The following is a 72,089-nucleotide window of genomic DNA, read 5'->3' as shown; positions in this document are numbered from 1 at the left end:
AAGGTGATCAAATATTCTAATAGGGTCACACCTAATAGTGTGTTTTGTAACCTTTAACAGAGTTGGTTCCTAACAGGGCTCACTTCATAATAGTGAAATTAAGTAACTAGTTACAATTGGTGGGTTTTCCCAAATTGGGTGTCCACATTAAATCTTGGTGTCAATTGTGTTCATGCTATTTCTTTTATGTGTATGCAAGTAAGTTAAAATTAAGATTAATCACATTACAATTAGTATATTCATATATTACTAAGTTAAAGTTTATTCTCAATGTTTTCTAAGTTATTGCATTCGCTACTATAAATCAAGTGCATGTGTGTTTGTCAAGTTATAGCATAATACAGTTTAATAGAGTTTTGATTTGTATTGACATCTAAGGGATCTGGGATTTATTTTAGTGGTAATTGATTCACCATTCCCCTCTAAATTACTCCTCTCATATTTCCAATAGCAATATACTAATGATGGGGAATAATGAAAGCTTGTATGTATTGGAGTGTTGGGTTATCTTTCAAAGGCAATAGTGGTTGATGTTTTTTGGGGGTCTTGATTCTCTTTCTATGTTTGAAGTTTGTTAAAGAACTTTGAGAAAAGTATGGCAGTTACAAGTCTAAATAAGATATTTAAAGTTTCTTGTGTACAAGCATTTGTACCTTGTGCATGTTAAATATGTTGTAATAAGTGTATGCAAATCTTGGTAAATGTTTTGATGCCAAATCAAGTAATGGGGTTAAAGAAGATCTATATTTGTTATCCTAAAATGCCTAATTAGACCCTTTTTGTCGCATTACAACCTAAGTCAACTTGTATATATGTTTTGTAAGATTGAAATGATGGAAATATTTGTTAGCATGAATGTTGATGGTATTCCTTTGGGGGAGTATACTAAGCATTGGTGAGCATGTCACAATATTGACATGTTGCATTCATGACTGCATTTATCATTGACATCAATGATAGCCCTCATTTTCACTATACTAGATTTTTAATCTTTATTGTGAAAATGATCTAAAAAAAATTTGCATTGTTAGGGTTTTGTGTCTCATTTATTATTAGTTTTCAAAAGAACCCTAGCCAAATTTTTACCTCAATTCAAACATTTTTCCCTAGGGGGATATTTTGGTATCCTAATGTTGTATTTTTATCTTACCATTAAAGATTTCAATCAAGATTGCAATCTTTTCACCCTTATCCTAAGTATTTTCAAGCAAGATATTATATATCCTTCAAACCATAGTGCTTCAATCTTATGATCATGGCTTTGGCATCTAATCACAAGCTCATATTTTCTTCTTCTCGATGTTACAACACCAGGTTTAGCGGAGGATCATAAAGTCATGTTTTAAGTTTCTCGATCTTAAGATTTCCCTTTGTATCATGACATCGTAAGTTTCTGATGGAAGGTTTTAACTCATGGTATGTGATGTTTTGATAAATAGGAAGTCGAGCCATTGTAGAAGTAGAATGAAGGGATTACGACCATGCAATAAGTGGCTTGTCATAGGATCATAGAAGTATGAGAATATAACAAAGAAGATAGAAGGTGTTGATCCTATGATGAAGAGATGATCATGGCATCATAATAGTTTTCATAAGGTATTCTGATAATATGCTAGATGCCCTAGTCCTAAGATCAGGGAAGAGGATTTTAAAAATCATGATGCTACAGGGATGGCGATCGTAAGATCATAAAGCTACAAATGACAAAGCAAGTTGACAATTCAAGTAAAAAATGTGACATGTATTCCATCCTAAATGGTCATAGCTATAGTGCATTCAAGGTGGATGTCATATCAAGCCAGTGGGGCCAAATATGTCTTTGCATGAGCCTGTAAGCTGACAGATCCCATTCTTTGATGCTATGATAGACAATGTTTGTAAGATTTTAAGGGTAGCAAAAGGGTTTTACGATGCTATGATAAGAAATGCATTGGGGGATCATAGAGATAAATTTGATTTTGATGATGTTATGATGAAGGAAGGTAACAATTTCTTGTAGCATCATAGGGGTGAAGAGGACGACCACTGAAGTCACAAAATAGTCAGCTAAACCATGATCATAGGCTCATAAGTCAAATAAAAATGAGATAAGATGCTACACTATGCAGTGTAAACTACCTATTGTGAGATAGTAAATATTTTTAAGGAAATCTTTGATACCACAGTAACTAGTGTATTGTGAGATCGCAGAGACTATTTCCAAGCTTTGCAATAGTGCGATAAGGGTTTTGATTTCATGAGATCATAAGATCAAAGAAAAAGTGGACCCCACTGAAGATATTACAAGGGGTTTGACTCTTGGGTCGATCGTAAGATCGTAAACCCTAAGTTGACATTGAAAATATGTTTTCCATTTTTTGAGCTAGAAACGACAAAGGACTCTAAACCAATGAGATTCAAATAATATACAAAAAATTGTAACATTGGATAGTAATGGTGACACTCCCCTAAGGTGATAGAATAAGTTGAGTTTCAAGGCTCGAGCATGTTGAAAATTAGTGCAAAGGGATGATGATGATGAACATTGAGTTATAAATGTATTCTACTGATTAGTTGCAATTTACCATTCACAAAGAGAAAATATAAGAAGTTGTAGAATTTTTAGCAAGTGTGAATTATTGCTTTTGGTGCTCAGATATAGTTTCCCTAGTGTTTTCAAGCTATTGGAAAAATGTTTGATAAGGAGTTTGAAGATATTCAAGTAGTGGACATGGAAGTTGTAGAAACCTCCACTTCCAAGGGAGGAAAAACAAGAACAAAGAAACCTAATTAGTTTGTTGAAGAATGGTTAAAATTATGCCTAGGTTCTTCAAATACAAATCCTATAGATGAACATGGTTTCATAGACCCTTACTCTCTATGTAGAGATGATACTTTCTCTAGGGTCATAGGTTCTGAGCTTTTCAAGTATTTTTACCATAACAAAGAGAAGAAGATCTTGATTTGTAATCTATGGAAGAAGAACTTGGTGAAATTAATTTTTACAAAGGTCTTTGTTGATGTTGATTTGGTTAAAGCCCTAATCAAGTCATATAATTTGGCCACCAAATCATTCCATAGTAGAGATGGAACCATTCTTTGTACACTAGATTGTGCTTCATTTATTGAATCCTTTGGATTAGATGGTGCCATGGGCCAACCTATAGACTTGGAGGATCTACAGAGGAAATTTGAGAAAAATGCAAAGGCTTATATAGGGAAATCTATGCTATAGCACATTCCCATGGACTTGAACAGTGTGGGATATTATCCTAACAAGGTGGATAAGATGATGCCTTTGGACAAATTCAAGAATTACTTTGTAAAAATAGTATATGGTGAACACAAGATGGTTAGAAAAGATGGAACCTATATGGTGTATGGGATAGAGTTTATCATAGCCAGAGACATGCAAGATTCATACCATAAAGGGGAATATGACTATTTTAAATATATCTTGGAGGTGATGAAGGAAAAAATTGCACTGGCTCAGAGTGGAGAAATGAAAGATTTCAAGTTCCATCACTACTCCCTGCTGATGCACCTAATCTTATACAAGAATTTGGGGTATGTAAGCCCTAATTTTATTGATCATACCTCTAATACTAATAGAGAGCTGCCAATTCACCTATGGACACAAGTATGGGATATTTCATACCATTTTTTTGATTATGTTTCTTTCTTCAATAATTTTAGTACTATTATTATGAAAATGTTGGACCCAGGTTATTTTAGGGCCCCTGATATCTTGAAAAGTCTTTTGAGACCAGCCCTACTCCTAGAGAGTAGGAGATTGGACCATAATTGGGGAGATATCTTCCTATTTCCAACTTTTTCTTTGATGAGGGTATATGGTTGTCCCTAGCCACTCCACATATTGTCAAAGTCCATTCCCCCCAAAATGGTTATCATTGAATTCATGTGGCAGTTTGTTATGGTTAATAGGGAATACTTAGGCCCTAAGGTTCATAGGGGCACATTTTTATGTAGATGTTTTAGGGTGGGGGACTTTTCAATTGGAAAAGAAGCCCTAGATGAAATCCATTCTTTCCTCCACCACTTCAATCTATCAATTGGTCCCTACAAGATGTATGAACCTGATAATTGGATGAAGAACACCCTTAAAGAGATAACGAATTGTGTTTCCTTACACCAAGGAGCTACCCTGTGAGGATGTTAATCCTAATATTGTTGCAGAGGGAGAGGAAACAAATAAATTGGCCAAGCTTGATGATGTGTTGAGGGTAGAAACGGAAATGAAGAAAATAGATCCCAATTTCAAGGGCTCCTATATGGATGTCCCCTATTCTCATAGGGTTAGGAAGATGGTCATTGACCATGCTGAAATTATGGCCAAAATTCTAGAGGTACCCATGGGAGAAGAAAAGAGGGTATTTCCTAATAGCCCTGATCCTGATGTGATCCATGAAGAAGATATAAAGGAAGGTGAGCCTACTAAGGTATCATGGCTCACACAGGGAAACAAAAGACAAAAAGTTGTCCATATCCCAGTAGAGGTTAAGCATAGGACATTGCAACTTCTACCAGGCAATAGTTAGTACTTTGCTGACTTAAGACAAAGCTATCTACAAGATAGGATCAATGTAGCTAATAGCACACTCACTGATCTAGAACTAGCTATAGCAAGGTTGGATGATAGGATCATCCAGGCCCAACAATTTATAGAGGATGATGAATTCGTCAAATTGGCAGAGTTTAAAAGCTTTTTGTATAAGGTAAAACAAAGTTCATTAATGCTCAAGATGAAACCAAGAGAATCATATGAACAAAAGCTAGAATAGATTGAGAAGTTGCAAGCCTATGATCCTGAGAGTGATGTCATGACTCTAGAGGAGGCAAGAGATTTTTTTACAAAGAAGTGGGATGTTGTTGGTGCTCAGATGGGATATGGAACAAGCATTTATGCTTGATCAGATCATAAGATAGGAGAATGTCATTTCATATGAGGCATATGGTGCTGATGGATTACAAAGAGGAACAAGGTTCAACATTGACACCAAGTCTCTAGGAGTTTGAACTCAGGCTCCCACATCAAATAATCCTAATTTGATGAATGTGTAGAGCACACAACAGTGCAACATGGTTGTGCAGACTCTATAGCGCACTTTAGGCACAGAGATTTCAAAGGCCATGAAATATTTTTCATTCATGAATGTGGACAAGGTAGAAGAGATAGAGACAAGGCTTTCCAAGTCTGTGCATGACTATATTGATGTGGGGAAGCTCTATGAGGATGAGCTTAGAAAAAACCATGTCTACAAGGAAAAGATTGAAAAGCTTGAGGCTAAGGTCCAAGTACTAGAGGATGAAGTTGGATCCCTCAGAGAGAAACTTGCAAATGTAGATCAAGTGGTTATTGCAGAGTAGAGCCAGGAATAGGACAATCAAGAGCAAGTAGCTAAGGACACAACTAAGGCTCCAACACAAATAAGTGAGCTAGAGGTAAAGGATACATCAACTCCTAGCAGAATGAGAATTGATGCTCCACCAACTCAGCAAGGAGATGAGGTAAGAACATATGTCCTTAAGTGTATGGTTGGCCATAGGGTTGAGAGTCTAAAGAGTATATCTCAACAAGCCCATACATTATATGTTTCTTTACAAAGTGTTGAGCAATTTTACAATGAAGCACTTTCATGGCTATCATCTGCATTCAATCTGTGTGAGCCATATCCTTAGTTTTTAGAGAGGCTTATTATGATGATGGCTAAAAAGCTAGATTTGCTTGATAAAATAATCATAGTGAAGGAGAGCCTAGAAATAGTCAAGGAGTTAATTGGTTTCTTCACTGGGAAATTACAGATTATACAAAATAAATTGAAATTTTTATCTCAGGGAATTGAGCCCTGGATAACACCAATTTGAGATGATGCTAGTGCAATGAGGGATTGGCATGAAAGGTTTGATGTGTTCAATATAGTTTTGACATAGGAGACCACAGTGGCAATTTTTGAAGATACCAATGATACCCCTTTCCATAATTTGGTTGAATCCCTATTTAAAATTGAGATAGATTTGAATAAATTTATAGTGGAGTCTAAAGTTATAATAGATGCCAAGTGTACTAAAGCCACTAAGGACCTGGAAGAAGTTAAAACTATAGAGTAGTACACCAAGCGATAGATATATTTGTGGGAAGTGGTGGAAGAAATAAAGGCCTTACCTACAGGAAGCAACTGAGACATAATTAAGGATAAAGCCAATGAGAGATTAGAAGATAGGATTAGATACACTAATCACTTTATCAAAAGGATAAAACTCTCATAAATATTCATATCAAATTTTGAAGCTTTTGAGAATGCGGATGGAAGAAGAACACAAAGGCCAGTAAAGCCAAAGTGCATCACATAAATCTTCACCTGTTGACTTTTTCAACTACTTTCTCTTTTTTGATCGAACACTAAGGAATGTCTTGTATAACTTTCTAGACATGTCTTGCCACCTTTTGTATCCATTCAAGTTTTGATAGGTGTCCTCCTCCCATCTGTAGCTTGTTGCAATCCTATATAAGGATTTCCAAGATGGGGAGTTGAGGTCGGATGGTTTTATATTTCTTCAATTTGTGTTACTTTACAGTCTATCCAGTTTGTGTAATTGTATGAACAAGTTTAGGCTTGTGAATTAGAAAGAACAAATGAATATGAATGATAAAATTGCCAAGTTTTGAGTTATATTGTGAGTCTATGTTAGTACTATGTTCATTTTCAAAGAAAATAATACAAAAAGGGAAATGTTTGTATATCTGTGTATCTGAATTTTGTCTCCTTCCTTGCATATCTATGATTTTGAGATCAAAATGAGCAATGTTCTTTTAGTTTAATATAATTTGGATACATTATATATCTCCTATTGATTGCATTTCATTCAAATGATTAAGTAATTGCTTTTAATAAGTGATAGGGTTTTGGGTATGAAAGAAGGATATGATAAGAATGAGATTTGGAATGCACTATTGACAAGTTTAATTGCAAGTCAATTAAATAGGTCTAAGATTTCTAGTTTTGACTCTATGTAGCAATGGATAAGGCACTAATCACTTGATTTTAGTTGCAAGTTGATGGTCTATATAGTTGTAGAATATATACATCAATCAAAATCAATTTTCTATTTCATGTAATGAAGAACTAAAATGTTGTTCGTCGACCCTTATTTGTAATTGCTTTCTTATTTGATTATAAATAGCCATTGTAATCAATAAGTTTATTACAAATCTAAGAAGAAGATTATGACTTTTTTTTCTATAGGGGATAATCTTGAAGAGAATAATATAATAAAATTTGTCAGATAAATCCCTAAGGTTTGTCCACCTTCACCTTGCAGAGCCTAAAGTGAAGGGAGTATTTGTACAATCTGTTGAAGTTGGTCGAGAAGCTAAGACTAATCATACTAAATATAGGATTTGGCTAATCCTTAGATTTTATTTGGCTTATGTATTCTAGTTTTGGGTTTAAGGTACCTAGTAGTTTAAAAAAAACCAACGATCAAGATAGTAGTAGTTTTGTGAAGACTAACAAAGTAGTTGTTAGAGGTCAAGGTCATACAAATAGATTTTTGATTGTCAATTGATGCTCAGATAAGGAAATGTTCCACGTTGTGTCTTGATGATAAGGTTCAATGCACATAAAGTAAGTCAAATATGTACAGAAGTATGCCTGATTTATAGTGAGTAGTATAGAGACAAAGTACCTGAGCAATAGTTTTTGGTGATTGCATTATATCTTCTAATATAGATATAATCTAGAGATGTGAAGTTAGTTAGTGATAGAAGACAATCTGATGGTGATGTTAGTGAATGTGCAAGCCCTAGTATCACATGTGTGAGAAGTTGTATAGACTATGAGCCGACAATGCTAATGTAATTATGAAATAATTAATTATCTTATTATAATTAATTAGGAAAGTCTCAAGGCTAACTCAAGGAATTATTTTGAAGATACAGTATAAAGGAAATATGTTTTCCTTGTTTATATGAAGAGGGATTAAGTGTTTGAGTGAAAATTAATCAAGGAAGTGTGAAAAGGATTAGAGTATTTGGTGAATGTTAGTAAGCGATCAAAGGGATTATTGGATACAAAGTTTCTGATTTGGTATTAGGATCAGAAGGAGTTGAAGTCTAGTTGATAGGACATAGAAAGAGGAAGGGGCAGTAAAATTCAATCCTATTATTCTGCAAGGAATAATACATAGATCACTTGGACAATGGGTTCATTGGTCTTGCCCTTGAAGCTATTTAGACAGTGGGTCCATTTTCCTTCTACAACTCCTAATAGGGTTGGCACGACTCCTAATAGAGTTGGGATCTCTTAACAAGGATTCAAAGTCTCCTAACAAGGAATGATATATTTTGAATGTTGTTATAGACTCCTAATAGGGTCCATCCTCGAAGAAGGAATGTTTATATTAGTACATCATCTTGTGGGTACCATCCCCGCTGAGGTTTTTCCTCTAATCAAGGATTTCCCTAGTTAACATATCTGGTATTATTGTGCATGAGTATCTTGTTATGGTTTCAAATTATATTGCTCACATGGTTAAGTTTTATTAAGGTTGATAATTGTGATAATAGTTAGATAACTAATTCACCCCCTACCCTCATAGTCATATTGGTGGACTATATATTCTAACAATTGGTGTCAGAGCATTAGGTGGTATTAGAGCATCAGGTCCTTGAAGTGAAAGCTTAACAACTTTGAGAGATCAGTGGCAAGTCATCTTAGAAAGGATGGTCCTAAGTTTGATGGAGTTAACTATGATAGCTGGAAAGAGAATATGAAGACTCATCTATCGTGTTTGGGTCTAGGATACTAGATTTTAATGAAAGATAACAAAGAAATTGTGGAGGAAGTGAAATTTGAAGAATACAGTAAAGAAAAAAGAGATTTGTTCATATGTAATATGAGAGCCAGAGAAGCTCCACTGATAGATCTTCCTAAGAATGAATACAATTATATAAAGTCAATTCAAATATCCCATCTAATTTGGAAAGCATTAGAATCTATTTTTGAAGGAGATACACATACAAAAAGGATAAGCTTGTAGAATTGGATATGTTCTTTTCAAGATGCTAAAATGATGGAAGATGAATCTGTAAGAAGCTATGTTGGTAGGATATTAGAGATTTTTGCAAGAATCAAGTCATATGGTGGAAACAAGGAAGAAGATGAGGTGTGGAAGATCTTGAAAACTTTGACACTACCATTCAAGCAAGTAGAACAGATGATTGAATTGTTGATACCTTGTACTAAGAATTTCACTAGGGAAACTTTTCTTGAAAGATTGGAAGCAATTGAAGAAGGTCTAAGAAAATCTAGAGAATTGACAAGAGTTGAAATAGCTTCTAGTGTCTTAAATGTTCGGCCAAATTTGTCTAGAAGTGCAAGCACACATGGAGATTTTTCTAGCAGAAGTAGAACCAGATTTAATGAAGATTAGAAGATCTAAGAAGGTATAGCCCTTCTTGTAAGAAGAGAACTAGATGGTAAGAATATCTTTAAATGTTGGACTTGTAATGAATTTGATAATTATGCATCTAAATATCCTAAAAGAGAGAAAAAGTATAACAGAAAGCTTAAGCCTAGAAGACCTAGAAATTGTCTATATGCAAATGAAGATGAGGAATCTAATGGAAAAGTTCAGAGTGAAAGTGATGATGAGCTAGGATTCATAGACATTAAAGAAGATGATCTTGACATAGAAATTAGAGACAAAAAATCTTTAGTTTCTCAAGTTGAAATGAAATCTATTTGGATAATAGATAGTGGATGTTCATGACTGGTGATAGGAATAAGTTTGTTAAATTTAGGAGTCATGATGGACGTATCATTAGAGTTGGTAAAAATATAGCCTATCACCTTACAGGGATAAGATCTATTACTTTTGATGGAAATACTAACACTGATGATGTTTACTTTGTTGATGGATTAAAGCATAACTTGTTGAGTTTTGGATAGTTGGTGGATAAAGGTTATCAGTTGTAGTTCATAGAAAAGACTTTGATTATCAAAGATAAGGATGGTAATCTGATTAGAACATGAACAAGGTCCAAAGGTAATGTATTTCGGTTGAATCTAATTGAGATAACATGTTTAGTTTTAAAAGTTGATAATAGTTGGTTATGGCATAGGAGGTTTTGTCATATAAACTTTGATAACATTGTGAAGTTTAGTAGCAAATTTGTAGTTAGAGATCTACCTAAGATAATAAAGCCTACTAATATTTTTTGCAAAAAATGTATCTTGGCTAAGTAGAAGAAGATATCATTTCCCAACAAGAATTTCACTACTACGGAGAAATTGGAGATTATTCGCACAGATTTCAGTAGTCCCTCAAGGACAAAAGGATTCTATGGAGAAATATATTTCATAATTTTTGTTGATAATTTCACTAGAATTATGGGGGTAGCATTTCTTTAAGAAAAGTCTAAAACATTTGAGAGGTTTAAGATATTTAAGAATAGAGTTGAGAATGAATCTAGTGTTAGGATAAAATGTTTAAGATCATATAGAGGAGGAGAGTTTACCCCTAGAGAGTTTAACATGTTTTCTAAAGAGAATGAAATCAAGAGACATTTATCTTCACCCAAGACCCCTGAGTAAAATGAGATTTTAGAAATAAGAAACAAATTAGTAGCATAGGCAACAAGAGCAATGATGTTTGAGAATGATGTATCTAAGAGATTTTGGAGAGAAGAAGTCAATACAATAGTATACACTATGAATAGAGTAAAGATCAAAAAAGGAATGGATAAGACCCCTTATGAATTATGGTTTGGTCATTCACCCTCGGTACAGTATTTTAGAATCTTTGGAAGAAAATGTTATATAAAGAGAGATGATGGTATTGGTAATTTTGATCCAAAAAGTGATGAAGGTATGTTTCTTGGTTATTTATTGAAAAGAAAAGCTTATAGATGTTTTAATCATGGAACTAAAATAACAGTTGAATGTGTAAATGTAAAAGTTGAAGAAAGTTTGGAACTAAGGAAAATATGATGGACTACAATTATAATGAAGAAGAAGATAATATTGGAATTGTTAGATAGAATGTGGAAGTTTTCTTTGAGACTAACAATGATCTGTAGAATGATGTGCAAATTGTCAAACAAAGAGGAGAAAGATCTAAACCAAGAGAAGAAGTAAGAATTGAGTTAGCAACTCCTGCCTCTAATAGGAATGTGACAAAGAATCACCCTCTAGAGCATATAATTGGAAGAAAAGACAAAGGAGCAATGACAAGGATCATAGTTAATGAAGAAATATGTTTAATTTCTCAAGTTGAACCTAAGAGTACAAATGAAGCATGTAAATATTATCATTGGATTCAAGAAATGAAGGAAGAATTAGATCATATTGTGAAGAGTGAAACATGGGAATTAGTTCCAAGACCTAAAGAAAAGAATGTTATTGGAACTAAATGGGTATTCAGAAACAAGATGAATAAACAACGTGAAGTTGTAAGAAACAAGGCCAGACTTGTGTGCAAATTATATTCATAGCAAGAAGAAATAGACTATGAGAAGACATATGCCCCTATAGCTAGAATGGAAGCAATAAGAATGTTCCTAGATTGTGTAAAAAATAAGAAATTCAAATTATATCTAATGGATGTCAAATCAGCCTTCCTAAATGAAGAACTTGAAGAAGAGGTATAAATTAAGAAGCCTAAAGGTTTCCCTTTGATAGAAGAAAAAGGCATGGTATGCAAACTAAAGAAATCACTATATGGTCTAAAGCAAGAACCTAGAACTTGGTATGCAAAGTTGGACAATTATTTGGAAAAACTTGGAATTTTTAAAGGTACAACAGATAATAACTTATATTTGAAAGAAATAGAGGAGGGATTGTTGATAATTGTAATATTTTTTGATGACATAATATTTGGAGGTAATGATGAAGCAAGTGATAAGTTTGTTGAAGAAATGAAGAATGGGTTTGAAATGAGTATTTTTAGTAAATAGTTTTTCCCTTCAACAAGAATTACAAAGTGTGACTCAATACACCTGATAAGAAGGAAAAAATGTACTACCAGTTGGATCATTTATCATTGATTGATAACTATCCTCTAAATTAAGAGGTATAGCTCCCTCATAAAAGATATGCAATGAATTCAACAAACTAATTATCTCTTTAACCTGAAGACGCGAAGGGATTTCTGACATTCACCCATAGACATGAAATGAATGCAATCTTGAGATTTAAAACTGGATAGAAAGAGAAAGATGAATAAGAAACTGTAGGACTACTTAACCAATCTTTCAAATTATAGAAGGGAGAGAAAAGAAGGTAAAAATATGTTTATGCAAAAATGAAAGTACATAATTGCAAGATTACAGACATTACATTCAATGTGGTAATAAAAGACTGTATCTGAAAAAGGAAATAAAGAACATAGTATTCTTCAAAAACTAGAAATATAAATTTTCAGACCACAAGATCGAACACATATATATTCCTCTTCATTTCAAAGACATGAAAAAACAACAATAGTACTATTCTATCCTTCTATTACTATCAATCTGCAGAAAAATAAAACAACTCTCCCCTCCATATTACCAAAACTATGACTCCCTTTTCCTGTAGCAGCTATAGAACTTGTAGGCTGGAAAAAGAAGAACCCATTACAATTCCTTTTCGACCCTTAAATACTTTTTGCCAAGAAGTTTGGCAACTTCCCAACTTCTTACCGAACTCTTCTTTTAACTTCTGAGGTACATTACTATGATAACTAATTCACTAAAGAATTAATTATTTACATTCTTTTGTTGTATCTCCCACTTTGATTTCACAAAACTTTTATGCACACTATAATTATAATCAATTCTATTAAGAATTAATTATTTTATATTCTTAATCCACTCTTGTCAACTTCGCTTGATTTAATTCTTTCGCATTATGATAATTAATTCTGAAAGAATTAATTATGTGAGAGGTTAATGTTCTTTTTGAATTAATTTGAAATTTAATTATTTTGCATTTAAATATATTAATATTTAATTCTTTTAATAATTAAATATTATATAGAGAAAAATAATTAATAAATTATTAATTTAAAAAGTTTTCCTTTTTCTTTAGTTGAGTGGGAGAGAAATACTTAGGGTTTCAAAACCCTAGGTAACATTGGATCGTTCTAGGGGCTGCATTCTGTACCAGGATGCAGAGAACTCTAGAATCCTTGTCCACTATTGTTATCCAGTGCCTTATCCATTTGGGTGTAGAGTCATCATTCCACTATTCTTGTGTTGTGATAAGAAATATTGGGGCAATTCTGAGCAATATCCATTATTGTCATAATCTTTTGACTTCAGGGTTGATCCTTTAAGTCGGTGCACTACCATGTGAATTGGGGTTATCCTTCTGACATTCGGCATCTCCTCATGAACTGCAAAGTTGCCTCAACTTCAACCTCAGGTGAGTAAAATTTATCTTCATGAGCTAGACTCTCATTTCTTCAAGGAAAACTGTGAAAGTTTGATGGAGTTTATAATAACATATATTTCAAGGTTGAAGTGGCTATCGCACAAACATACACCATAAGCCTTTCTCAATTGAATTATTTGACAAGATTGTGCAAATATTACAATCCTAATTTCCTGCTCATGCTCATTGAGTATCTACCTACTACTTTCACATGTACCACTGACCATGACAAGTGGAAAATATTTTAACACATTCTTCCTACTCGAGTCCCAGTCTTCAAACAACATCTTTGACACTATCAACAAGCTATTAAACATCATTATGCAAAACTTTTTGCGTCACTTGACCACCTGCTTCTACATAAGCCTTCACCACGAGTACAAGAGCAACTATACAAACCCATGAAGGATCTATAGATGTTCATCCAATAATATTTTTCTAGTGAAGAAAGTCCAAAATTTTGTAGAATTGTAGAAGTAAGAGCAATAGGAGGCTTGCATCCATCATGAGCTTTCATGACTTCTATTAAGGCTTGAGCAACAATACCATAACTAGTCTATGAACTCCTTTCGGTGTTTCCTTATCTGGTTAAATCAAATTTTGCAACAACATCAACAAAGTGATTGAGGATATTGGGAGTCCATCACAGTTGGTGTTTTATAAGTTCATTTCAAGCATTGGGGCTATTGAGTGTGATATAAGAACCTGTAGCTGCACCACAATCTATTTGTTTCTCAAGAGCCAAACTCATAATAAAAGTTCCTTTTGGGTGATACATATTACTTGCAATGAAACAAGGCCTTATTTTGAATTCATATCCTCCATTATCATCAATACATCTTTGGTGGTAGATAACAATGATTACCTTGTAAGATGGATCAGGTCGGCCTCTCTTATCTTCCAGCTATCATGTCACCACCCTAATTAGGGTTAGCACATTTCAAATGTGAGACTTGTCAAAAATGATGCTAGAAAAGGCTATCGTTTACAAATCTTGTTATGTATCAGACTCTTTCATCTTGTGGGCAACTTGAGCCATGAAAATTCTTCCTTTACAAAATGCACCAATTGGTTTTGGCAAATGGTTGAACAACTCAGTGCTTCCACCATAGCAGGGTCTTCATGGAATTGAGGCCTAAATGTTTCTATCGATTGGGTATTATGTCAAAATGTTTGCATGTGCTATCCCAGCTTCAAAACTATTACATAGTGTTTCAAGACTGCACAAACACTTCAAAAAGCTCTTCCTTTGCAGCATCAAAGCGTTCTAGAGCAAGCATGTATCTCACCCAATGTGACCCATATACTTTGCATTTAATTGAGGAGTGAACTTCATTTCAGACACATAGATGGTTAAGAACTGTAAAGCATTTGAATCTTCACCCCCATTATGCCAGCATTCTTGCTAATAACCTCCTTTGCTGCAAGAAATTCATTAGATGCTTCAATTGAATTAAATTTGTGTGTGCATTGCAAAACTTCTTGTGCAAAACTTGTAAGAAGGATGTTAAGCTTCATTGTAAACTTAGTATCTTTCTTTCCAAGCACTAAACTATAGGCCATGTGAATTTGTAGCTATCTAAGAAGTGTAATTTTAGATTGTGGATCCATCCACTTTGAAACTATAGCTAAAATGCATGTGGCAGCAGAACCTCTAAGCTTTGAAGCCCATTCTTTAACTGAAAAAAAATCAAATAACATGGATAAAACCTATCATTCGCAAGTAGACCAATATCAATCCGAGTCACATACCTTTGCATTGTGTCCAACACAGTGGCAGCTAAATTTGGCCTCAAGTCTCTATAAAATACAATCATATCATACCATGAATTTACAATCTAAGCCACACACACTCATCATCAAGCGCATTAAAAATTTCTCAGCTACTGATTTGGTAACTTGACAACATCTATACAAACCTCTATGCTCAAACAACAAGATGTGCTTGCTCTTTGCATTGACTTTGAAGACCACCTTCACACTATCACCCAGAACATTTTGAGACTTACATGAACTCATTCATCATAGTAGTATTGATAACATCTATTTGATGCCTCTACATACTGATGTCAGCAAGGCTTTCAAGAACCCTAATATGTCATGAAGCATTTTCTTTTTCTTTTTACTTTTCACTTATTACTTTAGGGATCCCATCTTTATCGTGCCACCATATATAATAGAGTCAAGCTAGTTAAAATAGTGAAAAATTTATTTTCACCCCTCTTCGTGATTGTGATCTGTAACTTATTCAACATTTTAGCATCACCACTCCCAAATATTTTTAACTCTATATAGGTTGCATTTACAAATACTTGATAAAGATGAAGAAGGCATAGTTGCTCCATATTTTTACTTTGAACCACTATCATATACTTTCATATACTCCTTTTTCCAAAGATATCCTTTTAACTATAGTTTGGCACTGAATACTTACCCACACATTTAGCCTTTAAAGTGTCCCTGAATGAAACCCTTGAATGTTAATATTACTGTCCACATATTCCATTGCTGACAAAGATGAATATTATTCCATTATACAAACTCATCATAATTTATTTTTCAATGAACCCTAATTTCTTGAAGTGAAATGTCTGGAGCCTGTGTAGTTGAAAAATATATCCACTCTATTAATGAAAAGAATCATTAGGGAAATAGAGTCGTAGGGTAGAGAACAAAGAGAGCTACTTGCAGAGAAGAAAAGAGCAGGGGAACACGAAAAACACAAAAACTACCAACACCACAAAAATGAACAAAGCAAACCACACCTAGCCACAACAAAAGCTTTATGTACAAAGAGTAGGGCAAGTAGCCCATACTCAGAAGAATGTACTTGGTTGCTCATGGAAAACCATTAACTGGTTGAGAGAAGTATGTGTCGGTGTGAAACAATGGTTGGTGTGTAAGTGAGCCCATCCCTAAAAATTGGAGTATAATTTGAATAGTAGATTATAACCAAAAAGGTATCCAACATTATAGCTCATCAATTGTGGCACCTCAATATCTTCTTGCATAAGTTGTTTCTTGTCAGCACTCTTAACATCTTCCATGAGATTCTTGGAAAATAAAATGGATTCTTTATGGTGATAGTCTTTCCTAAAATTATAGAAGTGATCACCCACATAGTTCTCATTTAAATCTGCAACTTCCTCCTTCAAAGATTCAGGTTCCAAGAATCTTTCTATGAAGTCTATCTCAAAACAAAAAGATTCCAGCATAGGACCAAAATCCATCAACCCATCCTCATAGTCAAACCTAAATACTTCTAACTCTGATTGTGTACATGGAATTGGTTTGGGGATAAGAGAATTTCCCTTGACTTCCATCTTAGTTTTCTCAGTACTTTTGAATGCCTTGAGTTGAGGAGACTCTTTATTAGTTTCCATGTGATCAAACAGAAACAATTCATAATTGATTTTGTGCTCACAGGAAGAGCTATTCAAGCACCTTGATGGATTTTGCATTGTGTGATCAGCCATACTTTTAGAAAATTATTTGAGCCCCTTTAACCCTTTAGGTTGTGACTACTGAAAATATTGTGTGCAACCAGATAAGAAAGACACACATTCCTTCTGTTTGCTAAATTGACAAGAAATTTTTGTTTCTTCCTCATCAATCTTCTCTTGTGTACATTGATATTTTATATCCTCTTGACTAACATAACTTGATGAAATATCATTAGCAATTCCAAATATAAAAGAATCAAGTTCTAAATTTGAAAAATCTTCCGACAAGTTTTCATTTGGTATTCTACTCTCCAAGATTTGTTCTGTGGGAGATATATCAAGGCCAGTCATTGAGTTAGTTGATTGTGAGGCATTTTCATCATCATAATCAAGATTTAGATGATAGGCTCTAGCTACACTATAGGGAGTGCTTTCTATCACAGGAGAGACTAGGTGATCTTCATCATTGAAAAGCATTAAACTTTGATAAATGGGAGGTGCTGATTTGACTACTTTGAGAATGACCCTTTTTCATTTAGGCTTTTCTTTCAAACAATTATGTTGTTCACAAAGATAAATTCCTACCTGTATAATTTCTTTACACTTCATTCCACTTAGAATCATGTCATCTTCCAAACTAATAGCCTCCCTTTGCGCATCTTGCAGTGTTTGCAATTTTAAATGAAGAAGCAAAAATTTAATTTCTATTTGCATGGCAACAATGAAAACACACATCTAATTTTTTTCACTTGGTTGGCTAGTTAGGGGTATCTTACCAGTAGTTCTATTAAATCTATCAACAAAATATCTTATAATTTCCCCTTCTTTGATCTTGATTTGAAAGAAATTTGATAATATCTTAGCAACATCAACCACAGGCATAAACCTTTGAAGAAATTTTACCTCAAGATCATTCTAGCAAGTGATGCAACTATCGGGTAAATTCTGGAACCAATCTACTACACTTCCAATGAGGCTTCCAACAAATAATCTAACAAAGACATTCTCCTCCTACACACCAAGAATCCTATAGGCAACTATAATTGCTTTAATATGATCATCAAGATCTTGATTCACATCACCAGAAAACTTTGGGAGATATTATAATTAATTCTTAGGTAAGGCTAAGTATTGAGATAAAGAAAATAGCTCAATCTAAGCCCCCCATGGCTGGGCCACAACCAAGCCATAAGACCAAAATTCTTTCACCACAATCAATTAGAGTTGCCAACCTCCATTCTTGGGGAGGTAACCTTCAAATTTCAAAGAAAAGAAAAGCACTAGAACTTGCTTTCTTTCCTTGGGAGAGTCGCCAAAAATTGTTAGTAAATAGTTTTGCCCTTCAACAAGAATTACAAAGCATGACTCAATACACCTGACAAGAAGGACAAAATGTACTACTAGTTGGATCAGTTATCATTGATTGATAACTATCCTCTGAATTAAGAGGTATAGCTCCCTCATAAAAGATATACAATTAATTTGACAAACTAATTATATCTTTAACCTAAACACACGAAGGGATTTTTGACATTCACCCATAGACATGAAATGAATGCAATTTCAAGATTTAAAACTGGATAGAAAGAGAAAGATGAATAAGCAACCACATGACTACTTAACCAATCTTTCGAATTACAGAAGGGAGAGAAAAGAAGATAAAAATATGTTTATGCAAAAATGTGAGTACATAATTGCAAGATTACATACATTACATTCAATGTATTAATAAAAGATTGTATCTAAAAAATGAAATAAAGAACATAGTATTCTTCAAAAACTAGAAATATAAATGTTTAGACCACAGGATCGAACACATATATATTCCTCTTCATTTTAGAGACATGAAAAAACAACAATAGTACTATTATGTCCTTCTATTACAATCAATCTGCACAAAAATAAAACAACTCTTCCCTCCATATTACCAAAAGTATGACTCCCTTTTCCTATAGCAGCTATAGAACTTGCAAACCAGAGAAAGAAGAACCCATTACATTTCCTTTTCAACCCTTAAATACTTTTTGCCAAGAAGTTTGGCAACTTCCCAACTTCTTACCGAACTCTTCTTTTAACTTCCCAGGTACATTATTATGATAATTAATTCATTAAAGAATTAATTATATACATTCTTTTGTTATATCTCCCACTTTGGTTTCACAAAACTTTTATGCACACTATAATTATAATCAATTCTATCAAGAATTAATTATTTTATATTCTTCATCCACTCCTGTCAACTTTGCTTGATTTATTTCTTTCACATTATGATAATTAATTCTAAAAGAATTCATAATGTGAGAGGTTAATGTTCTTTTTAAATTAATTTGAATTTTGATTATTTTGCATTTAAATATATCAATATTTGATTCTTTTAAGAATTAAATATTATATAGAGAAAAATAATTAATAAATTATTAATTTAAAAAGCTTTCCTTTTTCTTTAGTTGAGTGGGAGAGAAATACTTAGGGTTTCAAAACCCTAGGTAACAAGTATGATGGGAGAAATGAAGTTTTTCTTAAGTTTGCAAATTGTATAGAATAGTGATGGTGTCTTTATTTCACAAGCTAAGTATCTAAAAGACTTATTGAAAATATTTGGATTGGAAAGTTATAAACCTATTGGTAGACCAATGATAACTGGTCATAGGTTATCAAGAAAAGATGTGACACCTACAATTGAGAAGAAGAAGTACAAATCCATGATTGGAGGTTTGCAATATCTAACTCACACCAGACCAAATATAGCAAATGCAGTTGGGATTGTAGCAAGATTTCAAGTTGATCCTAAGGAGTATCATTATGCAAAAATATAGAGGATATTCAAATATTTGAAGGGAACATTTGATTATGGAATATGGTATGATGGATCAAGTGATTTCACTTTGTGTGCTTATATTGATGTGGAGTGGGCAAGCAATATGGATGACAAAAAGAGCACTAGTGGTGGAGCATTCTTTCTTGGAGCAAGATTGGTTTCTTGGCTAAGCAAGAAATAAGATTGTATATCACAGGGTACAACTAAGGTAGAGTATGTAGCAGTAGCAAATAATTGTAATCAAGTGATGTGGATGAAGTAGATGCTGAAATATATTAGGATAGAATTTTTAGAGCCTATTATCATATACCGTGATAACATAAGTATAGTAAGGATGTTTAAGAATCTTGTATTGTATTCTAAGACTAAGCATATATCTATTAAGTATCATTTTTTGAGAGAGAAGCCAGAATAAAAGGAGACCATATTGAAGTATGTGAGTACTAAAGATTAGATTGCAAATATCTTTACAGATCCCTTACCTAAAGATACATTTGAGTACTTTAGAGGTATGCTTGGGGTAATGGCCCTGCCTACTTTAGAGTAGATGATACAAATATTGTATTAGTCTAGTGGTATAGAGCACTATTATTTGATTGGATTGAATGTTGATGCTTGGTGTATGGGGGAGTATCTATGATAAGAAGAGTCATTGAGGACTCTTGGTATTTGGTATTGAATAGTATTTTTGGACAAATTGAGTTGGTTGAATTCTTGAAGCTGTAAACTAACATAATGAAGCCCTTTTCATTAATTTCAATGGGGGAGAGAATACACGAAAAACATCTCCTAAGTATGAATGGGTGAGAGATAGTTATTAGGGAGTTTTAGAAAGATTCGTGTAAGTAAGATGAAGGAATATCTCTATGGGGGAGATACACAGGACGATGAGTTTTGATGAATGGGGGAGAATCTCAAAATTTTCTTAGTGAACAACTCATGTGTTGGAAGATTGGTTTGATGATGAATGTTGGAAGATTGGTTTGATGATGATATGTTACATTCAGGACTAGGTTTGTCATTGATATCAACTTATCATGTTTGATGTCTTTTGTGGTATCTGGCAGAAGAACAGTAGAAAGATTAAGTTGGTACAGACAACTAGTTAAGCATGACAACCACCTAATTTTATGGGAGATACTTCTCAATATTTGGTATATTTCTTTAACATAAAAAGCTAAAAGGACAAGTCTAGAAGAAGTTATGTGAGTTTTGGTGATGTATGTTCTGAGATAGAGTTTACAGAGGCATGTTTTGGTAAAGTTTTTATATCTCCTAGCAGAGTTGATATCTTGAGGATCAAGGTTGAAGACATGAAGAAGACATGTTAAGGATGATGTGGCTAAGCTCACTCATCATAATATTGCATGTACAAAAAGTTATTCAATTTTCAAGGTAGAAGATTAAGGTTATCGCTAAGTGTAATGTGTTCTTAGTGGGGTCCTATAATAATTAATTGAGAAGGACTAATAGTCAACTCAGGGAATTGTTTTATGGGCTTGGTATAAAGGAAGGACATTTTCCTTTATCGTGATATGTGTCAAGATGTGTTGATATGATTAAATGATTGATGATAAATAGCAGAGCATATGAAGCTGAGCAGAGTAGTGCAAAAGTGAAGGAAACTTCATTGCTGAGGTTTTTTTGAGTGATTCAAGGTTTGATATTTGGATTTGAGGTTTGTGACCTAGTCTACAAGGTCTGATAGTGATTGATCTAGTTGATAGGACAAAGGAAAGAATAGAGGAAAGAAGAAGATACCAATAAATAACTTGTTTGAATAGTGAGCTCTTCTTGTAGTTGAAGTTGCATGTTTGGGCAGTGGGTTCTTTTTGCATACATTGTACAACAACTCCTAATAGGGTTGGCACAACTCCTAATAGGGTTGGAATCTCCTAATAGGGATTCAAAGTCTCCTAACAAGGACTCATTGTACTAAATGTTGTAATAGACTCCTAACAGGGTATATCCTCTAACAAGGAATATTTATATTAATACATCATCTTGTGGGCATCATTCCCACTGGGGTTTTCCCTTTGATCAAGGGTTTCCCTAGTCAACATATCTAGTGTAATTTTCTATGTGCATCTTTGTATGGTTGATGTTTACTTTGGTTGAATGGTTAAGTTTGTTTAAAGAAGATAAGTGTTCTAGTTATTGGTTAACTAATTCACCCACCCCCCTCTCACTTATCTTTGTGGGCTATTGTTTCTATTAATTGGTATCAGAGCATCAGGTCCTTGAAGAAAAAGTTTAACAACTTTGGGAGATCCATGGCAAACATATTTAGAGAAAATAGTCCTACATCTAACAAAATAAATTTTGACACATGAGTTATGGAAATTATTGTTGAGTTATCCGATTTATGTAAATAGAAGAGTATTGAGTTTACAGATCCAGAATCCTTTAGTTGTATTCAAGGGAATAGTAGCACAATTGAAGACAGATCCAGAATAGAAGATGACATAAATATAAAGGAAGATATTGATCTTCTTACAAAGAGATAACCTGAAGGTATGAAATTTTTTGTTTGTTGGACATGTAAAGATTTTGGGCATTTTTCAAGTAAATGTCCTAAGAGATTGAGAAAAGCTAAGAAGAGTCTACTTTCTGATAAAGTTGAAGAGTTTAGAGAAAGTATGGAAAGATCCTTGAAATACTATGTCAATGAGTCTAGATTGGTTAATGAAAAGCATGTATCAAAAGAAATGGCTTTGGAGACTATTATGGAAAGTGCTAATGTGAGAATTGATGAGAAATTCAAAGTACAAGAGAGAATAGTTGATTACAATTCAGATGACGATGATGTTGTTACTAAGTTAGGAAATGATGAAATATTTCTTGAGACTAACAATGATTTGCATAATGAAGGAGAGAAAAGGTAGGAACAAAGGTCAGAACCTTTAGTAGATCCAAGACTTGAAATAACAATTCCTACTTCAAGAAAGAACATGATAAAGAATCACCCATCTCAATAGATCATCGAAAGCAAAGACAAAGGTATGATGACATGAAGTAGAGTTAATGAAGAACTATGCTTGATATCTCAAGTTGGTCCAAAGAATACATATGAAGCATGTAAAGATGACTATTGGAAGCAAGCTATAAAAGAGGAATTAGATTAGATAGTAAAGAATGAGGCATGGGAATTGGTCGCCAAACCACCAGATAAGAATGTGATAGGAACTAAATGGATATTCAACAAAAAGATGAATGAGCAAGGAGAAGTTGTAAGAAACAAAGCAAGATTGGTATGTAAAGGTTACTCACAGCAAGAAGGAATAGACTATGAGGAGACTTCTGCTCCAGTGGCTAGAATAGAAGTAGTAAGATTATTCTTAGGCTAGCTAGCACAAAAGAAATTCAAAGTATATCAAATGGATGTCAAGCTAGCATTTCTAAATGGAGAACTTGAAGAAGAGGTATACATTGAGCAACCTGAAGGATGCCCTTTGATAGATGACAAGGACATAGTATGCAGACTGAGGAAAGTACTGTATGGATTGAAGAAAGCACCCAAAACCTGGTATGCAAGGTTAGACAAGTATTTGACAAAGCTTGGATATAGCAAAGGTATGGTAGATAGTAATCTCTATTGGAAAGAAACTAATGATGGTTTGATGATTTTGGTAATAATTGTTGATGATATCATATTTGGAGGAAATGATGAAGAAAGTAAGAAGTTTGTAGAAGAAATAAAAAAGAATTTGAAATGAGTATGATAGGAGAGATGAAATATTTCCTAGGATTGCAGATAGTATAGAATAAAGAAGGAATCTTTATTTCTCAGACTAAGTACTTGAAGGATTTACTAAAAAGGTTTGGTTTGGAAGTATATAAACATGTTGGAACACCTATGTTAACTGGACACAAGTTATCTACAAAGGATGAGACACCTACTGTTGAGCAAAAGAAGTAGAGATCTATGATCAAAGGTTTTCAATATTTGACTCACACAAGGTTGGATATAGCAAATGTAGTTGGAATCATTGCAAGATTCTAGGCTGATCCCAAAGAAGCACACTATGCAGCAATGAAAAGGATATTTAGATATCTGAAAGGAACTTTAGAATTTGGATTATGGTATGACAGATCTAATGATTTTAGTCTAAGTGCTTATACCGATGTAGATTGGGTAGGTAGTATGGATGATCAAAAGAGCACTAGTGGAAGAGCTTTCTTTCTTGGTTAAGCAAGAAGTAGGATTGTACATCTCAAAGTACAACAGAAGTAGAGTATGTCGTAGCAGCAACTAATTGTGATCAAGTTATTTGGATGAAGTAGGTACTGAAGGATATAAGGATAGAAATTAGTGAACCTATTGTTATACATTGTGACAACACAAGCATGGTAAATATGTCTAAAAATTCAGTATTGCGTTCAAGGATGAAGCATATTTCTATTAAGTATCATATGTTGAGAGAAAAAGTTGCAGAAAAAGAAATTAGATTGGAGTATGTGAGCACTACAAAGTAGATTGAAAATATATTCACTAAGCCTCTTCCCAAAGAGACTTTTGAGTATTTTCAAGGTATGCTTGGGTACACCAAAAATGTACACGCATGAATTATGGAAGCTCAGGGTTGGAGGATATATGAATGCCATGGAATGGGCATGTTGTATTGATGGGCTACCAGGGGGTTGTGTTTGTGTAGTAATTTAGTTCTCTCAAGAAACCATCCCAAAAATATTGGTGACAAGGTGACAATGGTTACAGTATTCTTACGGCATATTCATGGTGTTTTTCATAGATGTTTTGTGGTTACAAGGGGTATCACATACTATTTCTATGCACAGATGAGCATGGGGCGATCACTCCTTACCTAGCTCAACTTCTCCCTGAGAATGCCTCCACCTCTTCACACATGCAACCAAATTTGGAGAAAATGAGAAATGAGCCTTTTTTTCTTTTTTTTTATAATCACATGATTGTTAACATAAGGATGGCACCATTGATATTACAATGGTGGTAGGGACACTTGTAAGACAAAACATAAAATCACACACAAATGGTACTAGCATCAGAATTTGACCCCAAATGTTATAGTGGATGATCACTTGACAAAGTTTATTGAATCTACATTAGTTCCTTGAAGTTGTATTCAAAAGAATTTAAATTTTTTTTTATGTAATATCTAATAAAAATCCTTCATGACATTCTTTCAATCAATTCCCATACTTTAATTATGCAATTGTACCCATTAGATGACATCTATATGGCTTAAACACCACGCACTAAGCTTCATTTCCAACACTAAAAGTGTTAAATAGTCAAAATTGAATTATTTTGTCCAAACTTAATTTCACTACTACATTTGATCTCATTGTAGAAGGAAATTTTTCTCTTTTTTAAAAATCTAACCCATGTTGGTCAAGATTTCAACCAACATGGGCTTTAACTTTAAAATGAAAAATCATTTGACCGAGCATGTGAAGGAGCTAGAGGATGGTTAAGGGTTTAAGTTTTAATTTGCAAATGGATTCCCTAAAATTGTTCATGAAACTGAAATTGAGATTGAAGGAACTGGTTAATGTTTTGGTGAAGAGGCAAAAATGGTTGCACAATTCAATGTTTCTTGGTTTGGGATTACTGCTAGTGTTAGTCATGGCATTGGCATTTATTCATAGCCACATTGTAGAGGGGTAGAAATTGATGGGGAAGTGAAAAATGAGGAGCTAAGTCGATAAGTCCAAGAGCTATCTAAGAAAGGTTTGGTTTGAGAGTGTTGAGGGTAGCCTTGCTTTGAGGCTGCCCCTGCATATTTTTTAATACAGTTATTGCTAGCTCTTGAGTACCACCAAATGATGTAGTCACAGCTTTTTATCTGAATTGGGGAGACATTTATAGAAGTTGTATTTTCATTATCAAGATATGTTATGGACTAAAATTTGATCCCTAATTCTAAAACTAACCTATGAAGTTTAGTAAACTTATAAGCTTGTGAGTAAAAACTTAACCATTATGTAGTTTTTCTTGTTGTAAGGTTGATAAATTTGATTGAAACATCTTTAGCTTGATAGGTGATTTGGTTATGCAAGTTTGCACAAGGCCCGCCAAATGTATGAAGAATATATATCCGAACGTTTTAGTTTTGGGCACAAAGGAATGGATTAAGAGGAAATCAATCACAAGGAAGCTCCTCCTCCCCTTGTGAGAATCTCCAAGTTCAATTCCAGTTCAATAGCTGACCTTAATCCCAAAGGCCATGATGACTCCAAATTCACAAATATGCATCATGCCAGTGTCATGATTAGACTTATTCTTATCATGGTGTGGAGAAGTCTCATTCATAATCCTAGTACTTATTCCAGTCTTATAGGCCTCACTTGGTCTCTCATCACCTTCAGGTTTGTTTCTTGCTTCTACTACTATTGTGTTGTATCAAATTGTTCCGAACTGAGTCATGAATATATCAAAGTTCTTTGTTTCCCACTATTAATTAACAATTATTCTAGCCATAACCTATTGCTCTGTATAGTTTTTGTAAAAATTTCTTGTTTTTGCTAAGGTTACCATTGTTTATGGTTTATGTTTACACCGAGAGGCATTCTATACAATCACAGCACAAATCCCCAACACAAGAATATGCCAAAATAGATTCTCCATCAATTAAAAAAAAATGGAAGTGGTTACACACTAATTTAATTAAAAATGATTTTATAAATGCATTTTATTTTGCCATGGCCATGTGGCACCTTATAAAATAATAAAACAAAAATTTATTCCCAAAATAATAGGCCCCAAAAATAAAAAATAAAAATTATTTTATAAATCTATAAGCAAAAAGAAGTAAGTTTAACCTATATTCATTTAATCTTTTATAAATAAATTAATTTAAAATTTTATTATGTCGAGAGGCAATATTAACCTATACTCATTGAAACTATATAAATTAATTAATTTAAAGTAGATTATTACTTCATTTTAACTTTTATAAATTAATTGATTTAAAATAATAAAAATTAAAAATAAAAAATAAAACAAAATAAATAACAAAATACAATATAAACAAGATACAATATTTTTATAAAAAAAAATTGCGGGGGTTTACCCTCCACACAGTGGGCACTGATAGTAACGCCGATGTGACTATGAACCCAGAGGTCATTGGTGGGAGGTCGTGGGAGGTCATGGGAGTGAGCTATGTGGGTGGCGTTTTGTGTTTTAATTTTATTTTATGTTTTGAATGCTTTTTTGTTATTCGCCATGCAAATATGTAATTTTTTTAACACATTTTTTGTTTCAAACGTTTCCTTTTAAATTTTTTCCTCTTTCTTTTTGTTGTTTCAAGATGATCGAATTAAAGAATTTGATTATAACTCATGTAATAGTAGGAATCCGTAAGGACAATTATAAATCCTTAAATATGTTGCCCTCGTCGTATTTTGTCATAGTGATATCTGTCTATGTTCTATTCTACAAAACTCTCTTACCTTGCTCAGTTACAGTGCCTTTAGCATATGAACCCTTACATTTTTTCTTTACCTTTGTCAACTATTCCTGAGGAGATCTGAAGGAGGCATTTAAGCCAGGATAAAGTGATTATCAATTGTAGAAGTCATGAGTCAAGTAAGGTGGCGATTTAAATTTCTTCATCCATATTTCAATCTTAAATATCGGTCTTTCAAAGTCGACTTTTACTAAATCTTTTTCATGTTATGTTAGAGCAAGTGTGATACGCCAATTAGTATATTAAAATTTGTTTCTTTTAATAACTTTAGAATAAAGGAATAAATCATATGGAATTTTGTGTTTCTTGATATTAAGAACAATTAATATTTTAAATAATTTTGTGTTTCTTGATCGTATGGAATGAAAAAGAATATAAAAAGAGGTATTGAATTAAATATACATGAATTAAGCTTTCTAAGAATTCAAAACTAAGTGATGAGTGCTAATAGGTTTGAGCTCAATTCCAAGAACATTTGACCACTACATATCACACTATCCTTACTGCCATACATTTTTTTTAATGTTCCATCCTCATCCTACTTTTGTCTATATTCTTCTTTAATGTTTTTTCTCCTTTCCCAGAGATATTAGCCTACATTAAACTTTGCAATGGAGTTTGTGAGTAAGATCATGAATTGCATATCTTAACAATGTAATGAATTCCATCAAATCAGTTTTTCACTTTTGGTAGAGCCAAATGACTCTCATTCTTAAAAAGCTTGATTACTGCCGAAAACACCACATTTTTTTGGATTGTGGCTCTTCAATATTCCTTTGGTCTACAGATGTTCTCTATGTAGAATAAATCATACACACTACTAAAAAAACAAATTATTGAGAAGAGGTGCTAAATTTGGCTAATAGATTCCCCATTTTAAAGATTAATATATAGAACATTGTCCTCATTTTTTAAGCTACCACATGTATACATGTAGAGTCACTACCACATGGTGGCTTAATACCTGCCTTAATTACACATAATTACAATTTTATATGTAAATTCAATTGTAATTTTATTATAAGTATTAAATACATTATTTTCTAATAGTTATTCTTATTTTATAATAATATATATCTTATTGTTGTTTATAATAAAAAATTAAATGAGTGAGTGAGTTATAATAAAAAAAATTATTCATTCATTATAGTCTTTTAGTTTAGAGTGCTATTTAGATTTTCAATAATATTTAGATTTACAATACTATTTTGATTTAGATTATTGTTTACATATTAATTCTATTTAACTCTTACGCAATTACGTTTCAAAACTGGAAGGTAATGTCGCCATTTTTCTTATATTATATTGCTAACTCTTTTATTCAAATATATTTTATGCATAAATTAGTTTAATATTTAAAATGTGGAAGGCAATGCCGCCATTTTCAAACATTAGAATGTAATTTTTTTGTAGAATATTAGAATGTAATTTTTTGCTAGAATATTATAATGTAATTTTTATCCATAAATAATGTTTCAAAAGTGGAAGGCAATGCCACCATTTTTCTTATAGTATATTGCTAACTCTTTTATTCAAATATATTTTATGCATAAATTAGTGTAATGTTTGAAATGTGGAAGGCAATGCCACCATTTTCAAACATTACAATGTAATTTTTTGTAGAATATTAGAATGTAATTTTTTTCATAGAATATTAAAATGTAATTTTTATCCATAAATAAATTTAATGTTGCAAATGTGGAAGGTAATGCCACCATTTTCGAATGTTACAATTCAATTTTTATGCATAGATAAATTTTAGAATGTAATTTTTTCCAACACATATTTCAATACTAACTATTCATTTATACTCTTATTTTGAACTAAATACATGTAATTGAGAAGATTTTATGTACTCTTTTTATGTTAAAGGTGAACATCATGAATTTTAACTATGGAATGAAAGTCAAAGTGTCTTGTGACTATGATGGCTTCCAAGGAGCATGGTTCCCTGGCACCGTAATTAGTCGAGTGCAAAATGCTAAAAGGCCAACCTTTGTTATTGAATACAATCACTTTATTATAGATGAGCTGACTCGAGAACCTCTTATTGAGGAGATTGTTGCTGATCATATTAGGCCTACACCACCGTTTATTCCACTACCAAGATACATTCCATTAGATTTTCCTATAGATGTCTTTGAGAATGATTGTTGACGGTCTGGTGTGGTTTTCAACAAGTTTCAATCCCCACTAAGTCAACAAAATTTTTTTGAAATCTACTCTCCACATACCCAAACTCTTGAACCCTATTCTCGAGCTCGCTTGCATCGATCTCAGGATTGGGTTAACAGAAGGTGGATATTAAGGTAGTGGTGGTGAATATGCTCTTGGTTCTTTTTTGTGTGGAGACCCACATATGTTTTGGCAACTATTCTACTCTATTAGAAAGCGAACGTTCACTATCTTCTAAACTGGACTTCCTATTATTTTGGTATTGGTATTTTGTATTGTAAAATACAACATGATGTGCTTATCTATTTTGTAATAAAATGATGTAATAAATAAGATTATTGATTTCCATGATGTAATAATATTTTTTGACTATTTATCTTGATGTTGTATATTTCATAATAAAAGTATACACTTCCATAAATCTTTTAATTTAATTTTGAAAAAAAAAAATTCTTCATGCTCTTTTTTTTCCTGTATTTTAATATATTTTTTAACAATATAATAAACTGTCTCCAATGTTTCTCTCCATTTATGGATACTCTATGCATACATTTTGATGCTTATATCATCTCATCCATCTACTTGCACAATAACTTTCTCCAATTTATTTCTACATTGTAATAGTAAGGTTCATTGGTTGTGTATTTCTCATTTATATACAAACATATGTTACTTTTCTAAGGCTATTTATCTTGATTCAGACATACATTATTTGCAAAATTTAATTCACATTTAATAATATTTATTGGTGAAATATTTGTCATCAATATATAAATAAATGTTACTTCATTAATGTTTTTTTCCTACTAGCTATGGTGAGACCTAGGTTGAATTTTGAGATGGAGGAGGAAAGGAGAGAATACCAAAGACAATATCAAAGAGAGTATCGTAGAGAATATTGTAGACATCAACAACAACAATAGACAGAAGTTGAAAGAGAACAACAAAGAGTGACAAAAAATCAAGGGCGTAGGTGAAGATATGCCAAAAGAAGTGCAGAAATAATGGTTGAACAAGTAGAAACTGAAAATTGAGATATACAAAATGCAAAGAGAAACCATTGTCGATGTACTTATGAGAGGGTGCTTCTTGAAAATTCACAAAGCTGCCAAGTTCAACATCCTCAAGCCAAACCAAGCCACATATATGACCATCCTCCAAATACAAATAATCAACTAAATATTGAGAATGTACGCTCACCATCCATAGAACATGTACTAGAAACACCACAACATGGAAGTGACATACATGTTGATTTAGAATTACAAAATGATAGAGAAAATATGCCCAACCCAAATGGTATGCTTCAAAATGATACAAAAAACATGCCCAACCCAAATGGTATGCTTCAATTTGAATTTAGAAGATTCCAAATGCAATTTAGATATCAAATAGATAGTTTGAAAACACCAAATGTGTGTTATGTTTGTTAGGAGTCATATCCAGGAATGAAAGTATATCACACCAATGAGGGTCCAATATGCAATAGATGTCATCAAGAGACAGGAATTCATAGATTTTCATCTACAAATAATATGGATCCGAGATGTCAACCACCAGAGCTTGCAAATTTAACTCAGGTTGAAGAGATGTTGATTGCACGTGTAAACCCTATATTTCAAGTTATGCATGTAACTGATGGTCAGTATAAGTATAAAGGACATACTATTAGTTTTCCCCAACATGTTGAATAGCTATCAAAAGTCTTGCCACACACAATTGATCATTTACTAATCATTATTGTTTGAAGAAGGGATCAACATGGTACACAATATAACTTTACTATGAATAGGGATCGTGTTTATAGAGCATTGAAATACAAAGTTGAAAATGATAAATTCTATGCAGATGTTAGGATAGATGAAAGTACTCTTAGTGACCTGCCTACAAATACGGATGAGAATATTTTTCATAGACTAAAGATAGTGCACATGGAGTTTGATTCTGATGCAAATGAAGTTGTATTCCTAGGTCCTCTCATGGAGATAGATGAAGGTAATATAATTGAGCACACAAACTCTATGGTTTCAAGGCCACCTAATGCTTAAAGAGAAATGGAATTAATTCATGCTTGGGTTAATAATCCTGATGCAGTTCTATCTACTTTAATTGAGTGGCCATCTATAGGTGCATCACCTATTAATGAGTATGTCACATCTGGGTTGTTGGATATGGTTTTCCCAACATTATTTCTAGATGGAATTTGTGATTGGTTAGAGCCTAGAATGAAATGAGTATACTTGCATGAATTTTTAAAGCATTTGATCAAATATAGGGATCATCGCTTTGGAAAACATCCACAGTTTAGGTATTTTGTGCAAAACACGGTAATGAGACATTGTACACAAAGTTCAACATCTATTTTTGCAAAAGGGAGCTTTCATTAAATGCCAATTACTATTAATGAATTGAATGAACATATGGAGAATATTCCATGTAATAATCTTGCAGATAGGCTAATGCGGTTCAAAACAAGTCTAAGAGGAACAAGATCATATTGGGCAAAAAAAAAGCATAATTAACTGACTTGCTTGACTAGCTTAGCACACCTACAATTTTCCTCACATTAAGTGTAGCCGATATGCGATGGCTTGATTTACATGCACTAATGCCTAGTACACCACCTATTGATCCACGAGAGGCTCAAAAATGGAGAAGGTAGAATATCATCGACTATCCACATATAGTCACTTATTACATGCACTTAAGGAATACAATGTTCAGGAAAGAAATACTTGAAAAAGGTATGAAAGTAAAGGACTTTTGGTGTAGATATTAGCCGCAACATTGTGGTTCACCTCATGTTCATAGCTTCTTATGGCTTGAAGGGGCAACAAATATGGACATTATTAATTGGTCAAATAAGGATGAACGAAAAAGTGCAAAGAGATATTTTGACTCCATTATTCATGCATGGAATCCTAGACATGATCTGCATCAAAGAAATATACATGTAAGTTTCATATTATAAATGAGTTAAATATTAATATATGTTTCTCACCTCAATCCAATAGAATAATATATAAATTATCATTTTTAGGTCTTCTAGAATTTTGGTCAACATCCATGCCTCAAGAATACAACACAACTCGCTAAGATGGATATAGATCAAGATTATGAACAAATACTCAATTGTGTTGAAAGACACACGGTCTATAAGGAGGGAGCATGCCTTCATAAAAAAAGAGGATGCATGGTTTGTAGGTTAATCAAATTCAAAAAAACTTATATCTAAATTATCTATTTCACCTTTTTCAACAAGTTGGATTGACAAGATATGTATTCACCAATGTTTCAGGTATAATGCTCCTTGGAAATTAAATTTGGATGGGTCAAAGTTATACACAGATGCAGATTCAGGTGAGAGAAAATTTGAACCAGCAAGAAATAATGATAGAGTTAATACATGCAATTGGTACATACTACAATTGTGGAGGGCCAATGTTGATTGGCAACCTATCCTTTCAAGACATGCAATTATCAAATATATTGCAAAGTATGTAGAAAAAGTAGATAAAATCTTTGAAACATATCAACAAATTTTGATGCATCTTTCAAATCTTGAAAATCTTGATGATTTAGCATCACCGGCATATAGAAAGCTTTTAACTGAGACAGTTATAGAAAGAGATATTGGAGCTCAAGGAACATGTCATATGTTATTACAACTTCCATTGGTGGAGTGTAACAGAAAGTTTGTTAATCTAAACATCTCACATGAAGTTTTCAAACCTATGGTAATCAATGATGACAGAAATGACAAAGAACTCACACAATCTTTTCTTGATGGTTATAAAATAAGACCACTTTCTATGGAAGGTATCAGTTTGATTGATGCAGCAAGGTCCTGGATATATAATCCCAAAAGAAGAGGAGATAATAAATGGAGCCCAAGAAAGAAAGTAGCTATTGTTAGAGTTTTTCCTAAGTATTTTACTATTCCTCTTCGAGATTTTGATAAATGGGTGGACTTTTGTTTGTCTAAGTTCATACTATACAAACCTTTTCGAAATGTTGAGAGAGAGATTGGTCATGATGATGATACTATAGTAGCAAATTAGGACTCATTCAACTACAATCCTTGGCATGTCCAAAGGCAAGAACATGCACAAAATGATGAACCTTCAAGTGATTCAGAGATGGAAGATAACAGAGCCATTCAGGAAAATACTATAGAACATGAGTGGGAAATAATATATAGGTTACACTGTGGTCAACATATGCCAGTTTCTGAAATTGACATGTTGGGAAGGAGAGATTGATAGAAATACAAATTGGTGTAGTGAATATCAAACTGAAGAGGAGACAATTTGAGCAATAAAATTCACACCTGAAATGAAAAAGTATGGATGTCTTATGTATGATGACATTCCATAGTGCATCAACTTTACAACTCTCAGTCACAAGCAACAAAAGGCAATTGACATTATTCTAACACACTACCATAGCAATCAAGTGGAAAATTCTTTATTTATGATAATTCAAGGAACAGTGAGAACGGGAAAGTCTTATCTAATTGGTGCCATCAATCAATCTCTTTAGATGGCATCAATGACAAATCCTTCTCCACTTCTATTGCTTGTACCATCTAGAGTTGCAGCTTTCAATATAGGAGCATCTACCATTCATTCAAAGTTGTAGATTCCAATTATAGATTTTGACAAATTACAAGGGACAAGACTTACAAGCTTTCAACAAGAGATGCAAAATATCAAATATATTTTGATTGATGAAATGAGCTTCATTGGCCAGAATATGTTGGAAAATATAGATAGTCATCTTAGACAAGCCTTTTGGCATAAATCAAACATAAGCTTTGGAGCTATCCCTTTCCTTAAAACACATGGTGTTATTAATGTCTCTTAATTCTTATTAGCATTGGTCATATACAATGTATATCTTTTGATTTTACTTTATGTACGTAACTTAAAATTTTGCAACTATCTTTCAGGTGTATCCATTATTTTAGTTGGTGATTTGGGGCAATTACCTCCTATTAATGATAGACTATCATATGATAGCAATAGGTGGGAAAATTTATTATGGTAGGAATTCAAGATAGTGGTTACACTAGAAAAAGTATTTAGGCAAGATGGAGAAAATATCCAAGCACAAAGATTTCGTCAGCTTCTCACAAATGTCAGAGATGTGAATCCACAAATAGATGACTAGAACTTTCTCATGACAAGAACACCTATAAGATTAGATGTTGCAAGAAATGATGAGTTTGATAAGACAGTACATTTATTTTCTAAAAATGACAATGTTCATAACCATAACATGAGGATGTTTTATTCTTTAAGACATCCAGTTGCACGTAGACTTGCGACCAAGTCAAGGAATGGTAATGGAAATGAAGATTTATCAAGTGAGGAACTTGATACAGAGTTATTGATCAGTAACAATGCAAGAGTAATGTTGACTACAAATCTATGGATAGAAGCTAGTCTTGTGAATGGATCATTGGGATATATCAGAATTATTGTCTACAAACCAAGAATTGCTCCACCTGAACCACTAGCATATGTTACAATTGAATTTGATAATTATTTTGGAGTACCATTTGATGATCATCATCCAAACATAATACCAATAGCTCCATTGTAGCGGGGTAGGACCTTCCAACTACCATTAAGGTTGGCATGGGCGTTGACTATTCACAAATCTCAAGGGCTAACTCTTTCAAAAGCCATAATTAACATAGGTCCAAGAGAAAGAGCAAGATTGACATTTGTGGCCATATCTTGTGTTAAGTCACTAGAATCTTTGAGGATAATGCCATGATTTACATATGACCGCTATGAGAAAATGAAAAGTGGGAAACAACTTTCAAACAGAAAAGTAGAAGAATGTAGATTGAGAAGTTTTGAAAATCATTGATGTTTTCAAATATACTATTTACTAATAAAGATTTATTTTTTCTCCTACATTATGTTATCATCATTGTGAACTATTATGTTGTTATTCGTATTATTACATTGATAGTTTATATTCCATAGTTCATGAGAACTATAATTGGATATCCTCAATGCAACATTATAACCTTATTATTTGCACTTTTTAATGGTTGAAAGTACAATTAGGCTGAAATTTAATTTTCCTAATTCTCCAATTTGTAATTTTAACTATGATCATCAATTGGGTTCTCAAATTAAGGTAGCTATAACATTAATTCAAATTATAAAGACCTTCTTCCACTAAAATAAATCAAAATGATTATGCTTCATGACTTTCAACCAATACATTGCTACTCAATATTTGAAAAGTATGTTTGTATATTCTTCACTATCCTTCAAAGGTCATAATATTACCATGTTTCCATACCCAAAATTTCATTACCAATTCTAATACAATTAGGTTTTTATATTCATTTTCTCCACAATTGATTATACTAAGTGACCTATTATGTTTTTTCAAAGTCATTATTGATTTGAAATTTATGTCCCTCTCATTAATTATGCATTTATTCTTCTTTTTTATTGTTGTTAATGCTTTCTAAATTATTTTCCATGATTTGTTTCAGGCATGGCAGCCTCTGATAGACAGTCAAGCATTGTCGACATGAGCCCAACTTCTTCTATAGGATCAAGTCATTTTCTTGAGACACAGTTTCAGAAGTGTGCACAAATAATTAAACAATGTTGTGCAACTATGGTAAAAGAACTTGAGAATGTAGCTTTATCAATTGGTCATGTATAAGAGATAGAGATAATGAAGATGGAAGATGTTGCCAAATACATACGCAACACTTCTACAAAAGTAGATGCATTTCCACCCATGATGAAAGAGGTCTATGATGATCATATTACGAACAAAGGTTGTAATATGATTTTAATCTCTGAAGAATATGTGATGCACTTACATCATTATGGAGAACTCTACATGTGGTCCATATGATGATTTCTCATCTTTCATTTTTTCAGTTACTGCTTCATCTAATTAATTGTACTAGGAGATATAGTTCTCCATTCATCTATGTATCAAAATAATAAATAAATAATTTAACTTTTTAGCTCAAATTGTTCTCGACTATACTTGCAAATATTTCAAAAAAAATTCCTTGACCTTTGTTTTTGTAGCTACAATATTCATGCTAAGCATAATTAACATTAACCAATGGTCTATTTATGAATATAACTAATAAAATTATAAAACTACTTAACGAACATTGTAATCCTTATATTGCTCTTTAATTCTAAGAGGCATGTCTAAGGACAACAAGCTACCCTCCTAGATATAACTATAAATGCAACATTAATCATTACTCTATCCAGGGTCCTACTTTATCCCCTAACCCTAACCCTAACCATAATTCTAATGCTTTGTCTACCCCTAGCTCAAACTATAACCCTAATTGTAACTTAAATTCTAACCTAACTTATATTATAACACTAAATCTAACCCTCACCCTTACCCTTACCCTAACCCTAACCCTAATCCTAACCCTTTATTTACCCCTATCTTTAACCCTAACCTTACGCCTAACCCTTACTCTAATCCTAACCTAACCATAACTCTAATCCTAACACTAACCCTAACCTTAACCCTACCCCTACCCCTAGCTATAACCCTAAATATAGCTCTAACTCTAAAGTAGAATATTCATTTTATACTCATTTTAAGTGTAATCATTACCTCGATAACATTTACTAGCCCTTCATTGTACACTATTCATGCTAAGCATAATTAACATTAATCAATGATCTATTTATAAACCTAACTAATAAAATTATAAAACTACTTAAGGAACATTGTAATCCTTATATTTCTCCATCATGCTAAGAGACCTGTCTAACGAGAACAAGATTCCCTCCTAAATGTAACTCTACACGCAACACTAACCATAACTCTAACCACAGTCCTACTTTATCCCCTAACCCTAACCCTAACCATAATTCTAATGCTTTGTATGCTCCTGACTCAAATTAGAACCCTAATTATAACTTAGACTCTAACCCTAACTTATATTCTAATACTAAACCTAACCCTGACCCTAACCCTAACCCTTTCTCTACCCCTATCTCTAACCCTAACTGTGATCCTAATCTTAACCCTAACCCTAACCCTAACCTTAACCCTACCCCTACCCCTAACTCTAACCCTAGCCCTAACTATCATCCTAACCTTAACCCTAACCCTAACCCTAACCCTGATTCTAACCATTTATTTACCCCTATCTCTAACCCTAACCCTAACCATAACTCTAATCCTAACCTAACCCTAACTCTAATCCTAATAGTAACCCTAACTTTAACCCTACCCCTACCCCTAACTCTAACCCTAAATCTAACTCTAACTCTAAATCTAACTCTACCATAATTAGACTCTAACCCTAAATTTAATGTTGACTAAAACCCTAACCCTAGCCTTAACTCTAACCTTAACCCTGACTCAAACTCGTACCCTAACCTTAACCCTGATGTAGCTCTATATATAACCCTACCCCTAACTCTAACTGTTAATCTAACTCTACCATAATTGGACTTTAATATTATACCCAACTTTATATATAAATGTAACCCTAACAATAAGCCTAACCCTTTCTCTAACTCCAACACTAAACCTAACTATAACTGTAACCCTACCCCTACCTCTAATTGTAGCCCTAAATCTTACTCTACAGTAATTGGACTTCAACCCTAATTGTAATGGTAACCCTAACTCTAACCTTAACCCTAACTCAAAACTCTAACCCTAACCCTAACTGAAACCCTGACTCAAACTCAAACCCTAAATCTAACCCTAATCCTAACCATAATTCCTATGCTCTGTCTACCCCTAACTCAAACTATAATCCTAACCAGGCTAACTCATATTTTAACCCTAAACCTAACCCTAACCCTTTCTCTATGGCTATCTCTAACCCTAACCCTAACTCCAATCCTAACCTTAACCATAACTCTAATCCTAACACTAACCCTAATCCTAACCCTAATCCTAACCATAATCCCACCCCTAACTCTAACCCTAAATATAACTCTAACTGTAAATCTAACTCTACCATAATTTGACTCTAATCTTAACCTTAATCCTTAGTTTAACCTTCACTAAAACCGTAACCTAACCCTAACTCTAACCTTAACCTTGACTTAAAACTCTAACCCTAACCTTAACCCTTACTTTAATATAGATGAAAACCATAGCCCTAACCCTAACCCTAACCTTAACCCCGACTCAAACCCTTACCTTAACCTTATCCCTGATGTAACTCTATATACAACCCTAACTCTAAATATAAACCTAAGCTTAACCATCACCCTAAAACTAACCCTTTCTCTACCCCTTTCTCTAACTCCAATCGTAAATCTAATTTAAACCCTAACCCTAATCCTAATTTTAACCCTAATTATAACCCTAATCTCAACTCTAACTCTAGCCCTTATTCGAGCTCCAATTCTAACTCTACCTCTAACTCAAAACCTAACTCTAATTCTAATCCTAACCCTAACTATATTTGTAACCTAAACCCTTATTCTTACCCTTGCCCTTACCTTAACCCTAACCCTAACTCTAATTCTAACCTTCACTATATTTGTAACCCTAATTCTAACCCTAATCCTAACATTCACTCTAACTCTAATTCTAAACCTAACCCTAACTATAACCCTAACAAGATCCATAATCCTAAAAAATAACCCTACCCCTAACCCAAATAACCTTGACTCTAAGTGTAACTCTATTCCTGACCATAACTCTAACCCTATCCATAACTCAAACCCTAATTTAAATCTTAATGCCAACCCTAACTCTAATTCTAACCCTAACTCTAACACTAACCCTAATTTAAATCTTACTGCTAACTCTAACTTTAATTCTAACCCTAACCCTAACTATAACTCTACTCTTCAATATAACATTTTATGCAACAATATGCTTAAATAAAACTACACTAAAGTGATGCAAATAAACACCATATATAGAATTAAAAAAATAAAATGTTCAAGAATAATTTTATAGTAAGTTTACACTATTACAATTTTATAGTAAGTTTATACAACTGTATTTAAAAAGAAATAAATAATTTGACACTAACCTTTAAAAAATAGGAAAAAATTTAAAAATACTTTCCCCCTTGAGCCGCGATTGCCACTAGCTTATATATATATATATATATATATATATATATATATATATATATATATATATATATATATATATATATATATATATATATATATATATATATATATATATATATATATATATATATATATATATATATATATATATATATATATATATATATATATATATAATGCCGAGAGTAATCATTCTCAAGGCACCTATTTTCATTTTCATAAATCCCAACTGTGATTAAAATAACCTTGTGATTAAATGAAAATAGACACCTCGAGAATGATTACTCTCAGCATTATATATATATATATATATAAGCTTGTATATAGTTCTATCTATAGGGGAAGAGACCCAATAGCCACCCAAGCTAACTTTGTACATCTAGATCTCCTAAACTGTAAGTCAAATTATGCCAACTTTTTTAGTAGACCTCCTTAGGTGATTGAAGAGCTTAAAGCCAAGGTTTCAGCATTTGGGCATTTACAAATCTCTTTATAGAGGTCGTGGAATGCAAAATGGTTAAAAAGTGTGATCACTCGCATGAAACCCATTATGTTCACCCCTTAATAGTTGCTCACTTAAAAAATAGTACTTGTGTCACAAATGGACAAATCAGCAACCAAGAAAGTTAAAAGATGATCAACTATTAGTACATATGTGATCGGTTATTACTACACATACTATCATTTTTTTTGGACTTTTTAAAAGTGATAATTATAGAGTATCTATCAGAAACCCTCACAATAATTAGACCCTTAACGATTATTGGGTCTCTTCCCCTACTGCTACATGGCCTTTTTTATAGGATTAAGTGGACAAGGGAAAATATTACTTTTGAGGATTGTACACAAAATAATGAATTCTTTTAGTTAAGAGAATTAAATCTATAGGCTACTACGATGGAGCACATGACCTTATACTTGTGAATATTAGGATCCATGTTAATCGAATGTCATCTTTATGTGAATTTCTTTTGAATAAGTGAAAGGGAATACAATTTTTTGAAGTGTGGAAGGATTTTTATGACATACAAATGTATGAATAAATGAATCTATGTTGTTTGTATCAATATCAAACATCTCTGATATATTTTCATGTTTTTATAATCATTTTTGTAGATGGAAAGTTGAAATGCTTGTCATCCTAGAGCAGTCAATAAGATTATTGTCTGATGTTGGTCTTGGTATGGCCATGTTCAGTTTGGGTATGTTTTGAATCCTTCTCTATCTCTCTTTTTGAGGAGTTATTCTACACATCCTAGAGCATGGCTTAGCTAAGCCCTGTAGACGTCTAAGACTAGATTAAGATTTCAGTGAGTTTGTCACATAGAAATTACTTTTAAGTTATTGGAATGGATTCACTAATATTGTGCTTCAAATTTCCTATTTTAGTCACAAGACTATTAATGGCATTGCAACCCAGAATCATAGCATGTGGGAATTCAATTGCAACATTTGCAATGGATGTCAGGTTTCTTACTGGGCCAACTATAATGGATGTAGCTTCTATTGATTTTGGTCTAAGGGGAGTATTGTTGCATGTTGCTATTGTCCAAGTATGTAGCTAAGTCATAGGATATGTCAAATTTCATCCATGAAGTTCAAATTTCAGCAAATTTTTATCCTTTCCAAACTTCATCTGAATTATATGAATTTCAAACCTTGTGACTTAGGCATCTAGTAATGCTACAAACCTTTTGAGTGGTACTTATTGCCAAAACCAACTTAAATTAGGAACCTTTTTTTCTCTCTAAATCTATTTTCTATTATTTTGCTCAATAATCATAGATGCTTGATTATTAGGTTTTTTGTCTTAGAATTTAAGGGGTGATAGTAGAGATGTTCTTATATAGTAGTCTTATTCATCAACCATCTGGAGATCTCTAGGCTCTCTTGATTTTTGGTACTCGATATATGCATGTGATTTTTTCTTTTTTGATGTTTGTAAAGCTCTTTTTGTTTTAAATACCACCATATTGCAACTATATTAGTTTCATTATTCTCTCCCAAAGTCACTCTTTTTTTCTTTTTCCTTTGAGTGACTGGACTAGTCACCTTCATCTTCTTTTATAGTTATAATTGTCTACAAATGTTCCATTCATATGAGCATCAATATAAGACCAATACAATTTCAAGCACAACAAGAGACTAGTACTAGCTTCTTTCAAGCAACTACATAGAAACTACATATGGAAGACCAGGAGTCACAAATCTAACTAGAAATTATCATGAATCACAACTTAGAGTTCCATATTAGATGTCCCTTTGGGTTTTGAACTTAGATATCTACAATGAAAACTCCTTCAAACAATAAAGCTAAACCCCTTGGAGGTTATCTTACTATTTTTGAAAGTTGCTCTCTTTTTTTTTTTTCTTTTTTTTTTTGGTGCAATTGACGTAATCTTTGTATTGCCATTCAAAATTTGTTTCCTTGATTCTTTAGCTTTTCTTTTCTGGGCATGGGAAACCATCCTTATTTATTTCACTCAGGAAACTATAAGACCTTTGGAGACTTTCAAACAACTATGTCAGAGGTCAAACCCTTCCTTTTCCAAGTAGTTTGGAACTCTTAAACAGCCAAGGTTTGAACTTGGCCCTTGTGTGAGGCAATGCCCATCTCTACCAATAAAATATTTCCAATTCCAGCCAACTTCTTCTCAATTTATTCTGATTGAAGATTTTATTATCATCCACAAGTTATTTAATAGCATATTAATTGTTTTCATTATTATTGTAAGGCAAAGTTGGATTCTTAGGTCTTCTAACATGTTTCATTTGCATGGCATATGTAGCACTCCCTCAGGGAATTTTTCCCTTTGTATTTGCTAAGGAGTACAATGTACATCCACTTCTTCCACCCTCTCCCAAATTTGTTCTACATCTTTTGAGGTTGTTTTCCAATTTCTTATGGAAAATCATGTGTAAAAGTAGGTGATAGTGTTATTTGTACTAGTGTTGGTCTCGAGTCACTGTTCCACTTTGCGAAAGTGTACAATTATAGAGAAGAGTCTCCCAAACCCCCCTCCCTGATCTCTTAGCATCTCTTTGTAATCATTTGGAAAACATTCACTTTGAAATTCCACCTGTTTCTAGTCTGTTTGCATTCAAAATCTTAATTGAAAAATACATGTATGTAAAGACTGTATTGCATATCTCGACTCAAGTTTAAGTAGACTATAGAGCGTAAATGCAAATAGTTTTCTTGTTCCACTATTTGTTGGCATGCAAGCACAACTGCAGTTGGGTAGAAGCTTCCAAAGAGTTTGGCAGATATACTCTTCACTCTTGTCTAATGAATCCCCTGCCTCCACATACACTATCTCAAACTTTTTCCTACCATGGCTTTCCTCCATCCTCCTTTCTAGTTCCTTCCTCACTACTTGTAAAGCATGCTTGTTGCAATCTAAAGAAAGATTGCACATTTTCATCAACACACTCACTTCCACTTCTTCTTTCTCTACAAAATAAGACCAAGATCATTCTACCAATTATCCATTATCACCCTCCACACCCACAAATCTGCTTCCACCATGAAATAGTGTATGCTTAACAGTTTGTAGGAACTCATCATCAATCTGAGACATGCAAGGCTAGAAGATAAGAATAACAAATATAATCGCAAAGAATGTCTTCCAAGCTAAGCTCTTCAACAATCAAGCTTTCACTAAACAAAAAATTTCCTAACATCAGCTCCAGTCAGGTTTAAACAACACACTTTAAGCACTAACATGTTTAGAGGGTTCGTGTGAAGCAAGTTTCTAGATTAGATTGTTTCATGTGAAGCAAGTTTTTGTATTAGCTATTCGGAATGATTTTTATATCAACGTTTAAATCACACTACGTGATCCATCATTAGGATGCAGGAAAATAGAGGAGGATCCATCATCAGGATGCAAGAACACAAAGGAGAAATAATCACACTATGTGATCCATCGTTAGGATGCAAGAACACAAAGGAGGATCCATCATCGGGATGTATCATCAAGTTGTCTTGCATCCTAATGATGGATCCTCCTTTGTGTTATTGCATCTTACATCCAAATGATGAATCCTCCTTTGTTTTCTTGCATCTTGAAAATGAACACAAAGGAGGATCCATCATCAAGATGTCTTGCATCCTAACAATGGATCCTTCTTTGTGTTCTTGCATCCTAACGATGGATCATGTAGTGTGATTTGAAACATTGATGTAAATATTATTCACATAGTCTAATCCAAAAAATTGCTTCACTTATTAATGGATTTGTGGAAATTTGATAGATTAGATGGTTCATCTGATCCTAAACAAACCAAAAATTAGATTGTGATGTTCAAGCCAAACCATTAGAATCTTATCTTTATACTCACCCCAGTGGTGGAGACAATCAAAGGGTAGCTTTGTCATATTTCTTCCCACCTCTGAATTAGTGACTGTGATCCATCTATTTCTAGAAATAATAAACTTTTATCTCAACTAAGATGTCCACTGCCTCTTCGTCTAATGATTTAGAATCTGATGCTCTCAATGCCATAAGTGAAGTTAAGGATCTGAACCCACCATCGAGTACCTTCAAGTTGTTGCAACTTTTGATGGTAAGAAATTTCAATGATTTGAGCTCTCCATAATTATTAGGAAGACTGTTCAGGTGCTCACATGCATCCATAAACAATGATTTCAAACAACTCATCTACCCAAATGATTGTGGAAGGCTCTATAAGTTTGAACAATCACTCAAATTGAGAATCTTCAAACCACATAGATTGCCAAAGCTCTTAGGTAATACAGCCAGTTCTTTGCATTCAGTTAAAGACAAAAATTGCAAAGAGGATAGATTTCCAATGTTCTGTGGCAAAAAAGAAAGTGCCCTACATTCAGCCATATTTAAAAATAGCAGCGATTCAAGTTGTCCAAAGGTGGGCCTTTCCAATCACCACACTGACTTCTCTTGTTGGCCTATTATCAAAAAAGAAAACAATGTCTAAAAAGGCCTCCTTTGAAAGATTGTCCAAACTCCTATATATTTCATCCACCACAAGTCTAACATCTCCACCAACTCCTATGGATTCCATGAAGAATTCCTTGAGAGCCCTAACTTTAGAGGCACTGGAAAGGTGATTTTTTAATTTGTACCCAATTAGTTTTATAACTAGAGGAATAGCACCACACATATTCACAATCTCATCTATGTCTGGGGGAAGTGATGCATTGGCACTTCCTAGAGCTATCTAAGTAGCAAATATCTTTCTTGTGAATAACCTGGCAAGACCAATGTTTTTCTTTTTTTAAATAATGGGAAAAAATTGGGTCAGTGTTAAGTTTGGGGAAGAAAATTGGTCAGGGTTAGGTCAAGGAAAAATAAACAAATAACTAGTGCAAAAATTATTGAAGTCCAAGAGCCATAATTTTTTTATGAAAAAATTGTTAGAGATTGCCAAATAATTACTGTTTTCCTAATTTATTCATAATTTTCCACTCTAAAAACATTAGTAACAATCCACATCTTGCAAGATATTGCAATCTCAGCAACTAATAACTATCATTAGTTTGATAGGCTAGGTGCAAACCCTTCTTTCATTCCTATTGCATTTAAAATTCGTTATGATCTACATTTTGTCCCAGTTGTGCTAATTGAACATTGCTATTGATAAACTTTAGGCATCAGTAAGAAAACTGTTATAGTGCTTGCTATTTCACACATGGAAGGTATTTGGATGATATCATCTAGAATTTTGTTGTATCGCAACCACATTAATAGCAAGTTGTAGGAATATTATGTGTACATTTTTATGAGGAAACTCAAGGGATATAAGACAATGCAATTTTATTTTTATTGTGGTTCCAAATTAATTAATTCTACAATTTGTAATATAATTATCTTAAGTATGATTTTAAATTAATTCTACAATTTGCAAGCCTTGGGTGTTCTCAAACAGCTCCTAGCAGATTTCATCACTGTGACGATCAACTAGATGAGAAAACAACAATCTCAATCTAGGTAGGTCTAAGACAGAGAAAAAGCAGAGTCAGAAGCATAATACAAAACTATCTAGCATACAATTAGACAAGCTATCTGAGTGTGAAAAGGTATAGTGCTTGACTAAATTTGTTTATATCAAAGCTACATATTTAATATTGATGTTCAGCAGCAAAGAAAAGTTCCCTGGAAGGATCATTATTTATTGGTTTGGTACTTTTCATTAAACATTGCTGCATTGTTCCTAAGGCTGTCCTTTAAGCTCATAATTTTATCCACATTCTTTGTTTCACATTTTATTGATTTAACAATCTATACATGACTCAAGAGCACCTTCACAGAAAATAGAAAAATGATGCATAGTAGTTAACAGACATTGTTCAATGCTCATTATTTTGTAGTAGAATAAGAGTCCACTTAAAGATGCTAGGCATGAACACAGGTTTTGGGTGTAAAGATTAGAATTGGCGATGTAAACCAATTATGGATCATGTTTTGCTACATATTTTTCACTTCTATGCTCATTATGATAGTAATTGTATCATAGCTAAGGTAGCTTATTTTAGGTCCACAATTAGACAAATAAGAGGATTGGTAGGTCAAGTAGCAATTTTTAAAAAATCTTTAAGTTTAATCTGGCAAAGTTTTAGAATACAAACATTTTATTGAGTATTACACACTATATTGTGTAGAAACTAATCAACTTTCCAATGGGTATATTACTATTTTTTGTTAGTAAACTAGTAAATGTTTTGCTAATTATTGGTTCTTGTCAAACAGTGTGGGCAATATGTGGGTTGGCTTGTGGTTGTATAAGTGTGCCTCTTTTATAAGTACGTGTATTGCTATTCTCTTTTGAACAAATCAATATTTGCAAAATAGTGTGTTATTTTCTTTCTTTTGGTAACATGTCTCTGTTAATAGTCCTTCATGGATGGAAGACACTGAATTCATATGTCATACTCTGATAGATAGTTTGGGATAGCTAAGCTTATTGTGTATGCATTAATCTCTATGTATATGTGAATATTTATGAATGCAGACCATACACAGAGAGTCTTTTCAAGCTATCTTTGTGTGCAACTATGCAACTTTACACATCTAGAATTCATGACATGAATGACAATCTTCAAACTTTATTTTACTTTCAAAACATAAATCTCTTACATGCTCCATTTATTCACAATTTGTTATTTTGCAACTTACACACATTTTGTCAATCCTGGCAATAAAAAATGTAAAGATATCTATAATAAAATGCTCTGGTTTATGATAGGAAAAAAAAAGGAAAAATTATAATATTCATCCTGAGCTAACAAAGTCATATGCCTTGCATTCACATATAATTTATACAAGCAGCTATACATTATACACTCTCTTTTTATTGATACTTCTCACAGGTAGCCATACATTCTACTATTATTACACCATTCTTTCTTTGATTTAATTCTAAACTTCCAAGTAATGAAAGTCTTTTTTTACAGATTATATGACTTTTGTGTTCAGACTCCAGCAATATTCATATTAGGTCTTGAAAAATAGTAGTTTGTACCTATTTCCTTGCAATTTTGCTTTTAACACATTGGGTATATTGGGAATTTGTTATTTATTGATAACAAACCTTCGCTAAAGTTTATTAGCAAGACAATATGTTGCAGGCATTAGATTTAGTAAATGTTGTGTATTTGTGTGTGCTCTAAATCACATTGAATATATCAAACCTTGGGTATGTTTTTGTATTGGATGACAGTACTGCATTCTAGTCATTTAATATCAATGGTTTTAAACCATTTACTTGTCATTGAAGTTTTTATGTCTTTTGTAAATTCAAGGTGGTGGACCTTATTACCTTATTGGCAGAGCACTCGATCCAGAGGTTGGAGTAAGCATAGGCTTATGTTTCTTCCTCAGCAATGCAATCGCAGGTGCACTGTAAGAAATTTATATCCATTTATTTACTTTCTTCTAGTAGCAATTATAATTATCTATTTAATTCAAGTAGCCCCACTGGGCTAATCTAAATTTGATGCATGAAATTTGTTCCCTATGATAGTTGAAGGGTAAGCTTACTTCTCTTAAAATTTGCCAGAAATCTAAGTGTCAAGCATGTATTGTACTGGTATGTGTTGAAAACATATATTTTGTGAGAAATACAAATTAAAAAATTTAAACTCACAACCCTAAACCCCAAAAATTATACTCGGCACTTTGAAAAAACTACTCGGCACATGAAGGTGTCAAGTGCCAGTTTTACTCGGCACATGAAGATGCCGAGTGCCAGATAGCTCGGCACTTGCTCGGTGCCGAGTGACAGGCAAGAGGTGTCGAGTGAGCTCGGCACAAGAAGAGCTTGACACACAATAATTTCTCGGCACCAATGGATGCCGAGTGAGCTTGGCTCCAACAGGAAATGCTCGACAACAATAGATGCCGAGTGTTCTGTTTCAAACTTAAGAAATATAATTTAGGAAATATTTCAACGTGAATGCATTCACCATTAAAACCAAAGAGCCAAAGCTTTAAGCTTTCGAACACATTTCTCAAATGCAACATACAAGGGAAGATCAATAGATTCAAGTATGCTTGCTTGCTTTCTATTCAATCTTTTATTAAACTATTACAAAATCTGGGAGCATTCAGCTTCAACCAGAAAAACCTAAACTGATAATACTTCAAACTTTAATAAACCTTTAAACCTGCAACTCTAATGGCTGCATACAATGTTGCCTAGAGCAATCACTGCATCAACGGGACAAATCCAAACAACAAACTTACAGAGTGAACAAGGAAATACGTGCAACTACAGGCACAAACTTCCTTCCTTCTTTCTTCTCTGCTCAGCTCTGCAACTTCACTCTGATCTGTTTGATCTACTCTCTCTTTTTTGAATAAATGTTGAAACATTCCTTTTATCATATTCTTGTTTTCCCTCTCAACGTTCAAATTTCAAACTCTCACCTACCAAAAATGAGTGCCTGTCGTGACCTGACAAGGTAGATGGGCATGGGGCTCAAGGACAACCTACAGGCATTGACGTTAATTTCCAACACTCCCCCTTTGTCTTGAGACTCACAAACAAGGATCACTGCTGATCCAAATCAACTACACCAAGACTCTATCTTAAGTGCACAAAATTTAAAATGCCTAATGGCTTGGTAAAAATATCTGCTAGCTGCTGCTCTGACTTACAAAAAATTCATTTTGATATCCCCATTCTCCACCAACTCTCTGATGAAGTGATATCTGATTTTTATGTTTTTGCTTCTCCCATGGAAGACTGGATTCTTGGACAATGCAATTGATGAGATGTTGTCACAATAAATTGTGGTTCCATCCTCTTGCCTTTCATTCAAATCTGTCAAGATCCTCCTTAGCCAAATTGCTTGACATGCTGCTGCATTTGCTGCAATGTATTCAGCCTTTGCTGTAGATTGAGCAACAATAGGTTGCTTCTTGGATGCCCATGAAATTGCACCCGATCCTATATGAAACATGTATCCAAAAGTGCTCTTCCTATCATCTAAACTTCTAGCCCAATCACTATTAGTATAACCTACCAACTTGAATTCATTTTATGCATTATACAAAATTCCAAATCCTTTGGTACCTTTCACATACCTTAGGATTCTTTTTCTTGCTTGCCAAGGGGAATCCTTTGGTGTTTCCATAAATCTGGAAATCAAACTTACTGCATGCATTAGGTCTGGCCAAGTTCCAGTCAAATACATTAGACTTCCAACCATACTCTTGTATAGTGTTGGATCCACTCTCTTGCTAGAGTCTTCCTTGCTTAACTTTAGACCTATTGTTGTTGGTGTGGGAGCTGCCTTACTATTATGCATGTTAAATATCTCCAAGATCTGCCCTACATACTTTTCTTGAGAGATGAAGATGCCATCATGCATTTGTTTTACTTCTATGCCTAGAAAGTATTTCAAGAGACCTAGGTCTATCATCTCAATTTCACTTTTCATGGCCTCTTTGAACTCACCAATTAGAGTCTTATCATTACTAGTAAAAATTAAATCATCTACATACAAGACAACAATCAATACATTACCATCTGTTTGCTTGATGTAAAGAGTGGACTCACCATTGCTTTTGCTAAAGCCATTTCTCATCAAATATGAGTCAATCCTATTGTACCATGCCCGTGGAGCTTGCTTGAGCCCATGAAGAGCTCTCTTCAATCTATATACTTTGTTCTCTTCACCTGCAATTTTATAACCAGGTGGCTGCTCCACATACACTTCTTCTTTCAATACACCATTTAGGAAGGTGGACTTCACATCCATTTGAAATACCCTCCACTTGTGTTGTTCTGCAATTGCTATGACAGCACGCACGGTTTCCATTCTTGCAACTGGGGCATAGTTCTCATCATAGTCTCTTCCATACTACTGTTTGTAGCCCTTGACTACCAGCCTTGCCTTATGTCTGTCAATCTTGCCTTCAACATTGCATTTGGTCTTATAGACCCATTTCACTCCAATCACTTGCTTCTTGGGAGGCAAATCAGTTAGCTCCCATGTCTCATTCCTTTCTATGGCATCTATTTCCTCATCCATGGCATTACACCATTTCTTCTCCTTAATAGCTTCCTCAAAATATATTGGATCACTATGAGAAAATAATGCAAAATTAACACTCTCATCATAATCTTCATACCTTTCATCTTGTTATATCTCCCTAAGACTCTTGGTCTTTCTTGGTAATAGGGAGGAGAGTGTGGGATTAGAATCTTCGTTGTTGTTGCTTTGCTGACTAGCTCGGTCTTCACTGGTACTCAGCACTGACACTCGGTCATGCCTAGAGGAGCTCAAAAATGTCTAAACCTACTTGCCTTTTCTTCTATTTGCTCCTTCTTCTTTCTGTTCATCGGCATCTTCTTCACTCATAATGGACACTTTACTAGAAGTGCACGGTGATTCATCAATTGAACCATACCAAGACTGATTTTCAAGAAATTCCACATCTCTTGAAAGCATCATCTTGTTGTTCAATGGGTCATACAATCTGTATGCCTTTGATTCTAGGTTGTACCCTATGAAAATGCATTTCACACCTTTGTCATCAAATTTTTGCCTTTTCTCTTTAGGCACATGTGCATATGCAACACATCCAAACACCCTTAGGTGTTCAACTGTCCATCTTATTTGTGACCAAGCTTCCATTGGAATTTTGTCACGGACTGCCTTTGTAGGACACCTATTAATTAGGTAAACTGTTGTTGCCACAGCCTCTCCCCAAAATTTAGTTGGGAGAACTTTCTCTTTCATCATGCTCCTTGCCATTTCAACAATGGTCCTGTTCTTTCTTTCAGCCACTCCAATCTATTGTGGTGTATAGCTAGCAGTGAGCTCTTTCTTAATGCCATGTTTCCTACAAAAATTTATAAAAAAAATTGGAGGTATACTCCCCTCCTCTATCTGATCTTAAGACCTTGATATAATGTCCACATTCTCTTTCAGCATGGGCCTTAAATTCTACAAATTTATCAAATGCTTCAGATTTATTCTTTAAGAAATACACCCATGTCCTACGACTGAAATCATCAATGAATGTGATGAAATAAGTACTCCCCCTAATGGAAGTAACTTGCATAGGACCGACTAGGTCAGTATGCACTAATTCTAATGGATATCTAGCCCTCCTAGAATTTTTAGAATTAAAGGGAAGCCTGTGTTGCTTACCCAAAATACAAGCCTCACACTTGTTACATGAATTTCCTATTCGTGGCAAACCGTCTACCATTCTTTTATTTAACAATAAATTTAAACCAGCATAGCCAAGATGACCATACCTGAGGTGCCATAGTCATGAGGGGTCTTCAATTACACTCCTTAGAGTTGATTGTGTGTGAGGTGCAGCACAAACTTGAGATGAGAAACATGTCTCTATCCTCAAGGGAAACATTTTGTTCTTTGTCATTTGAACTACTGCAAGTAGGTTCTTGCTCCCATCCTTTTCTTGAATGACACACATGTCATTCTCCATCACCACTTTGTATCCATTTTGAATGAGCTGACCAATGCTCATCAAATTTTGGTTCATACCAGGGGCGAAATACACATTTTGTATTTCCTTTTTCTCACCTTTCTTGGTGCGGACCATAATAGATCCTTTGCCCACAACTGGTAGGGTTCCATTGTTACCCATCTTAATTTTTGATTTGAAACTCTTGTCAATGAATGAAAACAAGGTTTCATTACCACTCATGTGGTTGCTACATCCACTGTCGAGGTACCAAACCTCAGGGCTTCCTTCTTCACCAACATTACACATGATGAAGGCAGTGTTTTCACTTTCCATATTCACATCAGCCACATTTTCTTGTCTTAACTGATCTTTATGCTTCTTCCAGCATTCATTTGCATAATGCCCATATTTATGACAGTAGTAGCATTCTACATTACTCTTATTTGAGTTGTAGTTTTTCTTACCTCCTCTTGAAGTATTTTGTGAGCTACTTGCTCCATCTGCTCTTCTTGAGCTTTCTGCTACAGCATTTCTTTGTCCTCCATTACCTCTACCTCTGCCTCTGGAGTTTCTGCCTAAGCCATTTCTTCCTGTCCCCCTCTCTTGGATTTGACTGAGCCTTGAATTCTTGGTCTTGGGTAGAATAAGATGTGGATCTATTGATCCTATACTCATGGGTTTGAAGAGAACCCATCAACTCATCCATTGTCAAAGTAGTGAGGTCTTTTGCCTCTTCTATTGTCATGACCAAATGGTCATATTTATGAGGTTAACTCCTCAATATCTTTTCCACTATCCTCTACTCTTGATAGTCTTCTCCATTTGATTTCAATTGGTTAATCACATTGGAAGTCTTTGAACTGAAGTCTGCAACTGATTCATTTTCCTTCATCTGAAGGTTCTCAAACTCCCTCCTTATATTTTGTAGCTTTACAGTACGAACTTTATCAATCCCCTTGAATTTTGTCTTAAGGATATCCCATGCTTCCTTTGCATAATTTTCTGTTGCAATCTTTGAAAAAATTGTCTCTGTCTCTGTCATTATTGCTTCAATAAGACTTAATGCCTTTGCATCTTTCCTCCTTGACTCTTTCAAATGAGTCTTCTGTGCATTTGTGAGGGCAGCATACTGAGTTGGATCAGTCACATCATTGAATCCATTAACTAAAAACTCTCACAAATCATTGGCAACCATAATAGTTTTCATTTTCTTTGCAAATGTATCATAATTTTGTCCATTAAATGATGGTGGTTGCTGCCATATCTTTCTTGCACCTCCTGCCATGTCAAATATCCCAAGAAAAAAAAATGCCCTAACTCACTTTGGATGTGGGGCCTCAAGGCTCTGATACCATGTGAGAAATACAAATTAAAAAATTTAAACTCACAACCCTAAAACCAAAAAATTATACTCGACACTTTGAAAAACTACTCGGCACATGAAGGTGTCGAGTGCTAGTTTTACTCGGCACATGAAGATGCCGAGTGCCAGATAGCTCGGCACTTGCTCGATGCCGAGTAATAGGCAAGAGGTGCCGAGTGAGCTTGGCACAAGAAGAGCTCGGCACATAATAATTGCCCGGCACCAATGGATGCCGAGTGAGCTCGGCTCCAACAGGAAATGCTCGGCAACAATAGATGCCGAGTGTTCTGTTTCAAACTTAAGAAATATAATTTAGGAAATATTTCAACGTGAATGCATTCACCATTAAAACCAAAGAGCCAAAGCTTTAAGCTTTCGAACACATTTCTCAAATGCAACATACAAGGGAAGATCAATAGATTCAAGTATGCTTGCTTGCTTTCTATTCAATCTTTCATTAAACTATTACAAAATCTGAGAGCATTCGGCTTCAACCAGAAAACCCTAAAATAACCCTAAACTAATAATACTTCAAACTTTAATAAACCTTTAAACCTGCAACTCTAATGGCTGCATACAATGGTGCCTGGAGCAATCACTGCATCAACAGAACAAATCCAAACATCAAACTTACAGAGTGAACAAGGAAACATGTGCAATTGCAAGCACAAACTTCCTTCCTTCTTCCTTCTCTGCTCAGCTTTGCAACTTCACTCTGATCTGCTTGATTTGCTCTCTCTTTTTTGAATGAATGTTGAAACATTCATTTTATCATATTCTTCTTTTCCCTCTCAACGTTCAAATTTCAAACTCTCACCTACCAAAAATGAATGCCTTTCGTGACCTGACAGGGTAGATAGGCGTGGGGCTCGAGGACAACCTGCAGACGTTGATGTTAATTTCCAACATATTTGTAATCTATTGGTGGTGTTACAATTTCAATAATATCACATAGTCTATTATGGTTTATGCAAATGCATAGAATTAAGATTTAAGGATGATTGCAGCCAGTATTAAAGTATGGGTACCAGTTCACTTAGAAAGGACATCTATACTTTGTTGGTATCAAAGGACATAATAGAGCATCAATGTTTCCAAATAAATCAATTAGCTTCAGATTGCCTGTTGTTGAGAGTGTTGGATTTGAACATGTCTCTGAGTATATAAGTAGGTTTCTCTAATTTACAATGTATTGTTCAAAGAATTGGTACGAAGAATTCCTACCTAGCACTTTCCAATATAATGATCCTCTTCTACTACTACAACGTTAAATTCTAAGTATTGTTTTTGCATCTATATTAATAGTTTTCCATTCTCTATGCCGTAAGATCATGGTCAATTAGTTATTAATGGTACTAAACAAATGAACCTACAACTTTGAAACAAATTAAATCATAATTAGAAGTTCATCAAGTGTGGAATTAAGTATTTCATGGTGTAGAAACTATGGCATCAGGGAAGGTTATTATGGTGTTTGATTTAATACACTGTTCTTTTTTTGCATAGCTGTGAGAAAGACCGCATTTTCTGTTATGGAAATTTAAAACCAGTATTGATGCAAGATGTTTGATAAAACTACAAAGAGAGGAAAGGAGAAAGTTTAAATCTTATTTGGGTTGAATTTTAAGAACGATGATTGTTTGACAATATGCCTAAAAACTTAAACATTGGAAAGTCAAAAGTGGTGTTAAAAATTACTACCAGAACAGGGGTGTTATTGAGGGTTCGACAACAAGCAATATGTATTATTGTTTAGAACTTCAGAATTTTTCCACTATATTCAAGACCTCTAAGCAGCTACATTCAGCTAGATTACTGTTGTCACTTAGGTTTGCACCCTTGTCCAAGGCCTATGCGCGAGGACAACCTAGTGACACATGGAAACAACCCTTAAGCTGTGGGACTTGAACTGTGAGGTTGAGTCTCTAGAGAAGGCTGGCTTCCTCTTATTATCAGGGTGCACCTATCTACTCTTGAAAAGGAAAAGGGAGAAGAAGAGCACAAAAGCAAATCTACCTAGTCTAATCTAAGGAGGTGATGCACCAAAATAGAGTGTTCATACTTCCTTTCTGCCCATATATGCACTACAAAACCAAGATAGCATTCAAAAGACATACACACCCAGACTTATGTCAATCAATAACCACATACAAATCAGGGAACCAAACTAAATAACACAAGGAAAGGGATTTCACTTATATATTATCCAATAGGCCGAAAATAGACACAGTATGCGAGCCACAGATCTCAACAATACACCAATGAGAGGCAAGACAGATGCACATACGCATCGATGGCTAAAGGAGATGATACAGAATGTTATACAGCTTAGAGACAAAGGGAATTTTACACTGCAGACCTGCGAGCAGTAGCAAAGAAATCAGAAAAGAGTCCCCTTAGAAAAGATCACAAAATTGCCTTTATAGTTTAGGCATAACTGAGGATTATTGCATTTACTTCTCAACTAATGACATTAACTTCTCACCCTGAAAATCCAATCAAAGATCTGGTGGTTTTAAGTACCGAAAAATCTGATATTCCTCTCAGAAAGAGCCTGGAGAAGACAAAACAGCGCCATAACTACATTCTGACCAAGTAGATGGATCGACTGAGACGGTGGAGTGTCTTTCTATGTTTCGCATTCATTTCTGAGTTGGTGGCATTGATCATGAAGATCAAATCGCAAGATAAAATTGATCGCCTTCGCCCCTTAGGTTCATGAATCAGTGGGGGTCAGAGAGTCAACCAGTTCCTTATGCACCAACTGGGCCATGAGGGCCAATCGCCTCTCTTTATTTTTCCACCTCCTCAAGGTCCCACGCGTTGACCATTCCTTACGTTGGACTAACAGCGCCACCTTCAAACTGTTATCTTTAACTCTGGCAATCACACTAACCGTCAGCTGTTAACCGCCAACCCTAGCGAAGCCAGTGAGACACGTGTCAGCAAGACGCTATGTCGCTATGGTAAAGATCGCACAACTTCACCATAGCGAGACAGCACCTTCCGTTGATTTGCCTTGATCTGACGATCGTGAAGACTTGTCATGCTCTACACTGTCCTTACCCTGGGCCCATCATATTTGGTGCCACCTTAGCAACTGCACTACGCCCAAATGACACCTGGCAATATCTGATCGACGTACCCTAGCAAGACCTGGCCCCACTGATACAGGGCGAAAGGGTGTCATCTCGCTAACATAAATCTCGTGTGGCTTATTCATAGCACGATGGCGCCTGCCATTCATCTCTACAGATCCGACGGTGGAGATCTTAACCTTTGACTGCACTGGCTGCGCTGATTGTATTTTGGCCTGGCATATGTGGTTGTTCCCCATTAGCCTAACGAAGCACCACATTGGTCTGACAAGGCACTAACCTGGAGGGTTCATACCGCTTGACCCTACTGAGGGATACGTGGCACCCAGGTGCTATGTCGCTGTTGTAAATCTCGTGCAACTTTTCCATAGCACGATGGCACCCATTGTAGATTAATTTCACTCTGACGATCAGAACCACCTCGTACTCTGTACATCCTTCCCTCTGAAAATTATTGGGCCCGTGAAACTAATATGCTCTGACTCATACACCTGGCACCTCCTAATTGGCTTCGAAGCACCACCTTGGCAAAAATTGGTATTGTTTAATCCTGCCATGCCACGTGTCGACCAAGCGCTATGTCGCTAACAGAAAACTCGTGAGTTTTCCGTTGGCACCATGGCGCCCTGCCACATTTTGGAATTTTCCAGCCCGTGAAACTTTTTGACCCGCCGCTAACTTTCTGATGATGCAACCTGCCCACCGTCAAACCTTTCCGTCGAGCGCTATGTCGCTACGCAAATTTTTTGGCCAACACACGATAGCGACATAGCGCCCACAGTGTCGTGGAACCTTTCTGACCCATCGCAAAACTTTTTTGTCGCCAAAACATGTTACCCGGCCCATTGGACCCATCGGACACGTGTCGTCAGGGCACCATGTCACGAACGTAAGTCTCGTGCAACTTTTGATGGCGAGATAGCGCCAATCGTAGATCTTCCTCAAATCTGACGGCAGAGAACCTATGGACCGCAAAATATAACATAAGGCTTGGCATTAAAATAATACTAACTTTGGGAATTAGCTGTTGAACGAGTCGAACGTTTGAAATTTGAATCTTTGGCAGGTGAACAAATGATAACATTTCTAGCGACTCACAAGGGGCATGAGCCTACTCAATGCATGACTAGTGCCTATAACAATCCATTGGGTCACAGGGTCGAAAAGTATGAATCTGAGAACTGCAGAACCCTAACCCCTCTGTGAGGAGATCAAAACATTGAAAACCCTAGCTCTGCAACTGCAGCTGGAAACAAAAACAAAACTTCCTCTGCAACCTAGGACACCTCAAAACCTGCTACCTCACAAGGAGATGGTTGTGCCTGTGCACTTCTTGAAAAGCAGGAAACAACAAAAAAGAAACTAAACTACCTATATATAGGAACTCAACCCAAATCAGAAACAAGCTTTAAGATAAATCCCATTGACTAGAATGGGCAAAATCTCACCATTAGGTCTGCTCAGCTGGAATGCATTAGCCTATTTGCAACTGGCAATCAGATAGGGGCCACTCCATAGTGGGTCAAACTTAGAATGTCTTCCTGGTTTTGCTCTGTCAGAATCCCACTTTAGAACTAAATCTCCTTCTTTGAAGGTTCTGACCCTAGCTCTCTTGTCAAAATTCCTCTTCATCTGTTGTTGATGTGTCTCTAGGGTTTGCATAGCCTTGTTTCTTTTTTCTTCTAGTTCAATAAACTCTGCCATTCTTACTGACATGGCACTATCCTCCATCAATTCCAGCTGATGAGCCAATTCCAAGGATGGGAATTCCAATGAAATTGGGAGTTTGGCCTCCCTACCATATACCAGCACAAAAGGTGAATTCCCAACAGATCTCTTGGGTGTTATCCTATCAGCCCACAGAGCAGTTCTTAATTTCTTATGACAGACCCTCTGATTGTCTTCTATTGTCCTCTTCATGATTCTGATCAGATTCTTATTGGAAGACTCAACCAAACCATTACCCTGGGGATAGTAATTTGATGATGTGCTCAGGTAGATATTGTGATTTATTGCCCATGCACAAATCTAGGTTCCAATAAAAGACTTAGCATTGTCCAAGATGATAGTAGAAGGAGCACCAAACCTAGATACAATTCCATCAAGGAATTCAACAACTGATGGTTCTATGGCATCCTTCAAGGCAACTGCCTCCGTCCATCTAGTGAAATAATCGGTAGCAGCCAAAATCCATTTATGACCTGCACTAGATGGAGGATTGATGGGGCCTATAAAATCCAACCTCCACTGAGTAAAGGGTTGATCCACCTGAATAGGACGAAGGGGGAGAGCTGCAAGCCTCTATTTTCCTGAGAAGGAAGCACATTTCTCACATTTTCTCACATATCCATGACAATCATGGAACAGAGATGGCCAATAATAACCAGCCCTCATGATCTTCATAGCAGTTGTTCTTGCAGAGAAATGGCTACCATTAGGGCCATCATGAAGTTCCTTTATCATCTTCTCAGTCTGATCCTCTTCAATGCATCTCAACAGGGTCCCATTAAAATCCTTCCTGAATAGGACACCATCAATTACAACATAGGGAATGGATTGCAGTCTATATTGTCTTCTTTTAGCTCTGTCCAATCCCTAAGGGTATCCATCCCCTGATAAGAAGCTCTTCATATCATTTATCCAGCTCCTTGGACCATTAGCACTTCTTTCCTCCTGCTGCTCTGTTATTACCATAGTAGCCTCTTCATTTAAATCCTGGCCTGATAACATTTCTTTGCACAACCCCTTCCCTCTTACTAGCTTGGTAATCTGAATATCAACATCATACTCCATTACCCTAGTGATCCATCCAGCTCTCTTTTCACTGATATCCTTGCTTAACAGGAAGTCTTTTACACTGGCATGGGGCACCAACAAATGGATCCTATTGTGGGATAAGAGGTGCTTGAATTTCTTCAAGGCCCTGATGACTGCAAGGGCTTGCTTCTCTACAAAGTTGTACTTATCTTCATATTCCTTAAGCCCTTCACTGAAGAAGGCTATGGGCTGCTCCTCATCCTTGCCATTTGTTTGAGTCAAGACAGAAGAGAGTGTAGAGGATGAAATCTTTCTCAAAATTTGGGTTCATGAGAGTAGGGGCTGAGGCTATGGCTGTCTTGATCTCTTCAAAACTCTCCTTCCCTTCCTTGTTCCATGAGAAGACCATACCTTTCTTAAGCATAGCTGTAAGAGGTTTCACCATGGTAGCAAGATTAGGAATAAACCCTCTTACAAAATTTATCCTACCAAGGAAACTTTGCAGCCCCTTCTTGTGTTTAGAAAGAGGAAGGGTAAGTATTGCCTTTTTTCTTTCTGGATCAATGGTCAACCCATCCTTAGATACAATGTGTCCCAATAATTTTCCTTGGCTTGTAGCAAAGACACACTTGGCTGGGTTAAGGGAAACCCTAAACTCTCTACATCTTAGAAATACCTGTCTTAGATGATCAAAATGATCTTCTACATTTTTTGAATATACAGTTATATCATCAAGGTATACTAAGACAAACTTGTCAATTAATTTTTTGAAGGCCATCTCCATTGCCTTCTGAAATGTGGCACCTGCATTTGTTAGTCCAAATGGTATCTTGCAATAAGCATAGGTGCCCCATTTAGTAGTAAATGTTGTCTTATGTAAGTCAGATTCTTTAACCAGCACTTGATTATAACCAGAGAATCCATCGAGAAAAGAGAATCTCCTTGAACCGCTGACCTTGGACAGAATCTGCTCCATGGAAGGGAGAGGATGGTGATCTTTAAGAGAAGCCTGATTAAGGTCTCTAAAGTCCACACACAGTCTGATTTCTCCATTCTTCTTCCTTACAGGGACAAGGTTAGCTACCCATGATGAGTGTTTGATAGGAAATATTATATTAGCCTCTATCAACTTGGATAGTTCTTTTCTCATTAGGGGCTCAATCTTAGGATTCACTGGCCTCTATTTTTGCCTTACTGGTTTGGCCTTATCAATTAAATCTATGGTATGCTAAAACAAACTAGGGTCAAACCCTTTTAAGTCATCATATGTCCAAGCAAATACATCATTAAATTCTTGACATAAATGAATGAAGTTTTCCTACTCAGTTTCAGAACATACCTTCCCCATATTCAGAGATTTTTCATCAACAATTGTAACTGGGGCATAATCATCTTTCTCTGCAGCTAGATTCATCCCTTTGCCTCTTGTTTGATCATAAGGATTAAAGACACTCTCCAAGGTAATGAGACCCTTGGGCAACTTGTTAGAATTGAGATGAATGATCTGATCACCATACTGATCTTACAGCCTTGATTGGTTTCTATCTGAGAATTTTGCCTCATTCTGCAAGAAACTCACAATTTGCTCATCAGAATCAAACACCTGCCAATGAGTGTTGTTGTCAGGGATGGCAGGCCTCACTACCACCTTTATTTGTTGCTTCTTCTTCTCCTCAAGATTCTCTGGTACATCATAAGTTTCTCCCACTACTACAAGTCTATCAGCATGTCTATTTTCTTTCCTAGGAATGCTCTGAATATTAAATGCATTGAAGCCCTCAAGAAAATCTCAGACTCTGTGTTTGTAAGACTTGAGCAGGCCATTTTTGGTGATATTCTGATTTCTCACTTGGTTAACTACCAACTCACTATCTCCATATACTCTCAAGGCTTGAATTCCTCTCTTTTGGGCAAGTAAGAGACCTTGAATCAAAGATTCATACTCGGCCATATTATTAGTGCAACTGAATTGGAGCCTAAAGGAGAAGTAGTATCTTATTTGTGTAGGAGAGATCAGCATAACACCAGCCCCTGCTCCATTTCTATTCCTTGAGCCATCAAAGTACATACTCCATGTTCCATTTATATCATCATTAGTCCCAACAAGATCAGGAACTTGAGCATCTTTCTCTATAATGCAATATGTACTAAGGCCTGTCTCAAGAATTTCTAACATAGGTTCAAACTGATATGCATTTGCCCACTCATCCAAGAAGAAATCAGGAATCTCTGCTATGGAAGTGGCAGGCTCATTTACTATGTCATTTTCATCCATCTCTAGAATAGGGCAATTCATGTTGATGGGATTGGGGGTGTAAGATTCAGTGTGATGAAGGGCTTGAGGTTCTGCTCTAATTGAGGCATTGGCTCCATATCTGGTCTTAAATGACATATATGACCAATCAGCAGATATGAATCCACCAATTTGAGCAATGAATTCTCTTGAAAGATAGATAGCAAAATAGGGCTTGACTTCAGCAACAGATATGTCTTGAACCATAGTGCAACTAGGGCATGCATGTAGGGCCATTTCCACATTCCTAAGGATACCTACAATTTTGACAGTACTACCATCTAATTGTAACACATCCCTAACAATGGGCTCATATTTCATTTCTAAAGCATCAGCAACACACCTAGGCATTACTGAGCTACTAGCCCCTGAATCTATCATGCAATTGTGGACTAATTTGCCCCCTATAATCAGAGAAACATAGAATGGAGGAGGTCTAACCTTTTTATTTGTCTCCACATCCCCTGCTGATTGTACTAGACTTGTGGCACTCTCCATGGTAGATGGTTGATCCTTGGGTTCAATCTTCTCTAATTCTTGCTGCAACATCCTCTTCTGCATTTGTATGATAGCAACAGCATCCCACATGGAAATGTTCACATTTGTCCTCTTCATTTGCTCTACACATTAAATGGTGTATTGGGAACTTTGGTACAAACTTTGGGAGCTGCATTTATAAGAGGTTGAGATGGAGCAACATAAGGATCACTTGCATCTTTCTTTCTAGAATCTTGCTTTTTCTGTTGTGAAGTACTTGTTTGTTCATTTGCTGCATGTATATGAGGTGTAGCACTTGAAGTTGAGGCCTGCTTAGGAGAAGGAGGGGCAGCATGTTCCATAGCTCTCTTCTTACTTCTTGTGTTATGAGCAACAGAATCCTGGTTTACATTACAATGCTCCCCAATCTGATGATTCATGAAAGAGAAATCATCACGTCCTTGAATATATGAGGCCTCCTTGGGATGATCTTCCTTGTATGGTTGCTTTGCTACAGGTTCTTGGTCAGTCAGGGCCAAATAAGATTTTGCCTTCTGGCACATGCAACAGGTATAAAATAGTTGCAGGAAGGACAGAAATCTTGATCTTGGGCCAAGTTATTTTGAGGGACTATAGCTCTGTTATGATTTGAGCTTGAAGCAGAAGCATGACTATTTTGCCTACCCTAATCAAAAGAGCTATTCCACTGATTAGGAGGCCTACCACCATTTGGAGCTTGATATTGCAATTGGGGAGGCTTGCCACCCTGAGCTTGCTGCCTTTCTAAGGCCACCACCTTGTTACTCATCTTTTGTATTATAGAAAAACCATCCTCTAATCTCTTTCCTTGGTCTTTCAACTCCCTCCCCGGCTCTTGCAATTTTTTATCTAGGGTCTTCTCTCTTTTATCTGTATTCAGCACTAGACCTTGGAGCATTTCTTTGAGCTCATCTATCCCATTTGAGGATGTGGAAGCTTGGGGAACTGGAGTAAGGGCTTGTGATGCAGGAGTTGTAGGAAGAGGGGCCATTGCTGGTTGATGGTTGGGAACATCAGGAAAGAAAGGCATAGGGGGCCTTGGAGCTAGTTTGCCTCCTTGTATCAGGATGTTCTCAGCTTTTATGGCTATCTCATAAGCATTAGGCAAGGTATCTCCTCCCATAGTTTGGATTGTAGTGGCAATATCACTGTTAAAAGCTCTAAGGTAATGCAAGAAGGGATTACCGGGGGTAGGTTTCACTGTAGTGGGTATTCTATCCCATGTCTTTTAATCTATAATTAAAATAAGTCATACATTCATGGGGGGCTCTTTTTATTGTAGTCAGCTGCTCTAAAAGTGACAAATGGTCACTCTTATCCTCAAAATGTTTGCATAATCTTGCTCCTAGTCCATCCCAATCAGTTATAGAACCATGACCTAAGCCTCTATACCACTGTAATGCTTTTCCTTTTAAAGATGAGGCTAGAAGTCTGACAACAACATCATCCTCTATAATACCATGAGTATTACAAACATTTGCTACCTCTTGGATATGCTCTAAAGGGGAGATGGAAATTTCACCAGTAAAATTAGGTATACTTTTTAGTGCAGATACTGGTATATCATGTCTTTGGGCTAACAATAGAGGACTTCCACCATTAAAGGTGGCAAAAGCATGAACTCTTGGTTGTGCCATGTAAACAAGTGTTCTATTGATGAGTGCTGATGGCAATCTAGGCTGAGTTCAAACAGTAGGAGGAGTAGAGACAAATCTTACAGGTATATTAACTGTTATTACCCCCCTAACTGGTGATAATGAAGTTCTAGTCCTCCTCCTTCTAGGATTTGAAAGGGAAATCTCTTGATATTGAAATTTACCTCTAGAAGACGCCCTTGTTTCAGCTCTAGGCATGAATCACTACAACTTTGGCCTGGAACCAGATTTGTTGATGTTCAGAGTTGCCAAGTACTTCGAAGGATCAGCCTCTTGAAGGCTTGAATACTGAAACTAGCACTACCTCTTCAGCATTAATCTCTGAAACTCTTTCTTCTTGACACCAGTAGACTTTAAATTTGTTTGAAAAGTGTCCCACCAGGCGTACCAAAAACTGTTGTCACTTAGGTTTGCACCCTTGTCCAAGGCCTATGCGTGAGGACAACCTAGTGAAGCATGGAAACAACCTCCAAGCTATGGGACTTGAACTGTGAGTTTGAGTCTCCGGAGAAGGTCGACTTCCTCTTACTATTAGGGTGCACCTATCTACTCTTGGAAAGGAAAAGGGAGAAGAAGAGCACAAAAGCAAATCTACCTAGTCTAATCTAAGGAGGTGATGCACCAAAATAGAGTGTTCAGACTTCCTTTCTGCCCATATATGCACTACAAAACCAAGATAACATTCAAAACACATACACACCCAAACTTATGTCAATCAATAACCACATACAGATCAGGGAACCAAACTGAATAACACAAGGAAAGGGATTTCACTTATATATTATCCAATAGGCCAAAAATAGACACAGTATGCGAGCCATAGATCTCAACAATACACCAATGAGAGGCAAGACGGATGCACATACACATCGATGACTGAAGGAGATGATACAAAATGTTATACAGCTCAGAGACAAAGGGAATTTTACACTGCAAACCTGCGAGCAATAGTAGAGAAATCAAAAAAGAGTCCCCTTAGAAAAGATCACAAAATTATCTTTATAGTTCAGGCATAACTGAGGATTATTGCATTTACTTCTCAACTACTGACATTAACTTCTCACCCTGAAAATCCAATCAAAGATCTGGTGGTTTTATGTACCGAAAAATCTGATATTCCTCTGAGAAAGAGCCTGGAGAAGGCAGAACGGTGCCATAACTGCATTCTAACCAAGTAGATGGATCGACTAAGATGGTGGAGTGTCTTTCTATGTTTTGCATTCATTTCTAACTCTATGGCATTGATCATGAAGATCAAATCGCAAGATAAAATTGATCACCTTCGCCCCTTAGGTTCATGAATCAGCCGGGGTCAGAGAGTCAACCAGTTCCTTATGCACCAACTAGGCCATGTGGGCCAATCGCCTCTCTTTATTTTGCCACCTCCTCAAGGTCCCACGCGCTGACCATTCCTTACGTTGGACTAACTGCGCCACCTTCAAACTATTATCTTTAACTATGGCGATCACACTAACCGTCAGCCGTTAACCGCCAACCCTAGCCGAGCTAGCGAGACACGTGTTAGCAAGACGATATGTCGCTATGGTAAAGATCGCACAACTTCACCATAGCGAGACAGTGCCTTCTGTTGATCTGCCTTGATCTGACGATCGTGAAGACTCGTCATGCTTCGTGCTGTCCTTACCCTGAGCCCATCATATCTGGAGCCACCTCAGCAACCGCACTACGCCCAAACGATGCCTAGCAATATCTGACCGACGTACCCTAGCGAGACCTGGCCCCGCTGACACATGGCGAAAGGGCACCATCTCGCTAACATAAATCTCATGCAGCTTATTCATAGCGCGATGGCACCTGCCGTTGATCTCTGCAGATTTGACGGTGGAGATCTTAACCTTTGACTACACTGGCTGCGCTGACTGTATTCTGGCCTGGCATACGTGGTTGTTCCCCATTGGCCTAACGAAGCACCACCTTGGTCTGACAAGGCACCAACCTGGAGGGTTCATACCGCTTGACCCTACTGAGGGACACGTGGCGCCCAAGCACTATGTCGCTGTTGTAAATCTCGCGTAGCTTTTTCATAGTGCGATGGCGCCCATCGTAGATTAATTTCAATCTGACGATCAGAACCACCTCGTACTCTGCACATCCTTCCCTCTGAAAATCGTTGGGCCCATGAAACTGATATGCTCTGACTCATACACCTGGCACCTCCTGATTGGCTTCGAAGCACCACCTTGGCAGAAATTGGTATTGTTTAATCCTGCCACGCCACGTGTCGACCAGGCACTATGTCGCTAACGGAAAACTCGTGAGTTTTCCGTTGGCGCCATGGCGCCCTGCCACATTTTGGAACTTTTTGGCTCGTGAAACTTTCCAACCTGCCGCTAACTTTTCGATGACGCAACCTGCCCGCCGTCAGACCTTTTCGTCGGGCGCTATGTCGCTATGCAGGTTTTTCGGCCAACACATGATAGCGACATAGCACCCACGGTGTCGTGGAACCTTTTCGACCCGCCGCGAAACTTTTCCGTCGCCAAAACATGTTGCCCAGCCCGTTGGACCCACCAGACTCGTGTCGTCAGGGCGCCATGTCATGAACGTAAGTCTCGTGCAACTTCTGATGGCGAGATAGTGCCAACCGTAGATCTTCCTCAGATCTGATGGCAGAGAACCTGCGGGCCGCAAAATATAACATAAGGCTTGGCATTAAAATAATACTAACTTTGGGAATTAGCCGTTGAACGAGCTGAACGTTTGAAATTTGAATCTTTGGCGGGTGAACAAATGATAACAATTACTTGTAAGTAAAATACACTAATGTCTCTGATATACTACTTACTACTTAGTAGACAACAACACAATCTTCTTTTGCAATATAAATTAATTGACTTCCTACAAGCCTAACTGGCATACATAAAGCCCATCTGTGGATACTATTTCACTTAAAATTCTATAGTTATATCCAGAAAATACTAAGTCAAATAAAATATAGAATGAAATAAAAAGAGAATGCAGGTAATCATACTCAATACCCATATGCCTTTGGAATTCTAATGTTGCTTTCTTTCATTTTGAATTCTTGTTGCTTCCAATCAAGTATAACCTCTGATGTATCAAAGTGGAACTATTTGGAACATCAAACATGAAAGCATACACTGCATAGGATACCATCTAAATAGCATCCATTTTTTTGGTTTTCCCAAGATCAAAAAAGTAAGGATCTGCCTCTCTTCTAGAATAGTTAAACATGTTGAGTTTGAAGTTCAACAGTCACTTCATATCTGAAGAATCAATTTAAAAGAATCTAAAAAATCTATCTACAGAAACAATTTACATTTAGTTCAGTGCACATCCAATGAAATAGAATTTCTTGACAGCTTTTGGACAGAATCACTATTTACAACAAAAATTTACCATTTGTCTAAACATTTAGTACTGCGCCTACAACATAAAAAGCTCAATAAAACTAAGAAATCTCAGCATTCATATTGCTTAAGCCTCCCTACCCTAAGTATTTACAATTAGGATATGTGTCTGCATCTCCAGCCTTGGCCAATGCCAATGCCAACAACCATGAATCTGCTTTGCACCGAACCATGACATGGATTTCTGGAAAGATATGTTAAGGTAAAGAGACTTCACAGGTAACTGTAGACAAAAAAATAGGTTGGGATGCAAAGAAATGGAAAGCTCGTGAGATTTATGTATTGGTTTATAATTACTACATGTGTTAGAACTTAATTAAATCCAATATAACTGCCAACTAATCTGCACAACTGCTACTACTTGAGATTCCTATCCATAAATTAAAATAAACATGTCTTCTTTAACTAGTTGATTGCTGAAAGTGCAGGATGTCTACACCAATATGACTATTAGTTCCTAACTTCGATGCCATAATTCACTATCGAGCCTTTTCATAGATCAAAGCCTACTATTCGGTGAGCATTGAATGTTATATAACCTGAGGTTCAATTGCAATTGCTACTTAAACATTAGAGAAAACGTGCCTTATTTAGAAATTCATTGTTACAATTGCAGGATACCTGCACCAATATGATTTTAAGTATTTTTCAGCCTTCAAAATAGTAATGTCAGTGTTAAAAAAGTTCCTTCTTTGATGCTAGAATTCAACATCTGAATTATTTCATAAAACAAAACTTGCTGCTGAAGCAATGTATTGGTTGAGATGAAATTGGGAACTCTTTCCATCTTAACCAGAAGAAAAATTTCCTGCCATGTGACTTTTATAATCTAAAGGAAGCTTCATCTAAACAGCAACAATGATTAAAAGAAAAAAATTATAGACTTTCCAGACATATTGTCAGACCTTTGCATATTTATATTTTTCCTTTCTATATCTCATAACAAGTAAGAAAAAAAAATAGGGATATCAGTGATAAAATTCATGCATAAAATTATAAAGCATATTATAGATAATATCGATGCAAATAAAGGATAGGTTTCAATGATATAGAAATATATTATGTTGTGTAAATAAAATGTAAGTTTACATGATATAGCACCAAAATTTGTTCCAATTCAGTTAGTTGCATTTATCTAAAGATAATGTCCAGTTTAACTAGGGAATTAGAACAGATAAAATATGCAACAGCTCAAGATGGGTTTGTTAGGTTGCCTTTATAGGTTTAGATGATATAGAAATATATTATGTTGTGTAAATAAAACGTAAGTTTACATGATATAGCACCCAAATTTGTTCCAATTCACTTAGTTGCATTTATCTAAAGATAATGTTCAGTTTAACTAGGGAATTAGAACAGATAAAATATGCAACAGCTGAAGATGGGTTTGTTAGGTTGCCTTTATAGGTTTAGATGATATAGAAATATATTATGTCATGTAAATAAAACGTAAGTTTGCATGATATAGCACCCAATTTTGTTCCAATTTAGTTAGTTGCATTTATTATAAGACAATGTTCAGTTTAACTAGGGAATTAGAACAGATAAAACATGCAACAGCTAAAAGATGGGTTTGTTATTTTTAGGTTGCTTTTTTATCATGTGAAGAAAAGGCAAAGATTAGTTCATTTCAGGAGAACATTTCATTGTCTGGCATATTGTAACAAGGACATGATTATTTGGAATGAATTTGTGTGCCAATTTTCTTCAAAAGTGGGAGTGGCTTAAATGTAAGCTTAGACTGTTCTGGTTGTTGGTCATAATCAGAATAGAGCTAATCCTAGTAAAAGGTTCATAAATATTTCTATTACTTGGTATGGGCAAAAAAAAAATTTCCAAAATTTATACTTTCATTTCAGACCTAATTAGGTGAGAAGCACCACATTTCCTATCAAGACTTCTATAGATGTTGAAATGCATGTAGGTCAACTGAACTATGCATTGAAAGATAATATTTTCTTCTGAAAACTGTAGTAAAAGGTTTACTTCTTAAATCTGTTTCACTTCGCATATTAGATGTTCATATTTTGTATACAGATTTCTTCTCCAGATTTTAAAGATTTCAGTTCAAATTTATATAGGCTCAAGCATCAAAAGACTTGTACGGATACTGCCTTACCAAAGGAAGGCTAAATCATTTATTTAACATTGTATTTCTTAGGAGAATGTAGAATAAAGAATCTTGAACAATAGAGAATAGTAACACCCGCATGATAATATTACAAACCTCAAGTCCTTCCTCTTGTGCCCACGTGAGACGTGGACCATTGTAAATGTTTTTCATATGTACAAGATTTGTCAGGACAAAAATGAGCTTTGCTGCATCAAACTCCAAATTGACAAGCTCCAGTTTTAACATGAAAGGGGCAATGAGTCTTATCCTGAAGAAATAAATATTGTTACAATCAAAATACTAACCTGAAGCCTATCCCACAACCTTGAGCGTTTAACAATATGTAAAAATTTGCTTGATTCCACAAGCATAGGTTGGCCATTTGGAACATCATTTTCAGCACAATCAGCATCAAATCCTGTTTTTCACCACTCAGGTGAGAAACCCTTTTATTTTCGTCATGTAATCTCTTGTGAGCTCTCCAGGCAAATCCATTTACAGTATTCTACAGCAGAATTCTAAAATTGTGTGCTCAATGCAGGAAACATACAGGGACTGCATAATGTTCATGGCAATTACAACATGCCAACCATGCCATCTTCTATTTCATCTTGCAATTCAGGATTCGGAGGTCTTCTGTCTAGTGGTGTTCAGTAGCCCTCTGGCGGCCTTTCATCTGGATGTTTTGCTTCAAACAATCTCCAGTTGCCCTTTCCCAAGTTTGAAAATTGTATGATTATATTTTGTTGTACAGGAATTTGTCTTTTATGATGATTTATTTTTAAAAATAAATTTTAGTCATTGATTTTAATTTGGTAGGAGTAAAAATCGCTTTTTATTCTTATTGTCTCTTTTAATTGATTGTTCTCTATATGATATTTTTTGGGTTTTTCGGTTATCACATGGTGGAATACATGGGCATACAGGCATGGCAAACCGTGCAGATAGTATAATAATATGTTGTTTGTTTTCTGCATTTGTTAATTTTCCAGTAGGAGTGTGCTGCATTTGTGGTTCTATTTGGAGATCTTCCCTGCTTCAGTAGAGTTTGATAATTAGATTAGTCCACCAAGTTCTAGGTTATCTCTTACAAGCAACACAGGGGCTAGGATAACAAGCTCTGCTTCCATTATGGGTGGTCTTGCAGGTGTAGCTATTGGAGACTTGGGAAGAACTATTAGCATTGGTGGAGGACAATCTGTATCAGGATCATCATCCCGTGCTGGAACTGGTGGCATTGACATACAAGGGTCCGGTAGACCAATGAGCACCATCCCACAACAAGGTGTGCAACTGCTAACTTTCCAATAATGAGGGAATAACGATGAGATTGAAGGACAATTGAGATGTTAGTCCACATGCACAGTCTTGTTTCGAACATTGCTACAAGGCAATAAATTTATTCCAATGGTCATCTTAGATGATGAACTGATTGAATTTTTTTCAAACTTGTGGATTGGTGAACAGGATATTTTGTAGCAGTTTGTTTAATGCAAACACTTGTTCAAGGAGTAGAATTGTTGATCAAGTAGGTTAGAGAAAAGAATATTTAAAAAGTTTAATCATAGTTTTGACAGAGTTCTTGAATTTTAAGATTGAACATAATTATTGGTTGATTGATACACACACACACACAAACTTGAGAAAATGCTTTCTTTTGATTAGATAAATCTGATCATATAAGAACTTTAAAGGTATATTGTTCAAATTTTTTTTACACCTTAGCTCTGATTCATGCCACCTTTTGTATGAATTCGCATCAGCACTAACTTGTGTCCATTGTCACACTTAATCACTCATTCTGAGAATTGCCAACCAAAGTATTTCAATATTCTTAGCTTCTTTGAGGAATTATATAAAATAGTTCACATGCCTTACCTATGATTTGACATTTTGCATGCATCCTGCACTCTCTCATCCGGCTGATGATGGATTACAAAGAGTAATCTGAAATGATGATGCTAAAAAACACACACAATCAAATCCAAAATGAACTTACATTACAAATGGATTGTGGAAATCCGATATTGTTAATTTTGCATGCATGTCTACCAGGACAATCACAACTTAAACACATATAAATCTATTATATATATGTTTAAGTTCTGATTGTCCTGGTAGACATGCATGCAAAATTAACAATATCAGATTTCCACAATCCATTTGTAATGCAAGTTTGTTTTGGATTTGATTGTGTGTGTTTTTAAGCATCATTGTTTCAGATAACTCTCTATAATCCACCATCAGTCGGATGAGAGAGTGCAAGATGCATGCAAAATATCAAATCATAGGTAAGGCATGTGAACTATTTTGTAGAATGCCTCAAAAAGAAAATTTGAGTCAGAATTTTGATGCCTGGCAATTTCCTTCCAAGCATTGGTCAAAATTTTGACCAATGCCCGGTTGTTTCCTACCAAGCATTGGTCAAAATTTTGAGCAATGCCTGAAAGTTTTCAACCAAGAATTGGTCAAAATTTTGACCAATGCTTGGAAGTTTTCGACCAAGCATTGGTTGAAATTTTGACCAATTCCTAGTAGAAATTGCACGATGGCTCTGGAAAGTTTTCGACCAACAAATTGATTGAAATTTTGAACAACCAGTAAGTTGGTCAAAATTTCAACAAGAAAAATTTTGACCAATCCGTTGGTCCAACTTTGACCAACCTAAGTCAAAATTTTGACCACTATTGATCAAAAAATGGGGTCAAATGTACTAGTGTTTCCTCCTTAGTGTGTGATGTTTAAGGGTGGATGATGACATCACCCTCAAGCATTTCATCACACAATCACATGTGATGCCAAGTCTCCAATATTTTAGATTTGTGTATAAACAAAAACTAATAAATTCTACCTCCACATTCTACTTTCTAATATAGCTTTCCAAGTTCAATTAGTCCAATATTTTGTCATATCTCCAACATCGTTCTCACATTCTCATGCAACCATATTCCCTTAATAAAGGGAATCAAACTATTGCCTTGGCATGTTAGGGGCGATTCTAGGAAGGACCATGGATCTTAGCTTATAAACCTAGTTGTACTTGTACCAACTTCTTATAATTTCCTTGACATGTTCATCAGACATTTGTTCTTTTGCATCTTCAAATTCCAAATAATTATTATCCAACTATCTAATCAATTTAAAAGTGTATTGAGCCTTCTGACCGTATCATTTCTATGCCATGACTATGTACATGAGGAAAAAATGTCTCTATGTTGTTTTGATAAACAATTCACATGTGCAGTCTATGCTCCCACATGCATGTGAGCAACCCTTTTGTTGAGTGCACATGCTATCTCAAGGTCGTCATCTTCTTATGTGGGCATTGAATCTTTGTAGGCACTCTGCAGACGACTTAAACATCACACACTAAGGCTTTATTCCTAGGCTAAAAGTGTTAAATAGTAAAAGTTGACTTATTTTTCCAAGCTTAATTTATCCCTTAGTGTGTGATGTTTAAGGATGGTCGACACTCTATCAAACCTATCACAGGATAAGTAAACAACAACATAGTACCAAATTCATGCTATGCACTTGTTTAGGCAGCAAAGAATTCTATCTTTGCTTATGTGTAATTAACTGCCATTACCA

The 72,089-nt window shown here is 35.2% G+C and overlaps 1 pseudogene; it reads left to right on the top strand.

Annotated features, from left to right (window-relative positions):
* The first annotated feature begins 25,734 nt into the window (after positions 1-25,734).
* Positions 25,735-54,244, top strand: LOC149542425 (putative auxin efflux carrier component 1d; annotated as a pseudogene).
* The last annotated feature ends 17,845 nt before the right edge of the window (positions 54,245-72,089 follow it).

This window comes from Cupressus sempervirens, chromosome 8 (genome assembly GCF_028749045.1).
Source record: "Cupressus sempervirens isolate cs-2001-9-10 chromosome 8, ASM2874904v1, whole genome shotgun sequence".
Taxonomy (NCBI): Eukaryota; Viridiplantae; Streptophyta; class Pinopsida; order Cupressales; family Cupressaceae; genus Cupressus; species Cupressus sempervirens.
Note: the sequence above shows the minus strand (reverse complement) of the source record. Positions and strands in the feature narration are given on the sequence as shown.